The following is a 72089-nucleotide window of genomic DNA, read 5'->3' on the forward strand; positions in this document are numbered from 1 at the left end:
GCCCCCTCCCTCGGGCCAGTTCTTTTGGTCCTGCAGGCTCAACCAGGGAGCGTGGTCTCCCGGAGGTCTCCTGTGCCAGCGGAGGCTTGTGGTCCTTCATCTGGTTTCTCTGATGTTTCTCAGTCAACGACAAACAGGGAGTTAGGATCTTGGTTCCTTTTCACTCAACTACTTTGGGGAAATCAAAGTCTCCCCTGAACTTTCAGAAGTTGGAAGATAGATGGCAGCCGGTTCCTCCCATTTGTAGGCTTCGCCTTGGCTTTTTTCCTTTATTCTTTCCTCTTTGGTGGTGATGGAGGAACGTCCCTGTGCCCCAGTCCTGCTTGGTGATGGAAAGAAAGCGTTTAGGGAGATCTGGGGATTAATTATCCTGCCTCTCACCTCTCCCTGCCCTGGGCAATCCTCTGAGACTCCATGTTGTAGAAGAGATACTGATCTTCATTCTTGGTTATAGCCAAGATAAATTTCATTGCCCCGTCTAAATCATCTCAAATTATTAATAAACAGTGAGGTTTAGTTATTTCTTTGGTTGACATGATTGACGTCCATACGTTACAGAAAATATAATCAAAAAGTGAAGTTGGAGATTTTAGTCGTTTACATTTATCCATGTGGTGATTTAGGAACCTCAAACTTGAATAAATGAATGAATAATAAAGCAATAATGAGGTCTTTTCTAAGTGTCAGGAATTGTACTAAATGCTAAAAATGCAAGTGCCAAAGGGAAGCCTTTTGTTTATATTCTTGAAAGTGAAACCACACGTTTAGAGGAGCCTGGATCTGGAGAATCACAATGATTGTGAGTAGGTCCACAGGGTAGCCAATTGACAGAAGCTTCCAGAAGCAATTATTTTGATTAACTTGTTGAGTAAGGAGACATGAGGAGCGTAACAGAAATATTAACTATATTTCACAGATATAACTATACTAGTTTTTTCAGCCTAGGTATTTTCTAAGCCCCCTTGCTGATCTAACTGGTCTTCCCTGGTGATCTCAGTAACCTACTTGACTTCAGTCATCCCATTTGGAATGAACCCCTTAACCTATGGGAAATCTCGAATCCATCTTCTCCCCCCAAACCCTTTCTGTTTTGACTGTGGACTATATCCAGATGGCTCTCCAGCATCTCACCCGCAACAGGTATCCAACAGAACTCATCCTCTTTCCCCTAAATCTGACTGTCACCATCATTGTTCTATCCATATCCGCCATATTCATTGAAGTCACCTTTGGCTCCTTTATCCCACACACTCCATCAGTTTTCAAGACCTATTGAATTTTCCTTTGAATTGTCTCTTGAATCCAATCCAATGAAGTCCTCTGGACTGGCCCTCTTCTCTTCTCATGTAGACAATTATAAAGAGTCTAACAATTGTGCTTCCTGCCTCTGGACCCTCCCTTCTCAGAATCATCCAGCACACTGCTAGGGAATGAGATTAGCATTCCTCCACGGTCTTCCCATTATCTAGCAAATGGGGTTTTAGTTACTGATCTTGACACTCAAGGTTCCCATAGTATTGCTTCAACTTACATAGAAAGAATTGTCTTGCTGCTGCCTTTTGTTTACACTGTTCCATGTTCCAAGTCAAATTGGCCCACCCTGTTTCCTGCTCTTCCATATCCTGACCTATCCCACTACCTTCATTCTTCACCCCATTTTTAATCCTTGAAATAGCTTCTCTTACTCATCCCCTTGAAGTCCAGCCTTTTGTTTAAGGCCTAAATCAGTTGTCGCCTGACTCATGAGACCTTCCTGACCCTTCTAGATGAAATGAATCTGTTTCTCCTCAGATTTCTCCTGGCATTTCACCAAGTTCAAACCAAACAAAATATCTGTTAAATAGGATTGGAACAGACCATGGTGGTCCAGCTCACACTTTGTAAAGGAGCTTAACCATAACATATCTGACAAGAAATCAGCCAGCTTCTGCTTGGAGACCTTCAATCAAGGATTTTTGATTTGATACTGGAGATAATCACTTGAACTTTGAATCTTCGGTTCAGATTGAGAAAACCCTCACAGGCTTCTCAAACTGCTCTCTAAACGTGTCTCTCTTCTTTTGTGTTTGTCGTGGTGATTCTCTGAACTCCAGTGTAAGACCACATTTATCTCTCTTAATTTTCATTTCAGTAGATTTGGGCCAATGGTCTAACTGGTCATGATCTTGAAAATATTTTTTAAAAATTCTGATGTTAACAAATACTAACCAGAATGACTATGTAGCAGAAGAGAAACAACAGGATTATATATGAAATCCCAAGTCTCATATATAGCTTGCTTTTTTAAAAGTATGTAATAATTTAATTTTTAATTTTTAAATCTGTCCTGCTTCTCTGACCTTTCTCTTCTTTTTGTTGCATTAAAAAAATCTTTAATTGTTCTCTTTCCTTTCTTTTTTATCTATCTTTTAAACATCCTTCCTTCCTTCCTTCCTTCCCTATTTTCTTCCTCCCTCCCTCTCTTCCTTCTTTCCTTTCTTTCTTCCTCCCTTCCTTCTTTCCTTTTCTTCCTTCCTTCCCTTTCCTTTCTTTCTTCCTTCCTTCCTTCCTTCCTTCCTTTCCTTTCTTCTTTTCTTCCTTTTCTTCTTTGGCAACCCCTTTGACTTTACCTCTTCCCTCCAACTGAGAAAAAAGTAAAACAAAATCCTCGTAATAAATATGCACAGTCAGGCAAAAGGGATTCCCACATTGGCCATGTTCAGAAAGCCTCGCTCTCACTCTGCACTCTGTAACCGACACCTCTGTCAAACAGTAGGGAGTGGGCTTCATCGTGTCTCCTCCGGAGTCTTGACTGATTACTGCATTTGTCACAACACAAACATCTTCCCAATGTTGTTGTTGTATAAATCATGCTGAGGGCTCTGTTCTCTTTGTTGCCAGTCACAATCTTTTTTGGATCCTCTCTCTTATCACCCAGTGTTTGCCCGGCTTTGTCTCTCTTGCACATCCCATCAGCAACTAAGCCTTTATCATCCAAGTCATTGATAAAAATGGCTTACAGCCCAGGGACCAGCAGAGTACCCTTTGCCCCCATCACATTCAATCACATGTCATGTCACACTTACTTGTAAACAGGTATATCAGCTTTAGGCCTCTAGGCCAGAGTCTTACCCGCGGCAGGCAGGCAGGCAGGCATTTAGTGACTAATTATTGGACTGAACCGATTGAAATGTTATCTAAATAAAATGAATATTTCCTTTTTATAATCATGGACCCGCTTTAGCTAAAATGAAAGTCTTGCTTTTAAGTACTTAAAAATACCTTAGCAAACATCCCATGAATAGATTTCATAAAATTGCATAGCCAACAAGTTCTTGAGAAATCCCTACAATCTAACTTTATCCCATGAAAGAAATATCAACGAGACAGTACCTATGAGCTGGGATCCCAAGTTATTCACAGAAATAGGCTTTTTGACCTAAATCTTTGTTTTCTTAAAATTGCAAAACACTCAAGCTTGAGAAGATCCTCTGAGTGCTTGTTCTAGCGACTCCCTGTGTGTATGCAGATGGCAATCCCTCCTTGGTTTAGTAGCATTCATGAGTTACCATTGCAGAATAATAATAATCCCTTTATCACCAACCTGCTGATGAAAGGCTCTGAGCCAATTCAGATTAAGCCTCCCCGCTGACAGACTCACAGTTTGTTGCTGTGTCTTTTTCTCTTGGAAAGGCCTCCCAGAACTTGGGGCCTGTTGACACCCCCTTTAATGCCTCAATGAGATACTGGAATGGAGCTTTTATGGAAGAAGGACAGCAATAACTCCCGACCTTCTCTTCCCTGTAGCGTGGGTACTGGGCACACGGGGCTCGCCCGAGACGTTCATTTGATCACCCAAGAGATGATCTTCAAGATCCTCTTAGCCCTTAGCAGTCTACAGTGTGCATGGACGATAGCCCATGGGTTCTGAGAATCCCATCCACCGAGCAAAGGCATAAATGCCAGACCCGACACTGGAGCTCACCCGTGAGCTTTCTGAGCTGTCGACTTCGTTGAGGGCAGGGCTTTTTTGTTAGTGATAGTGACCTGATTAATAAATAATGCACTTAGATGGATTAAACCTGCTATTGTTTGCTTTTCAATTTTTCATTTTCCACCATAACCAATGATTCTGTGGACGTACCAAACTGAAAAGAACATACATAAGAGAGTTCAGTGTAGCTCTATAAAATAGTCTTTTATATTTGGGTTATGAATGAAAAGCTTCTCTAATTCCCAGCAGCCAAGTGGTATCTTGAGCATTAAGGACATTTTTTAAAACCGAAGAAATGGGAGGGAAGAAAAAAAGGGAGAGTTGTTTATGTTGTAGATTCCTTGAAATGTCTCATTCCTTGAAGATGATGAGACTCATTGAAGAAGTCTCTAAACTATAATTATTGCCACTGAATTTATTGACTGATACCCCTAACTAAAAAATGGTAATCTCTTTGTAGGCTTCATTTTTTGTATCGTTACAAAGCCTTAATTATCTTTCAAGCTAGTGGGAAGATGTCTATGACTATAAACAACCCCGCTAAGAAAAAAAGGCTTGTTTTTCATAACGATATCAAATGGTGAGATGAAAACAAATGTGGAGCTTTTAATTTCTTGGAGAAAGTGTATTTTAATGAATTTGTTTTATCTTTGTCGTTGTCTTACTTAGGACTAAATCAGATGAAGCTGATGAGTATCAGAGAAAATTTAGAACGCTGAAGTTTGAAAGCAAAATTTCTGAAACACGGTACACATCCTGATACTTCTTTCACTCTCGTTGTTGGATTTGCTGTGTCTGTGGCGCTCTGTGTGTGCTCCATGTGACTGGCCTTGGCCCGGCTCCCAGGGGCCTCCCCTGGCATTGTGTGTGACTGTTCCCCACTCCGGCGCCCACCTCCTCGTTCCTGCGAAGTTTTAGCAGAAACAGCGAGCGCGTCCCGGGCACGTTGGTGGCTATATTTCTATTCTTTTTTAGACATGCTAGAGAGCTAAAAGAGAAGGAAGACTCTCTGCTGGCTTGTCAACAAATGTGCAAACATTTACAGGAAGAAGTGGCTGCGAAAGAGAGGCTAGAAGAAACCTTGAAGAGGAGAGCCAGCCTCTCAGAGAATGAATTGGAAATGACAAAAATCCTTCTGAATCAGGCAAAGGAAGAAATTGTGTCGCTGAAAAAAGAAAGGTAAAGATGAGCAAACGGGACTTCTCCGACCGAGCTTTCGTGGTTGGGGCCTTTCTCGGGGGTGCCGTGACATAGGATCAGGGGGGTAACTTTGGAGGGCTCCCAGTGCCCTCTGATCCAACATGCTCCTTTTAGGCTGGCCTGGCCAGCCTGTTAGTGCATAGAAGAGCAGGGGCTGCATTTATTAATGCCTACTACATGCCAGGCATTGGGGAGAGCTTTAGACATACAAAAAGAGGCAAAACACTATGTCTACCCACAAGGAGCTTCCAGTCTAATGGGGGAGACCACATGCAAAGAAATATCCAAAGCAAAGTATGGATGGGATAAATCCTGCTCTCTCTTCCGCATCACGGGTATTAGGAGCATAGTTCTCTTGTGATCTGGAAGATCTATGTAAAATTGTTTGTCCCTCCCCACTTATCAGAGAAGAAGTCTGAATTACTATGGTATTTAAAGATAAAATATTTGCATTATTCAATTTCATGCATTTCTCTTCCTCCTCTCCCTTTGAACCACACAATGACGCTCCCATGCTATGTATTGTGGGACAATTCTCTCTGTATTGACATCTCTATTTATTCAACACTTCTCCCCCCCTTACAAACTTTTTCTGTGTCATCTGCTGGCTTTTGAGTGATGTCTATGCTTCTGCCAAACTGCCCAAAATTTCCCATTCCCATTCCCAAAACTGTGATGGGAAAAGCTACAGATGGAAGGGACTGGGATTAAGAGAGATTTCCATAGTCTTAAGTGTGAGGTGAAAGCCCCAGGATGGGGCAGTGTCAGAGGAGAAAAGGGGCTTATTGGAGAGAGTTTGGAGGAGGAGAAGGAGGTGTGTGTGGGAGATCAATAGGCTTTGGCAGTGCCCTGGGATGTGGGAGACAATGAGCGGTCAAGGATAATTCCTAGGTTGGAAGCTAGGGACTGGAGGAGATGATACCTTCAATAGTAATAGGGAAGGTGGGAGAAGTTGATGGGGAGGGGACAATAACTAATTTTGGACAAATTCGGTCCACTGGACATGCAATTCAAGGCGGCTCAGTAACGGTTGGAAGTATGAGACTAGTGATCAGCAGAGAGATTGGGGCACGATAAGGAGATTTGAGAATGATCAGTCTAGAGATGGTAATTAAATCCACAGGAGCTAAAGATCACCAAGCGAAGTGAAGAGAAGACTGAGGATCGAGAAGGAGGTCAGTGAGGAAAGCCCCCAAGAGCAGTCTAAGATATGACACATGTTTGCATTAAAGCACTCCTGTGTTTTAACTTGGGGGCCTTTTAAGCCCTCATTCAGCCCATCCTTATTCTAGATGCAAGTCTAATGTGCTTGGTAGGAAGCTCCCTAGTTGAAAGGATGTTAAATGCTGTAGGGAAGGTGCCATAGATAAGCAGTTCATAATACAAGATACCAGGATAAACTCTGGGTGCTCCTTTTTACCTTCAGTAAACAATATAGTTACAATTCTCCTTCCACCTTTTGTGAGCAGATTTTCTGAGTCATTTCTGAAGCATCAAAGAAGTGGAAACAATAGAGAAGAAAACATAGGTGTTTTTTTCTCAGAATCTGAGTGAAAGAAGAATTTTGAGGGGAGAAAGAAGTATTGAGTAAATAGAGATGTCATTCTAGAGAGAATTGTCCCACAATAGGTAGCATGAGAGTGTCATTGTGTGGTTCTTCTCCCCATCTCTTTTCCAAAGGAAACTTTAAGTCCTGCCAGTAGGGGAAGCAGGTAAAAGCTTGGACAATCTGCTCTCCTTTGAGATAGGAGATACAGAGTTAGAATTATTCTTCTATTAAATATTAGGGCATGTGTTTCACTTTTGATCAGTATCTTAGTACTGGGGGGATGAGGATCCCAAGCTCTCTATCTAAGGCTTGACCCCTCTACCACCAAGTATCAGTTCCATAATAAGCATCCATGGTAGGTAACTAAGAAATCATTATCCAGATCATAGCAAACAAACCAGACAAGGTATTTGTAGAATATATAGCAGACAACACAGAGGGAACCAGATAACTCAACCAAGAGAGAGTCCAAGTTCTTCCCCAAGGGGAATTCACTAAGTCTCTAAGGTAGCGAGCTGGGCATGGGACATGACAGGAACTGCTAGCTCCTCTCATGTCAGCTTCTTCCCAGAGTCACCTTCTCCCTTTCATGGTCTTCTTCTTGAAGTTGGAAGCCAGAAGCTCCTGAAGGGCCTCAAAGCGAGTCCAAAGAGAAGAGATCTCTCTTCTCCCTTGATCTTGCCAACCTAGCCCACCCTTCCCCCAGCTGTGGGGCACTGGTGCCCATCAGGAGGAGAGAGTCCCATTCTAATGGTCTTCAGGAGTCAGGATACACAATATTTGGAAAGAAGGAGATAAACGTCACCAATTGAGCCTGAGCCTCTGACATAAAGATCTCCTAGAGATTGGTCAGACTCGGCCAACAGGAGCTTGGGGCATCTTTAGGTACTAAGAGAAGTGGGGGAGGGAGGGAAAAAGAGGCAGTAAGCGTCTTTTGGGCACCCACTATATACCAGGTGCTGTATAAGTACTTTACAAAATAATATCTCTCTGATCTTCCCAGTCATCTGGGTAGGTGGATGCTACTATCCCCACTTTTACAGTTGAGAAAATGGAGGCAGCATTTCCAAAATATGTAGAGAATTGACTCAAATTTATAAGAAATCAAGCCATTCTCCAATTGATGAATGATCAAAGGATATGAACAGACAATTTTCAGATGATGAAATTAAAATTATTACCACTCATATGAAAGAGTGTTCCAAATCACTATTGATCCGAGAAATACAAATTAAGACAAGTCTGAGATACCACTACACACCTGTCAGATTGGCTAAGATGACAGGAAAAAATAATGATGAATGTTGGAGGGGATGCAGGAAAACTGGGACACTGATGCATTGTTGGTGGAGTTGTGAACCAATCTAACCATTCTGGAGAGCAATTTGGAATTATGCCCAAAAAGTTATCAAATTGTGCATACCCTTTGATCCAGCAGTGTTTCTATTGGGCTTATATCCCAAAGAAATACTAAAGAAGGGAAAGGGACCGGTATGTGCCAAAATGTTTGTAGCAGCCCTGTTTGTAGTGGCTAGAAACTGGAAATTGAATGGATGCCCATCAATTGGAGAATGGCTGGGTAAATTGTGGTATATGAATGTTATGGAATATTATTGTTCTGTAAGAAATGACCAGCAGGAGGAATACAGAGAGGCTTGGAGAGACTTACATGAACTGATGCTGAGTGAAATGAGCAGAACCAGGAGATCATTATACACTTCGACAACGATATTGTATGAGGATGTATTCTGATGGAAGTGGATTTCTTTGACAAAGAGAAGATCTAATTCAGTTCCAATTGATCAATGATGGACAGAAGCAGCGACACCTAAAGAAAGAACACTGGGAAATGAATATAAACTGCTTGCATTTTTGTTTTTCTTCCCGGGTTATTTTTACCTTCTGAATCCAATTCTCCCTGTGCAACAAGAGAACTGTTCAGTTCTACACATATATTGTATCTAGGATATACTGTAACCTATTTAACATGTATAGGACCGCTTGCCATCTGGGGGAGGGGGTGGAGGGAGGGAGGGGAAAAATCAGAACAGAAGTGAGTGCAAGGGATAATGTTGTAAAAAATTACCTTGGCATGGGTTCTGTCAATAAAAAGTTATTATAAAATTAAAAATAAAAAGAGAGAAAGGCAGGCAAAGGTTAAATGCTTTAGCCAGGGTCACACAGCTAAAAATTATCTGAAACTATGAACTCAGTCTTCCTAACCCCAGGCCCAGCACTCTTCCCACTACCTTGGTGGGCAGTGACTACGGCTGTATTAACTCATTTGTCCCTAGGGTAAGGCAGCTACCCCAGACCAGCTTGGTTAGGACTGACTGAGTCCCTCCTATATCTCAGAATGTAAAAGCGATGGAAAGTTGGGGATCCTTGAAGCAAGAAGCATTTTCCTAATGTCATGTCTGTCATTTGTGTTTTCTCGACCTTTTCCATTTAAAATGTTTACTTATGACGTCTAAAAGGTGATCTGAGGAGAGGACCGAGAATGGAGTCTTAGCTTGTTGTGGTGGAAAGAATCAAAGGAAGGGCAAGGAAACATTTATTAAGCCCCTACTCTATAGAGGCAGTCTGTAAGTCCTTTACAGTTATTATTTTGTTTGATCCTCACAACAAGCCTGGGAGGGAGACACTATTATGACCCTCACTTTATAGTTGGGGAAACTGAGGCAGACAAAAGCTAAATGAGTTGTCCAGAATCCCATGGCTAAGAGGTGTTTGAGGCTAGATTTGAAGGCAGGTTTTCCTGACTCCAGGCTCACTGTTCTCACCACTGTCCCACTGGCCACCTTTGGCGGGGAATATTTTAGGAAAGAGAAGGACTAGAGTTCCTAGCTCTTCCTCTGTTCTCTGAAAAAAACAAGATGGTCCCAAAAGCCACTGGAGAATCTAAGTGATTTGGGGTGGCCTTCTTCCAAAAGACATGATCAAAGGGGATGCTGTCCTTGCAGTCTCTGGGTTCCAGGGAGGCACAGATTCTTCCCCTTTGGATTTCAGAGAGGTTACAGAACAGGAAGAGATGTCATCATTTGAATCTGATGAATGAGACAGGAGAACAACATGCTTGTTGTGGGTGATGGCTGGTGGCCTAGGCTGCTACGGCACTGTCACAAGCCCCTGTCCATCGCTCGGGCTGCTGGTATCAGTCCCAAAGGATCCCAGAGCCAGCGTCTGATCTAAAAGAGAGAACCGGTTGTGGACCCCCAGGACATCTGGGCCCGAGTCTTAGATCCCAAAGGAAGTCAAGTATGTGCAGTCTGGGCCAGCAGCGGGGTGCGCTGGGACTGCGGGCAAATGATTCGGATCTGAGTCCTGGCTGTTGAGTGGCTTTATGTGTTCATCTCCTCCCTTCTCCATAAAACGAAGGGATTGGACAGGATGACCTTTAAGATCCCCTCGATGGTCCTCCTGAGATTGGGTCCGTGTTTTCCCGTGTCAAGATGGTTTGTCTGTAGTTGTTGAATAGCATCCCCCCCCCCCCATTCACTTCCTCTCCTTGAGGACAGGGACTCTATTTTTTGTCTTCCTTTGTATCCTTAGCACTTAGCACAGGGTAGATGTTTCTGAGTGCTTGTTGACCTGAGAGTCTGATGGATTAGTGGGTAGGGAGTTTCGAAAGTTCAGTCCTACCCACAAGTGATGATTTGGGTGAATCAATATTCTGATGCCTCAGAAATGGGGAATCTTTAACTATCAAATACTCCAGGACTCACTCAAAAGATCACTTTGTTCCTTGTTGAGAAACTTTTTAGTTTGGAAGGAGAGGCGGTTTTTCTTTTGTTCGTTCCTCTTTCATTTGGATTTGTCCGCAAGACCTTTTTTTCCCACCAGAATCTGTAAAGATGGAACCTAACGGAAAGTGTAAGTGGGCCGTTTTCTTCTCTGCCTCCCCCACTCCCAGAACCTCTTTCTCCACCTGACCTGACCTCAGCATGGAAAGCTTTCCTTCCAGCGATCTGCCTTTTCCATAGCTGGACTAGGAGGTTATTTTCAGATGGAACAAGAATTTAGGCTGTTGGCAGCTAGAATGGAGAGCCAGAATCACAGGAAGGGACTGGTAGACCTGGAGCCAGGAGTTTGCGGTCCTGCATCAGCTACTGCAAGTCAATTCCCCTCACTATGTGCATCAGGTTCCCAGTCTGTAAAATAAGGATAAAAGGGGCAGCTCCCTCACAGAATTAGTGATGTGAGGGCCGAATGAGTAAAATACTTTGGAACTCTTAGAGGACTGTATCAGTGAGAGCCATTTTTTTTATCTTTTGGAAGTCATTAGAACAAAAGCCCTATCTCTCTTCACCTTGAGGAGCCCATCTCTCTGTGCTACAGCCAAGAAGCAGAGTCCGATGAGCTCTGCGGCTGACTGGAAGCACAGAGTGGGGACCCCACACATAGGAGCATTCTCTGCTTCGCTCCTGCCTGGGTATGGTGTGTGCAGGATTCCTCTTTCTTGGATCCCGCTTTTCCATTGCACAATCAGCACATTGGATTTGGGAACTAAGAGATCTTTGGAGAGAATAGTTCTGTTAGATTGACCAAGTTGGAAGCCAGATTATAAGGGGTTAAGAAGAGATTAAAAGGAGAGAAAACATGATGGCGTAATCATCATTGAAAAAGAGTTGTCAACTACTTGTGTTCACGTAGATGTGGCCTTTTTGGCTACCTTGAATTCTACAGGGATTGTGGTGTTAAAAAGGTGAGCTTTGAATTATGATATACAAATTTATTAGAATGTTAGCTGCACTGGAAGAAATAATGACAATGGAAAACTCATAGGAAAGGAAGATTTACATTACAGATGCAAGGGGAGGTAAGCAGAACCAGGAGAATATGTCCAATGAATATAACCATGTATATGAAAACAATAAACAATAGAAACAAATTGCTCTCATGGTGGTGAGGGGCTCCTTCCTAATTTGGGGGAGGGAGCTGAAGCTAGGGAACTTCTTGAGCTCAGGAGTTTTGAGAAGCATGAAGGCTGAATTAGCTGACTAAGTATCCACATAAAGTTTAACACCAGTTTTGTGGACCCCAACAATGGGGAGCCACCAGGCTGTTCAAGGAGAAATGGTCCAGCCCAGATTGGAAATGTAGCAGCAGCAGCTTTGGGTCCCCAAGTGGGCCCTAGACTATTAGTCCGGGAGTGATAGAGAGACCCACTCTCAAAAACACTAAATGTTGTGAAATTATAATCACCAGATTTGTCTGCAACAATGATATGGGAAAGGGAAATATCCATTGTGTGTGTGTGTGTGTGTGTGTGTGTGTATGTGTGTGTGTGTGTATATATATTATATATATATATATATATATATATATATATATATATATATATATATATATATATACATATTCTTTGTTATACATATGACTAATTGGGGAGGTATGTTTAAAAATTGAAGGGAACATAAAAACAATAAACATTAAATGCCTATTATGTGCCAGGCATTGTGCTAAGTAAATATTGGGGATACAAATATATAAAAAAAAGGCACTCCCTGCTCTCCAGAAGCTTATAATCTGGTGGTGGAAGTCAAGACACAAAAGAAAAAAGAAAAAAGTGAGAATAGCCCTAATGAAGTCCATCTCAAAGAAATGAAGAACTGGTTGGAAGCTCTCTTTAAATGCAGGTTTGGGGAGCAATTCTTTGCTTTCTCCTCCAATCTCTTTGAGTTCCAGGCTAGTGCAGTCACGAAGTGTAATGCGTTTCCTGATGCTAAGGTTCACTGGGAGCATGATCACGATGGAGTCCAGTAAAAAGGACTCGGGCTGGCCTTGAGCCCAGAATTGCTCCATGTGCTCTTGTGTTTGCTTTGGTTCAGTACTTTCCCTGACACGACCTTTTCAGGTTCATTCTCTATCCTGATACAGTAAGACTGTATCTGGGCCCAAGATATGAGATTGCTAATGTGCTGGTAAGAACTGCCAGTTATTGTGGAAACCGAGTATCATAGAAACCTTGTCAGATCTGTTCTCTTTTCTCCATTTTTGTTGTCTTCCTTCCAGGTGCATCTATGAATGCCCTGGAAAATTTATGACTTCACCGAGTTTCAGATCAAAACTTTTTTCATACTTGCTTTGCCTCTATTATTTTTGTTTTGTTCTTTTTAATGAGACAACAGTTACATATGGTAAGCCATAAGCAAAAACGGGCATGGAAAAAAAAAAAGAGTCAATTGTTTTTAGTATTTGTAAATTTCTGTTACGTTGCTAAAATGGCACCTGGTTGCATTATAGCTGTATTGTTAGGCTGAAGAGCAGACAAATTTCAAAATAATGTCATTGTATAAGCTTGAAACTGTCATTTAGGATTGTTTCATGTTAAATTTGTACTTTGTTGGTTTGGGGTTTTCAGGGAGTTATTGCTGATTTCACATCAGAATAGACTTGAGCAGCTGCAGGAAAACTTCAGACAGAAGATGCTGAGTGATGATAACTGGAGAGAGAAGGTAGTAATAATAATAATAATAACAACAAAACAACAATAACACACTTCTCAGCAGCTCGTGATTTGTTTACTTTCCTGACTTCTGTTCATTTGCCAGAAAGTTGTATCCACTGCCAAACTGTCTTGTACCTACTAACTTTTTTTGGATACCTTCCTGAAATTCACTAGTCCAAGTTTGCTTATGATATTTATCTTTTCTACAATTTTAGGAGATGTAATGGGAAAATTATGGCAAAAAAATGGCAAAATCTCTAAATCATTATTTAGTGAATATGAAAATCAAAAATGTTTGATTTTCTGTCAAAAAAAGCCCAATAGTTTTTGTTATTATAAAAGAAAAAACATTTTATTTGAGTCTCATAAAATGGAAATTAAGACTCAGCAATGGGCCATATCCTGTGACCAAAAGTTTATATTAAAAATGAAAAAAAACATTAAGTGCTTTTGATTTTAAAATATCTCAGAATCTGAAAAGAAGAGAGAACAATCCAAAGATTACCTTTGAAAGAAGCTTATGATAAATTGAAAAATCACTTGGGTTTTTAAAAATCTCATTGGTGCATGTTAAACATTTACTCTAGTCCAATAAAAGTTGTTAAAGATTAACTTTCAGATTCTTAAAACAGAAAATTTTCTTAATCATATTTATAAAATACTTCAATAACTTTTACTTCTAATACAATACTATATACAATTGATCATTATTAATTTTACTTTGCCTTTTAAATTTTACATATTTTCTGTCTACCTCATTATCTTTTCAATTACAATATTTATTAGATCTTTTTGGTACCTTCTCTCTCTCTCTCTCTCTCTCTCTCTCTCTCTCTCTCTCTCTCTGTATATATATATATATGTAATTGAACTTTGCATAAAGAAATGAGAACACCAAAAAACTCCTATTAGGAATCTATTAGTAATTTCACTAAGTTAATCTACACAAACACTTATTCTTTCTTCTACTGCCAATAAATAAAATTGGGTTTTTCTACATTAACAATTGGTTTAACTCAGGCAGCTAGGTGGCGCAGTGGATAGAGCACCAGTCTTGAAGTCAGGAGGACCTGAGTTCAAATCTGACCTCAGACACTTAAGACTTCCTAGCTGCATGACACTGGGCAAGTCAATTAACCCCAATTGCCTCAACAACAACAAAACAAAACAATTGGTTTAACTTTTTATAGTGAAATGACGAGTTAAGGTGAATGATGCTTCACTCAAAGTAGTCCTGTTAGCACCCTTACATAGATATGAAATCGGTGGGAAAGCCCCTAACTTATCTGAACTTCAAATTGAGAAATGCTTAATCAAGGCTTATTGAATTGAACTTTGAGAACAATAATTTTGTCAGGATGATTTTGTTTATGCATAGGGTTTCCTAGTACTACTTCTATAACCCCATAACTCCTCTTATTCCCTAAACTTATCACTACTCTCAGGCTGCTTAGAATGACTCTTCTCTGCTCGTTCCCCTCCCCAAATCTGAACATTAAAAGACTGGACCGAGATGAGGGGACAACAGGAAGAAGGTGATTCCAAGAACCATCATCTTTTTGTTCTTCTAGTTCCTCTTCTCGGTTTAACTCTTAGTTAATAGTAGCATTACGATTATCAGAATGTTTAACAACGGAGCTGGCTGGCTTGGTGAAGAAGTATGGTTGTCTACATTTCCAGCTGGTCAGCAGAGTATTTCCAGATGCTTTTGGAAATGCTGGTCACCTTGCCTCCGAGCTTCCCACTTGGTCTAGTGTTATCCATCCACAGGCATTGTGTAATGCGTGTGCTAAGTGAGGGGGACTAAATCAATTGGTAACAGCAAAATATATACAGAAAATTGAATAATGCTAACATTCTCATCAACGCTCAAGACTGTCCTTCACACTGTAAAGGTGCGCTGGCAGTTAAACCTGACTTTCTAGATTAAAGATGGCAAATAACTTTACTGCGGGCCATGGCTCTTGATTGGTTGATCATCATTTAGATGATCTAAAACCTAGATCACTAACTGGAAGCTGGAATAATAATCCATGGAAATATGACTCTAAGGATTCTGCAATCTTTCCTAAGACAGAGAAGTAGTTGTTAATATACTATTGCCATCTGTTTCCCAGGTTGCTCTGCCTTGCATAGCAATAAAGCATATGATACAGGCTCTTATCTTTCAGCATTTAATGTTTTTTTTTTTTTCCTCACCATTAAGAAAATGGCCCAATAGAACATTTCTGGGGGAAACTTTTTTTTTCCATTCTAATTCTTTTTACACGTGGCTCCCACTGACTAGATTTTTTAAAGTTGTTTGTTATTTTTTTATTTTCAAGTATCTTCTGTGGAGCCTAATGATGATAGGTATGTCCCTCCAGATTTAAATAGAAATACTTAATCCTCTTTTAGTCCTTTATCATTGCTCATTCATATGCTCTTAACCCTTTTTATGTTTCTCTCCATATTTGTACTTCAAAGTTGCTCTTTTCATCAGAAATCCTTAGAAGTTCCCTAGTTCATTAAAACTCCATCATTTTTTTTCCTTTATCATTAGACTCAGTTTGCTGAGTAAGTTATTTTTGCTTTAAGTCCATATTTTTGCCTTCTAGAATATTATATTCCAAATTCTCTGCTCCTATAAATTATAGGAGTGGCTGCTAAAATTATGAGTGACGCTTACTTTATAGGAGTGCTGCACTTGAATTCTTTCTTTCTGGTTGCTTGCAGTATTTTTTCTTTGACCTAGAAGCTCTGAATTTTGGCTACAGTATCCCTGAGAATTTCCATTTGGGGATTCTTTCAGGAAGGGACTAGTGTGTTCTTTCTCTTCCCTCTTTACCCTCTTGGGCCGTTTTCTTTTTTTGAGATTTCTTGAATTTAGTTATGGCATCTGCTAGTCCAAGAATAATTTAATTTTTTCTCCTCAATTTGTTTTTTCACATCAGTTGGTTTTTTTACCCTGAGATAACCTTACGCTTTCTTCTCTTTTTCAGCCTTCTGACTTGGTTTCCATGTCGTCTTGTGGCTTCTCTATGCAGAGTTTCAGGGAATTTGTTACTTGAGAAGTTTCTTGTGTCAAGCCGCCGATTCCTTTCCAGATTTCCCCCTGAGCTCTTGTTTCTTTTCTCATTTTTCCTCACGTGTTCTCAGTCCCTTTAGAGCTCTTTTCATTCTTGCTCCCTCTCTTCCAGCAGCGCTAGTCGGGAGTTTGTTCCCCGTTCCTCCGGGAAGCGCGGCCTATGGAGACTTGGGGGCCTCTCTTCCTTAACTGAACCCCGGGCATCCCGGGCATCCCAGACTCGCGAGGGCGGCTTCTTTCGTGTTTGCTCATTCTTCCAGCCTTTGGCGTTGGGCCCGTTCCGAGGGCCTGGCTCTGCGCCCTTCCCGAGGGAGGTCCGCCCCGCCCCCCGCCCGCAGCTTCCCGCGCGGGCCCCTCGGGGTCACCGGGCCGGAAGTCCTCGGCTCTCCCTCTGCCCTTCTCGGGCAGTTTCCTTTGCTCTGGGAAGTGAAGTTTGTACGGATAACTGAGGCCCTCGCTTGGCCGAGAGAACGAGCCTTTCTCTGTGTGCACTTTCCAGCTTGAATCGGAGCTCAGCAAGGAGCGGACCCGGCACAGCGCCGAGTATCAGGAGCAAGCTCTGCGGCTGAAGGAGGAGGCCAAGCTGGAGCTCGCCATCGAAAGGGAGAAACACCAGGAAGTGATCAAGCACTACCAGAAAGAGCAGGACAGGCTTCAGAAGAAGGTTTGTAGCGTGGAGGCCGGCCATTGGCCAGGGGGAGGGCGCGGGCAGAGGGCAGAGGGCAAAGGGCAAAGGGCGGGCTGCCTCTCTCCCGCCGATGGGTTCCGGGTTTGGCGCCTGAGGGTAGAAGGGTGGGGGGCTGGCCGCCCAATGTGACCCCGGGGTTGCTCTGAATTAGGGTGGCCCCACACCTAGAACCAGCAGGAGGGGGCCTCGAGGGGCCGAGGCAGGCTGGCCTGTGACCCCAAACAGCGGGTATTGCCAGTGTTCTCCGTTTCACTCGGTCATCCGCACCGGTGACGGACGGCCCCCCCTCGCCAGAGAGCCAATCAGCGGCGACGCGGGCACAGCGGGAGCTGACTGACGTCGCCAAAACACTACCGGCCGCGGCAAATGGGCTTTTATGTGAATTCCCCTTCGAAAGGAACTTCGGCGGAACCGTTACCTGGGGCAGTAGCTCTTGGAGGCCCGCTGGGGACGCGGACTAATCCCCGGGAGCTCGCCGAGAGTGGGGGAGCCCTCTGGGCCCTGGTGCTACGGCTGCCTAACCCTTGTGCTTTCCTTATTGTTATCTCGCCAGGAGCAGCTCGAGTCCCAGTCTCCCTGCTTTTTTCCCCTTGTTTAACAGAAGATACGTTTCCCCCCCCCCCCCATATAAATAGGCTGTGGGATTACAAAATTGACAAATCAGTGTGTTTCAATAAAGGAGATTTAAACCCAAACAAGCTGGTACAAGGTCCCCCAAATAGTCACCCCGCACTTGCATCTGGGAGACATTGTAATAAAATAATGCGGGTAGCTGAGGTTCCCAGGCAGGACACAGGGCTTTGCTATCCAACTTAAGATCGATAATGCCGGTAGTTGCCGTTGGCCGTGACATTGAACTCTGGCCCTCAAGCAGGGCGGCCAAGCTCAGGGGAAAGAACAGGACCCCAGGGAGGTAGATTCCGACGGTTTTGTGCGACATTCATTGAGAGACCAAGCGTGCAAAGTGCCACGGCAGCTATCGGAAAGCAAACGGACCGAGAAACCTGGTTCAGGCCAGATTCCCTTCCCAAAGCCTGCACAAGATCAAGCACAGACATTTATAAAAAGTTTCTTCAAGACTAAATCCGTTTTTGCTTGACAGCATTTTAGGGGCAAAATTAAAATCTATAGAAAGAAACTATAGTCTGAGGGTTTGGGTTTTTTCTGACAGTCCATACAGTTCGTTTGTCTGAACAAAGATAATAATTTGCTTATCATTGTTAATAACTGTAATAAGAGCGTAAATAAGCGCTGCTTTACCTTCTAGATGACAGACTTAATAGCCAGTGCTACCAACGATCTTAGGAAGGAAGTCGCCACCCTAGAGAAGAAGCTGCAGGAAACCCAAATGCGGCTCGCGGAAAAAACGGCGTCCAAAGAAGAGGAGATTCAGAGCCTAAAGGTTCTGGTTGGAGAATTTGAATCCCGCCTGAGGAAGGAGATGGACAATTATGACTCTATTTTAGAGGATCTGAGGAAGGAGATGAAGCAGAAATCAGACGAACTAGAAAAAGTAACACAGGAGCACACCCGGCTGGTGCAGCAGCTCACGCAGGCCCAGGAAGAGGTAAGAGTGAGCCAGTGATGGGGGGCAGATGGGAGATGCACAGAGGCGGGGGAGGGAGACCCAGGTGCGAGTCCAGCCCTGACACCTTGAATGCAGTGTTTCCTCTTCCAAAGCGGGGAGATATGGGGCGGCTCCAAGGCGCAGTGGAGAGAGCATCAGCCCCGAAGTCAGAAGGACCCGAGTTCAAATGTGACCCCAGGCACTGGGCAAGTCACTTAACCCCAATTGCCTCAGCAAAAAACCAAACAAAAAAAAGAGGGAGATATGAGTCCAGAGAATTTCTAAACTATCTTCCATCTCTAAAATGTTCTGACTCTTGACTGCTACTGGATTGAATCTTATGAGCTAAAATGCTGAGATGAATAATTTTGAATTTTTTTACTCAAGTATATATGGGTAATCAAATTTCTGCCGGAGCATTTTTGGGCATGATCCTTTGCCATATGCACTTTATGTAATTTTCCTTTAGTATTGACCCTTTCTGTCAACCTAAATTATTAAGGAATTCACTTTTTCATTGGATTTTTTTGCCTTAAAAAAAATCATTTTGGCCATGTTTACATTTCAATTTGACTAACTGAATTCTTTAATTATGAAAAGGTCTAGTTCTTTTCACAGTAAAAATTGCTCATGATGCTAGATTTCTAAATGTTCGGAAATATTGGCCAGTTACGAAGCACTTTAATCATGAAAACTCTTGCATTTGGAAAATCTGATCCTATTGGAAGAACGTTGTGAGCTGCAAAGCAAGGACAGAAGAGGGAAGAAGAATAGGAACATCCGTTGGGTGTTAATTGTATATTTCCTCAAGTACATTGGACAGTTAATGGTCATGAAGGCAGATAGGGGAGAGACTATAATTGTAGCACTGGGTGGTTAAAAATAGACAAAAAGGAAAGAAAAAGCTACTGTTGTCTGTTAAGCAAAGTATATAAAAAATGGCCATAGACATGGAAGGACACCCGAAAATAATCTAAAATAATCTAGTAATCTAAACTGGTGAAAGGAGCAGAAGGCAGCTGTTGTGGCAGAGAGAATACCGGGCCGAGAGGCCGAAGGCCTGCTTTCTACTTCCAACCCTGCTCCTGATGAGTCACTTCATTTGCTCATCTGGAAAGTGGGACCATTATTCCTGCCCTAAGTCTCCCACTGTGGCACTAGCGGCGAGCTTCGCCCGTATAAAGGAAGGAGGAATGACTCAGTGGAGCCCAGGAGATGAAGGCCATAAAGAGGGACCCCCAAGGGCAGTCGTGGCAGCTGGGCTCTGGGAATCCAGATGATTCCCGCTCTGAACCTGCTCGCCTGCCCTGAGACGAGGGTGGGTAACTGCTGTGACCAGGGAGCAAAGAGGGAGAAAAGGGGCCCGAGAGCGGCCTCCAGGCAGAACTGGGTAAAGGGGGGAGTAGGCAGGTGGGGCTGTGTCTGGTTTTGTATGTCATGAGGGTTGCCAGAGAAGGCGGAGGCTGACCTGGACTGGCTGGGGAAGGGGAGCCACCCAGGGTCCCCTGCCAAGGAGGGTTCTTTGTGAGTGGGTGAATTTAAGGGACATCTTTGTACGTCCCTCCAATCAGCAGGGGATTTATATTGGCTCCTTTGGAGCCATCCGTGTAACTGGATGGGGATTCCACTTAGACATCAATAATGGGGAAGATGGGGGGGATGGAGCAATAGACTTAGGAGAGGTGGGCTGGGTTTTGTGCAGCCCCCTGGCCTGGGGTTTGGCCTGGAGGAAGGGACACAGAACTGGGCCAAGGGAGGGGGGCTGACTCTGCTCCAGCTGCTTTTCATTATAAGATAGAGAAAGTTTCTGGCTGCTTTTGGGAACAGCTAAGCTCTAGAGGTGCCTCAGGAAGTCAGCTTGGGATGATGATCTGTAAGCAGGAAATGCATTTCAAATGTGGAGGACACTGGGCTCCCTCCTGCCAGAGGAGGCTGCCTGTGACCTCAAGGAGATAAAACTCAGAACAAGTCACAGGAAAAGGGCAGGGTTCCAACCTTCCGCCCGCTGGTACCGTCCCAGAGGGGGAAACTCCAGGAAGAAATGGGGGAGGTCCGAGGGGAATACTGATGATGACGGGGGAACGGTAAAGGGGAAGAGGCAGCATGAAGGAGATGAGAGCAACGCTGAGGAGAGGAGATGGGCTCCAGTGAAATAACTTGGCAGAGGGAAGCAGGGGATAAACAGGAGAAATGAATGAATGAGCATGAGACTTCTGGAGTCAGAACGCCAGTCCTCTTCTTTCTTGGGCTGTGTTATCTCTGGATGGAGGGGAAGAGGGGCAGCTCTAAGAAAATCTTACAGGGCTAATAAATTAACAAAAAATAGAGGTTGAATAGGAATGGCTCCGGGATATGACAGAGCCAGCTGGAAACGGGAGAAGTCTCTCTGTGCCCCAAGTTCAAGGCCAGGTTGTTTCAGGGCAGGAGATCAGGCTCTGCCTTTGGAGCCTAGCAGTGCATTGTGGGAAGCTCTGAATGAGTGCACGATCCTAGCTCCAAAGAGTGAGCTCGTGGGGCCCTTTTGGAGGGGATGGGGGAGAGAGGGACCAGCAACTCAGAGCCAAAGTGGATGGGGTAGGAGCGGCCCGTGAGGGATGAGGAGGAAGAGGAGCTTCGGGGCCGTGAGGGAGGGAGGCCCTGCTGGGAGAGCCTTCCATCCTCGCGCCTCAGCCCTCACTGGCTCCGGGGCTCCTCCAGGCCCAGGCACAGCAAATGAGCGAGCCCTGAGTAACTGGACAGGGTTTTGTTAGGTTCGCCCCAAATCCAACCGGGTTGCCAGGAGTCTTCTCTGCCTTCCTCCCTTAGCTTCTCCTTTCTCTTCTGCCTTCTCTGACATGGAACCGGTTTTTGTTCTTTCCTCTGTGTCCCGAGCAGACTGACCGACTAGAGAAGTGGGTACGGGGTTGGGTGCCGTGGGAGTCAGAAGGCCTGGGTTCAAATGCTGGAGCTCCCCTTCACCCCTTGGATGACCTTGGAAAAGTAATCCCATCTCTCTGGATCTCAGTTTCCTCATCTATCAAATGAGGACAGGGACTAGATGGCCTCTAAGGGCCCATGTGACTCATAATCCCATGAGGCTCCTTTAAACTGGCATAAGTCACTGTACGTGAGCATCTGAGGGCTCGGTTGTCGGGGCCTTTTGGAAAAGCCCTTTTCCACACGCAGCTTCCATCCCCTCTGGAGGATCAGCTCTGTCCAGGCTGTTTTCTAGCACCTTCTACACTGTCCATCCTCCAACTGTCCAGTTACCCAGAAATGTCACTTTAAGTCACATGTGGCCCCCCCGGGGACCACTTCTTCCACCTGAGTGGCTACTGGCCGTCAGCGTGGAGGTGCTTCCCCCAAGGCCAATCCGAGCCAGTGGGACAGTAAATACGGATGGTTCTGTGTTCTCCAAGTCCACCGTTTCATCATTTTTTTGATCAGCAAGGTTCTGATGAATTATCACCGCAGAACCTTTTTGTTTGGCAGAGCTAGGTTTTTATGATCCCCATTTGGAGAAGAAGAAAAACAGACATGGCTATTGGAAAGATTTCAGAGATTGTCTTGGTCAGTGACGGAGACAAAACTAGAACTGGGAGCTCCCTCCTCACGGTCCTGCCATGAGTTCAGAGGGCCAAGAATGGATTAAGAGAGAACTAATCCCTTTCCTTGAAGGCTATGACACTGAAGGCTTTCTTTCCTGCGTTAGTCTTCCATTACACTCTCTACAGATGCTTTTCCACCACAAATGAGATTCTCACCTTCAGAATGATCAAGTTGCTCAGCAAGCTATTTCTCTTTTCTCACCTCATTTTTTCTTTCAGAATTGAAAATAACTCAGTTTTCTACAGGAAAAAAAGAAAAAACTCTTAAAAAAAAAAACCATCTACAGCAAGTATGGAAAGTTGGCCATTTTTTAATATAAAAAAATCTTAGACAGATGGAAAAATCCTCTATTTTCCTTTTGACATTTATCTATAATTTTTCTTCTATATAATTTTTATAACCTTTCTGGTTGGAGTGAAATTAAATTATGCTTAAAACACGTCCAACATGGACCTCGTTTTAGATATGACACAGACCTAGTTCTTTCCAAAGCAGCCTTGAGGCATTGGAAGACTTTCAAAAGTAAGGACCCTTGCCCTGGGTTTATGGGTTAAATATGATGCTGGAGTTATCAGATTACAAGGAATCCCTTGGGGAGAAAATTACTTAGTAGCCTAGGGATTGAATTCAATTTACTAGTTATTAACATTTCCCAGTGTTCTTAACTTTTGTTTTTTTTACATCTTGGAATCCTTGAGTATTCTGATGACATCTATAAACCTTTTTTCAGAATCATGTTTATAAATGTATAGGCTCCATAGGATTACAGAGGAAACCAATTATTCAGAATCATGTTTATAAATGTATAGGCTCCATAGGACTGCAGAGGAAACCAATTATTCAGAATCATGTTTATAAATATATAGGCTCCATAGGATTACAGAGGAAACCAATTATTCAGAATCGTGTTTATAAAATGTATAGGCTCCATAGGATTACAGAGGAAACCATTTATTCAGAATCATGTTTATAAATGTATAGGCTCCATAGGATTACAGAGGAAACCAGTTATTCAGAATCGTGTTTATAAATGTATAGGCTCCATAGGATTGCAGAGGAAACCAATTATTCTGAAATGCAATTATCAAATGTGTTCCTAATCTTTTTTTCATGGACCTGGGGTTCAGAGGCCCAGGACCAGATAGAGATGTATTTTGAGAAGCAGAACAGCGTGATGGATCATGGGCTGGCTTGGCAGTCAAGAAGCCCTGAATTCAGGTCAGGAAGCCCTGAGTTCAGGTCATTCTAGCAGAATGACCAAAGTCAAGTCACTTAATCTGTCACTGCTTCAGACTATATACTATTACAAGATGCAGAATTGCTGCCTGATCATCATTAATGAAGAGATTTCCCTCTAACAATAAAATCACAAAAATGTATAAATACCTTTTAATTCTTTGAAGAATAAAAAATATCTACATCATTTTAAGCATCCATGTTTTCAAATTATCCAAGTTTACTCAGAAATGAATTGAATGGTTTTGATTTCCAATTTAGATGAGGTCTGCTTATTGTCTTTTTACAAAGCTAAATTCACCAAAGGCTTTTTTAAGATCTTAAATGCATTAAAGAATTTGGATCCTATTCTTCTCACTTTTTTAAGCTGTTAATTTTTCCTCCTCAATAATATTTTTTCCAAGATAGTAAAGTAAAAAAGTGAAAAAACAAAACAAAAAAAAAAGTAAAGATCATTTTCAATATTCATTTTTGCAAAGCTTTGTTCCAAATTTTTCTCCCTCCTTTGCTCATCACCTCCCTCCCCAAGACAGCAAGCAATCTGATACAGGTTAAAAATGTGCTATCCTTTTAAACATATTTCCATGTTTGTCATGTTGTGCAAGAAAAATCAGATCAAGAGAAGAAAAAAAAAAAACAATTAGAAGGTGAAGATATTACGCTTTGATCCACATTCAGTCTCCATGGTTCCCTCCCTGGATGTGATTTGCATTTTCCATCCCAAGTCTACTGGAATTTAAGCTGTTAATTTCATAAGCCAAACTGAGCATATTCTGTCTTGTTCTGTGCTGTCCATGTCTTCCAAATGAAAACATGACCTTTAAAAAATTACTCTGGCCAATTTTGAAGACTAGATTATCTCCTTGCCCAGAAAGATACACAATTCAGTGTGAGGAAAAGCTAGTTTTCTCCTTCTTGTCATCTATGATCCTACCGAAGCATTGAGAAGCTGCAGCCATCAAGTCTCCTAGTCATATCCCATCATCCCATCCCTAAGTATGAGCCTAAAATATCCCCCTTCCCATTGCTTTTCAAGATAAGATGAGCTATAACCCTAGATCCTTCCTGTAGGGCACAACTGAGTTATAGTCTCCAGTTTGTAGAAGAATAAATGAAGACAGAGTTCCCAAAGGGCTGTTCTGCTGCTTTCACCCCAGCGGTAAGAGACAGGAATAGAATGGGCGTAACCAGCTTTCTCAGCCCTTCAATCTTCAGTTCAGAGAGACCTCCTGGTTCCAAGAAAGAATAGGAGAAGTAGAACTAATTTTTTTGCCCTGGAAACTAATAACCTTGAAGAATAAGTTGCAGAGCAGGGGGCCTTCATCTGAGGACAGTTAGCCCCTACCATTCAAGTGAATTCTGAGAAATATTGGCAGCAAAGACCCAGTTTGTTCTCTAGAGCTCTGCCGAGCGATTTTTAAAAACTTTTCGGTTTAACCTAGACTGGAATATCATTGCCTGGGATGACCCCAGGGTTTGGTTTTTTCCTTTTAATTTTCCCCACTTAATAGTATTTCATTTTTTCCAATTATATGTAAAGATAATCTTTAACATTCATTTTTGTGAGATTTTGAATTCCAATTTTTTCCCTTCTCATCTTCCTTCTTCCCTCCTCGAGACAGCAAATAGTCTGATACAGATTAAATGTGTACAATCATCTTAAACATATTTCCACGTTAAACATATTGTGAAAGAAAAATTAGAACCAAAGGGAAAACCACAAGAAAGAAAAAGTGAAAAAAGTATGCTTCAATCTGCATTCAGTCTCCATAGTTCTTTCTCTGCTTGCAGATGGCATTTTCCATTCCAAGCCATCGGAATTGTCTTAGATCAATGTATTGCTGAGAAGAGCTCAGTCTATCATAGTTGATCATCGCACAATATTATTGTTACTATGTACAATGTTCTTCTGGTTTTGCATCAGGTCATGTAAGTCTTTCCAAGCTTTCTGACATCAGCCTGCTGATCGTTTCTTATAGAACAATAGTATTCCATGACTTCATCTGCCATGACTTATTCAGCCATTCCCCAACTGATGGGCGTCCACCCAGTTTCTTGCCACCACAAAAAGGGCTGCCATAAACGGTTTTACACATGTGGGCCCTTTTCGCTTTTTTATGACTTTTTGGAGAGACAAGAGCTAGTAAGTGGCCCTGATGAATCAAAGGGCACACAAAATTTTGTAACACTTTGGGCAGAGTTCCAAATTGCTCTTTAGAACGAACGGTCGGGGATCAGTGCACAATTCCACCAACAATGCATTAATATCTCCTTTTTCCCACATCCCCTCCAATATTCATCATTATCTTTTCCTGTCAATCTAATAGGGATGGGGTGGTTCCTCAGACTTTTTAAATTTGCATTTCTTTAATCAATAGTAGCTTAAAGCATTTTTTTTTTTTTGCAAGACTATAGATAGCTTTAATTTCTTAGTCTGGAAGTTGCTCCAGTGCTTTGTTCTGCACAAGTTTCTGTATAGTTCTATTATTTCCTTTTGAGACAAATTTTTGTCAGTTGAGAGATTTGACTTTTCCTTTAATGAGAGCTCATTCCCCTTCACTTCATTTGACAAGATCATTCCACTTATCCCCACTGTTAGCAGCTATCAGTTTTCTTTGCAGTCTCAACTAAGGGACTTTTTATCTCAGTTCTACTTAGTCTGATCATGTTGAATTTTGAGCCAACACTTCATAAATATTATGACCAATGAATTTAAATGGTAGATAAAGAACAAAATGAGAGACTTCTTTCATAGGCAGCTTGGTATTATTATATTTGAGAAAACTTGGGCAGAACCCTTTGAACATTTTAGAATGTTTCTAATTGCTATAGTGTGATAGAAAGCCAAGCAAATGTTATCTCGCATGCTGTTAATAAAATATTAAATTCAGTCATTTTCCACAAGGTTTTCAGGGACTGAGTAGGAAGGGAGAGAGCCAGCTGACAAAGTTCAGATTTCTCGGGGACCACATAGTCCAAGTCCCAAACAAATCCTTCTGTCCACCCTGCTGAAAGGTGGTCTCCAGTCTTTCCTCCAAGACCTCCAAAAATGGTCACCCACTGGAAGCAACCTGAACTAATCACATGATAGTCCTTCAGTCCTCTTACCTGAAGATACCAGTCACATCATCCACATCTGATCTCTCCAAGGTCTTCCAACTTATTGTCGTCATATGACACAGTCTTGAGTCCCGCTCATGATCATGCTTTTCTCATGGTTCTGAAGCTTCCCATGTTGGGAACATCCAGGAGGTTCCCACATAAGAGAAGCCCAGTGGATTGGATTGATGGTGGAATACTATGTCTAGCATTAGAAGGGCCCTTCTGCACCATTTAGCCTGATATTCTTCTTTTACAGAGGAGGAAAGTAAGACCCAGATAACCCCAACTTTTAGGATCCTTTAAATTGGCATCGGGATGACTTCTCGTCGCTGCTGGCATTTTTACAGTGCTAGCAGCCTTCCTCTGGATTTTATTAACATCCTTCTTAAAAGATGATACCTAGGAAGGAATATAGTGTTCTCAGTGTGGTTTGACCAGAGCAGAGTAATACAGATTTCTCCCTGCCCTCTCTGTCTGGACTCTGCTTCTGTCACTGAAGCCTAGGAACGTAGAACCCATTCTTAGCTGCCTTACTACTCAGTTAATTCACAGTGAATTTAACTTGCTAAAAGCCCAAGGTCTTTTTCATGTAAACTGTTTAGCCATACTCTGCCCCATGTGATAATGTATAATTGAATTTTTGGTAGCAAGTGTAAGAGTTCACAATTCTCCCTTTTAAAAGCCGTTATTAGTCTCCTCCTGCTTGCTAAGTTCTTTTAGAGCTTGACTTTTGCCATCCAAAGCATTGGCTCTCCCTCCTGGCACTGACTGCATCATCTATAAATTTGTCAAGCCAAGTCAACAAACATTTATTTAAGAGTTGCTGTGTGTCAGAGGTGGTACTAAGTGCTAGGAATAAAGAGGAAGACAAAAGACTCTCTCTGCTATCACAAAGAGCTCATAGTCTCCGCGTATGCATGGTGAACAGGAGAAAATAGAAATAATCAGAGGAAAGGCAGTGCTAAGTTAAGGGGATTTGGAAAGGTTCCTTGTATAAGATGGAATTTTAGCTGGAACTTGAAGGAAACTGGGAAGCCAAGAGATGGTGAGGAGAAGAGAGAACATTGTGGCCCTGGAGGACAGCCAGTAAGAATTCTCCAAGTGGAGAGATGGAGCGTCCAATCGAAAGAGCAGCTAGGAGGCCGGTGTCACTGAATTACAGAGTACGTGTTTGAGACGACTAGAGAGGTAGGAAGGGACCAAGTTATAAAGGACTTTAAAAGCCACAGGATCTTATATTTGAACTTGGAGATAATAGGAAATCACTGGAGTTTATTAATAGGGGAATGATAGTGGATGACCTGTTTTCAGAAGAATTTGCCAGAGGAGTAGAAGATGGACTGGAGTGGAGAGAGACTTGAGGCAGTTGATGAAGCATGAGGATTACATCAATGCCTTCATTTAAGTCATGAATAAAAATGTCAAACGGCGCAAGGCCAGCAATAGATCCCCAAGACACTCCTCCAGAGACTTCCTTCCAAGATGACAGTGACCCATTAATAGCTGCTTTCTGAGTTCAGTCATCCACCATTTCCAAATCCATCTAATTTTACTTTTCTAGTGTATGTCTCCATCTCGTCAACTAGAATTTCATGAAAGACTTTATGAATTGCTCTAATGATATGTAGATAAACTTGATCCACAATATTCCTCTTAGAGATCAATCTAGTAATTCTGTTAATGGGGGAAGGGAAGGAAATAAGCTTAGTTTATCATGTCTTCTTGATAAAACCATCGTGGATATCTGTGATCATTGCTTCCTTTTCTAGACATTTAACCATCCCTTTAAGAATTTCTTCTAGAGTTTTTGCCAGGAATTAAAGTCAATCTCACTGGTATTTAGTTTGAAGAATCTCTTCTTTTCACTTTTTGACAATCAAGCACCATTAGTGCTTTTCCAGGCTTGTAATTCTTCTTCTATAACTCAAAACCTTTAAAAAATTAATAACACTGGTTCAGCAATCACATCTCCCAGTCCTTTTAGCCTCATTGGATGTCATCCATCTGACTGAACTCCAGGGCGGCTAATTGTTCCCTTACTATCACCCTATCTTTGGGATCAACTCCCGATGGGCCATTTTTATTCTGTTCTCTTCAGTCCACAGATCTTTCTCCTTGGAAGAGAAAACAAGAGCAAAATTAGAACAAGTGTTTCCCATTGTCCCAGTCACCCCAAGAGATGCAGCTTTCTACTGGTATAGTTAGAGAAAAAAGCCTTTTCATTATCCTTGGTTTTCCTTGGAAACCTCCACAAATTCTGAACTTGAGGCCTCTGGATTCTTCTTACAGAGCTGTGACAGTCTCTCCATTCACTTTTATTATTAGACTATTATTTATTTAACTATATTTATATTTATCATATATTTATTAAATATCAACCAAATGATAGACATCTTGCTTTGTTCTGGGTGCAGGGGTGTGGGTTAAAGGACAAAAATGACCCTTTGTGACTTGCCCTTACCCTCCATCTTCCTTATCTGCCTTTTCCTCCCAAACAAAATTGGCCATCGAGTCTCCTTTGCATCTACATAGCTTCTTTCTTAAAAACAAAAACAATACTGTCCCTTTTCCTAATTGTTTTTCTTTCTGTCTTCAGAATTTTATTTATTGATGTTTCCCAACCCCCTTAGGCTGACTTTCCCTGTATAATTTTAGGCCATTGACTCTTAAATGACTCTTCTTTGAACCCTTTGAAATCTGCTCTCCCCAAATTTGAGGTTCGTGTCTCCCTATGGTTTTTCTCTCATCAATCATAATTTCCTCCCAAGGCTTCTATCATTTCCATTCCCAAACAAGTTCCTCTTTCTTGGTTAGAATCTGCAGGAGGCATTGTTATGATGGTAAGAACTTTAGATTTGGGGTCAGAGGCCCTAGGTTCAAATTCTAGCTCTTCCACTCACTATGTCTGTGGCTTTGGATGAGATATTTCTATTTTTCAAAGCTCAGTTTCCCTATCTATTGAATTAGGGGCTTGGACCAGGTCACCTCCAAGGTGTCTTATAATTCTTACATTCTAAATATGATTGATTATCCAGAATTGAAGTTCCTAATGTTGTCTCCTGTACCTTTAGAAGCTAAAATTATTCTTAAGGAAAACACAAAATTGTTAGCTACTTTGTGTTTGAGGGTGGGGATAGAGAGGGAGGGAGGAAGGAGGGAAGGAGGGAGAGAGGGAGAGACAGACAGACAGACATAGACAGACACAGACAGAGGAAAGAGAGTGAACGTTCTATCTAAAAATACACAAATTTTTAACCTGAGGTCTATGTTTATTTTTTAATATTCCAAACTATTTTGGTGTAAGTGGTTTCCTTGGTAACCATACATATTTTGTTTAATACCATTTAAAGGCATTCTTCTGAGAACCCTTCTGAGATTCCTGAGCAGGGGTCTACAGACTTCTCCATGCTACCCAAGAAGTCCATGATCTAAAAAGAGTTAAGAATCTCTATTCTGGAAGATGTCCATGTAATGGAAATGTCCCACTATCCATCCTCCATGACAGACTTGTGACTCCTCGTCCATTCCCTCCTTCTCTCCTCCTTGTCTTTGGTACATTCTGATCATAATATCACTTTTCTTTCTCCCCTTAATTTTAACTCGAGTGTTTTTGCCATGTTGTCTGCCCACTCCCTGTCTCTGATCCCTGAGTTACCTCACAGAAGTCTGTTCCCTTAATAGTCAACATTACTTTACCCTCACTCAATTTTATTAATTTCATTTCTTTGAAATGGAGAAAATGGAAGTCGCCTTCCACTGCCATAGGTAGATATACATATATACATATACATATACATATATGTGTGTGTATATATATATATATATATATATAGAGAGAGAGAGAGAGAGAGAGAGATGTGTGTATTTAGATGTGTGTATGTATGTACAAACACATACACATATACATATTTTTTCAATTTTTTTTTATTTTATTCACTATCATTGTGACCTCAATAAGGTCAAATTTGCCTCTTTACTTTCAGATGTCTTACCTTGAATGAATGAATGGCTTTGTTCATTTGGAACAGACACAAACATGTAGGTTTTTTTACACAAGATGTTCCAAAGTTTACAATTTTAAATTTTAATAGCTATATATGAACTATTACATATGATATCATGGGTCTCTATTACGGACAGCTTATTTCTAAAGAACATATAACATTTTTCCCAATAATTACTGTATTGATCCTAATTCACAAATTCCACTGTTGTTTTTTAATGGTGTGGTATAAATTGTTCTTCCAGTTCTGTTTACCTGGAGCATTTCTGCTCTGAGTCATTTCATCAAAGTTCCCCCAGATTTCTCTGAATCTGCTCCTTTCATAGTTTCTTAGGGAGAATAATAGTTCATTGTTTTTGTGCGCCACCATTTGTTCATCCATTTTTCCAGTCTATTTTTTTTTGTTCAAAAGTGCTATGATAAATATTGTTGTTCATACAAGTGCTTTCTCTCTTTGATCTATTTGGGGTGTACGGTATGCATAGATAACTCATCTGGCATGTGGAGAACTATTCCAAATTACTTTCAAGAGTGCTTCAAGCAATTTACAGTGCAAGAGCAGGGAAATATGGGGTCACGGGGTCCCTGATGGGAAGCTGTAAGGAACCACAGATGGCCTCGTTTTACAGATGAAAAAATCGTGGTACAGAGAGGTTAAGTGATACTTGGGGTCAAGCAGCTGTCTGAGGCATAATATGAACTCTGGTCTTTCGGACTCCGTGTCTATCCCCGAGCTTCCCGGTGTGCCTGTTTCCCATAGCCCCTCCAACAACTGTCATTATCCCCTTTTTGGCCATCTTTACCAGGCTGGTGGGTGTATAGCTTAAAACAAAATCTTTTCAGTTTTATATAATGAAAACCATCCATTTCATCTTTTGTGATATTCTTTATTCTTTGGTCAAGAACTCTGCCTTTATTCATGGCTGTGATAAATATATCTCCCTCTCTCCCTCCACCCCTCTCTCTTTTCTTCCCTTTAGCTCTCTCTTTGTCTCTCTCTCTCACTTTTTACATATAAGATGTTGATCTGAACCTTTTTTCCTAAAAACAAAAAAGAAAAGAAAAATCACTTCTGGTCTCTGTCTTTCTGCACTACCTAATTCCCTCTTTGGGGAATCGGTTGGATTGATTATGAAGGGATATAGTTCTTTTCTCCCCATTAAAATGTATGTACTGCCTCATCATTTTGCTTTTTCCTATTGCTCAAAAATTTTTCTTTTCTGTTTCTCTTGACTCTTGTGTTATCATTCAAAGTTTTTGCTCAGTTCCATTTATTTCAGTCAGTAAGTATCTATGTGTCAGTCATGGTGCCAAATGTGGAATACAAAGAGAGAAAGAATAGTTCCTGTCTTCAAGGACCTTTCAGTCTAATGGGGAGGGACAAGCCATAAACTAGTACAAACCAATTTTATCAAGAACAAATCAGAGATAATCACAGAATGACGACATAAACATTAAGAAGGATTAGGGCTTTGATTTTGTCTGAGATTTGAAGGAAGTCGAGGAACTTGAAGGTAGAGATGAGGATGGAAAATATAAGTAAGGCAAAGGGACTATCTGTTGAAAATTCCTGATGGAGCATCTTATTTGACATGTACCTAGCCCACAAACTTACTCTCAGAACCATAATGATGTGGATCCTAAATTTTCCATGACACTTTCCTACATGTTCAGTTTAGTGACAGTATCTAATTGCCCTTAGATTTAAACAGCTAAAAACTGAAGGGAGGACATCTTTTTTTTTTAGTCTGAGATCTAAAGTTTTCTAAAGCTTTGTCTATAATCACAAACATAAGCTAATTGAATATAATTCAATTAAAAACAACAACAGCTGAACTATGTAAAATGGCCATTTTAATTTTGCCCATATGACTCATAAATGTAGAGCTAGAAGTAACCCCAGAAGCCATGTAGTTTAACCCTTTCATCTTACAAGTGAGGAAACTCATTCCTAGGGACGTAGAATGAACTCATCTCCCAGATCTGGCATCGACAAGTGGCCAAGTCACTGAAGCTCATATTTACTTCCAGTTCTGTCCTTCATCTGCAAAAAGGTCTGGAAACGCTTTATCTATAGTTGTAAGAGCTCAATGTTTGGTAATCTATAGGAAAGCATTTTTTAAAATTGTAAAATATTATTTTGATCATCACCATTTCTTATAATGGCCTTGAACTAATTCCAGGAGACAGTATTGCTCAGAATAGTTCAAAAATGTATATATGTATGTATGTGTGTGGTGTGTGATGTATAAGGGTACATACATATACACACATAATATAGACACAAATTGTGTCTCTCTTGTCTTTTAAGATGAGATGTTGAGATGTTGACCTGAACCTTTTTTTTTCCTAGACTGCAAATCTAGATAGACAAGTGGATAGATAAAATGGGTGAGATAGCATGAGATAGGTGGAGAGATAAACTATAAGAGATAGCATGAGATAGGTAGATAGAAAAATGGGTGAGATAGATAGCATGAGATGGGTGGAGAGATAAACTATAAGAGCTAGCATGAGATGGGTGGATAGGAAAAATAGGTGAGATAGATAGCATGAGATGGGTGGAGAGATAAACTATAAGAGATAGCATGAGATGGGTGGATAGGAAAAATGGGTGAGATAGATAGCATGAGATGGGTGGAGAGATAAACTATAAGAGATAGCATGAGATGGGTGAATAGGAAAAATGGGTGAGATAGATAGCATGAGATGGGTGGAGAGATAAACTAGATGAGATAGATAGTATAAGATAGATGGAGAGATAGAAAGACCAACTTTTCCTCTGTGGCTTTCAAGTTACTGGACTCCATGACACAATAAGCTTTCCTAAAAGTAGATTGCTTGATCATTTCCCTCAAAGTAAAATACAGTGTTTGGGGCTTGAGGAATAGGAAGTTCAAAGAGAAAAAGGCTGATCAAGAACATACGGGTTCTAGTCCTGCTTTTCTCCGGGAATAGCTGGATGACATCAATGAAGCGTCTTCCAGAACTTAGGGCAATGTAGGGCCTGGGGTACTTGGGGACTAACCCTCCTGCATTCCTTCCCCCTTTAGTATAGGGCTAGACTGGAGGGTCTCTGAAGCCCCCTCTCCCGCCCCTTCTCCCAGGAGCCTCTCTGGCAAAGGAGCAAGAAGTCCGAAGCCGGAGCTCTGGCCCCGAGTTTGCCTGTCCAGATGTGTTGCCCTCCAGCCAGCCTCAGGCGCCCCCCACTTAAGCCCGGCTCTCTCTTTCTCATTTTCAGACCACTTTTCTGCAGGAAACAGTGAGGAGAGAGTGTGAAGAACGCTTCCAACTGACTGAAGCTCTGAGCCAAGCCCGCGAGCAGCTGCTGGAGCTCCAGAAGCTCAATGGGAACTTCCCTTTATCCCGCTCTTCTCTCAGTCAGGACAACCTAACCTCCCCCACTTCGATGGTCAGCAACAAAAGCCTCTCCTGCCCAGCTCCTGGGAGAGGAATCAAAATCCCCATCCTGCACTGCGTCTCCAAGGCCCCTAAATCCCAGAGCCAGAACAAGTCCCCGGGAGGGAGCAACGGGGCGAGCTTCCCCATCCCCAGGCCTCCCAAGGGAAAGCCGTCCTCAGTCAACGAAACGAGGCAACGAATAGCTGTGATCCTGCAGAGGAGGCTGAGTAACCAGCCCCAATGAGCGGTCAGGGCAAGTTTCCACGTGCAGCACCCTGGGGCTCCCCAGCTGAGGGTGTAAAGGAGCTAGAGGTCTTTAGGTTTAACTTGAATTCTCCAACAATCGTGAGAGAAGATCGGCCCCAGAGAGTCAGAGGGACATGGAGAGAAATGGAGAGAGGGCAGTTGGGATCTTTCTTTTATAAAGGACCAGATTTTCAGAGATTAAGATTTGGGAGCTCGATTTAAAAAAAAAAAAAAAAAAGCTAATCAGTGATTCAATTTTGTGGTCTCATTTTCCAAGAAGCCAAGAACTGAACTCAAAAGTTGCTCAGGAAATCAAGTCGTGGGTAGCCCAGAGGGCTACTTGCCATATGTAGGTCTGACCCAAACGTGTAGTTTTAGAGATCACAGCAGAAATTGTCCAGCTGGAGACTCTGTTCTTTTTCTTGTAATACACAGAGATGGATCTCTTCTTCTAAAGAAGGCAGTGCTTTGGACTTTTTTTTAAGTGAAATGAATCATCTTCATCGAATGATCATTCATGGAGAGAAGGAAAACACTTTATCCTAGGATAAATAACTCCCAGGAATCTTAACTTGAATTGTTTTCAGAGCTCGTGGTCCTCACTGTCACAAGGATGTCTCGTATCTGTGCCTTAACCCCTTTGGAACATTGAAAATCACCGTGACCTTTATTATTGTTGACCTTTTTGTGTTAAAGTTAAGCAATAAAGGTAAGTAACAGCTAGGGCGCCAGGCACCTGTGTAAGATAGGTTGACAGTCTGGAAAAAAAGGGGCTAAACTTCTAACATTAGAAAATAATGACTTTGATTTTCTTAGCCGAAACATTTTTACGGTATTTTTCAGTAAATGCGATTTTTGTACTTAGGATTGTTTAGATTTAAACTTAACTTCTCAAACGATGGTGAGAGAAGATCAGCCCAAGATAGTCAGAGGGACTTAGAAGAAGGCAGTTGGGGCCTTTATCTTTGGACGCTTCATATTTTCTATTCCCAGACCGGATTAGTATAAACAGAAGACAAAGCCAAGCATTTGAGGTCTGTTAAAATTCTATATATGCTTCAAGATTCTACCCCCTCCCCATTATCCTTTTCTCATCTCTTCTTTTCTCCTTAGATTAAACAAAATATCTTAAATAAAATTTCTCCTTAAATCTTTCATTGGTTACTACATCAGGAAGTTCTAGCCTTCAAGGCCCTAGACTGGGATGATATTAACAGATGTGTAATAAATCGCTTGTGTGCTGTTATAATATTTGCCTTTGATATGTCATATTCTTATTGATGAAAGTGCCTTAAATCCTATCCATGTGCAAAAATGAAGAAATTGCTCAAATGAACCCCATTTCCAGTGTCTCAGAATTTTAGGGGCTGTCACGGAGTCCTAGAGTCCTAGAACTTTCAATAATTTCCACATGAGTATATGGAGCCCCCCTGAGAACAGGTTTATTCTTTTGTCCTCGAGTATGACAAATAGTGATACCACATGCTTCCATACCCTGCCTCACATCTCGTGTTGACATTCCAAGAAGAAATGGTAAGAATAAAAATCATATAACGGGGCTTGATTGCAACGGATTCCAAGGAACTGTCCAAATTGGTCATAGCAGAATTTGATTTGAGGAAGGGGAACATGATTTGAAATGCTGGCCATTGGCCCGGGCTTAGAAATCTTGCTTTGTTTTACAGAGAGTGATTTTCATTATAACTCATAGAGTTATGGGATTTTAGAGCTGACAAACTTTACTGATTTTCTAATCTACTCTGCTTTGGGCAGAAAGACTTAGAAGCAGATAATTTAGAAGGGACTTAGAGATCCCTCATTTAACAGATAAAGATCCTGGGGCACAAACAGGCTGGGCAAATTGCCCAAAGTCACAAGTAACAGAATTGAGATTTGAACCCAGGTCCTCTGATTCCCTAAATGTACTTCTTCTTCTAATGTACTAATATGTTTTCATACAGATGAGAAAACTGAAGTCTTCAAGGTTTGGGAACAGGGACGTGGCTCATATAGCTAGGGGGCAGAACTAGGCTGAGGAGCCAGTTCCCCAGTTCTCCATCTTCTGGTCAGCATGTTTCCCTTTTATACTATTCTTTCCATTCAGGAGATATAGGTCTTCTATCTGCAAATTAAAATTGTTTATTAAAAGGGGGGAAGGGATGACGGTGAGCTTGTTGATAGTGGAGGCATCTAGTCCCATTTCATAAGAAAATATATGATTATCTCATTATCATGTGAAAATAAATGAGGGCAACTTTCTCCCATGTTCAGTTAAGCTTTGTTTTGTTTTTATCTTGTCCTTCCCCCCTAAATTATGACTCTGCTCCTAGGATCTCAAAGGAGAGAACGGAATCTCTTAAAGGTTCACAGATTGTTATGATTATTATTAATATTAAAGGAAATTATCGATAAATCTTGGCTTCTATATATCAATTCAATAACAACCCAACTTAGCGAGTATTAAGGGCTCTCTATATATACAAGGCACTGTGCCAGGCAAAGGAGTCACAAAGATAAAAATGAATCAGTCCCCACCCTCGGGAGCTTGCATTCTCCTGGAATTACTGCTAACCACTTGCTTTACAATGAGTAACTTTTAGCGAGTCAGGTTTACTTATATCCAAATCAGCCTAAAAACAAGCTCCTGAGTTCCTGCTAGATTATCACATTCATCAAATGTCCACAGAAGCAATTCTGGAGAATGCACAGTTGGCAAGAGATTTCTTTTTCATTCTAAACCTTTGAACGCCATCATCTGAGCTGTATAAAAATACATTTGAAGAAAATGTTTTAAGGGAGAACAAAAAGACAACTAGAAGTCGAGTAAGTAAATAGGGGTAACAGAGAGTAAGGAAAAACAATTTAATAGCATCTCTTGCTTTCTCCCTCAGTCAGTGAACCTGCTGGTATCAAACACTGACACAAAATACGCATATTCCTGACAGGAAATCTCCTAGTCAGACTCAGCTCTCCAGTGTATATAGAAGGTCATCCTCTAACCCCATACTCCCTAAATACCTAGACTTTCCAGTGACCTCAATGGAAGATTTATGGACATGTGGAGAATAGAGCATCACTGGAAATTTAACCTTGTTCATTCACTGTTGAAATTCTAAAAGAAACACCATTTTATTTTTCCTCCACATTAGGGTTATTTTTTTCTTTTTTAAATGAAAATTAATGGATTCTTTTAAGTAATTTTTAATTTCCTGAATAAGAACACTAAATATTTTGCTCAGAACTACTTAAACTCTGTATTTTCTGGTGATAGAATTGACTGGAAATCACATTAATATTTTAAATTATGGAAGATTAAGAAGCTGATGTTCCATTAGGCTTTAAAAGTCTTTGTAGCCTTTAAAAGTCATTATTAACCAATTATAGTGATAGCAAAGTTCTCTGACTATGGTGTAAATGTTATCAAACTTTATCACATAAGTGCATCAGCAACCTCTCAGATTCATGTGATTTTAAAGCACAGAATTGATATGTCCCCCTAATCTCCCGAAACAGTTAATGCCCAGCAGCTGAAAGCAGCAAATTGAAGATCACTCAGTCTTTATGTATTGCAAGAACTTGGTTGATTTTGTGTGGAAGCTTCCCGAGCCCTGCCATTTGGAGAGGGGTGTGTGGGATCTTTTTCCCTTCCAGGCCATTTCTGAAGGAGGGAAGCATCCATTAAAGGCTCCCTGAGCCTGCCTGGGAATATGCTCGGTACTTGATCCCAGGAGGATGGTATCCCTCGAGTTTGAGCCAGTTACCCTCTACAAACTGACCCTGTTCAAACTTTAGATCCCAACTCAGGTTCTAAAAAGGGTGAATTGATTGTTCCAGTGCTGCCTAGTGCATTTTGAGGATTCAAAGGATCTTGGGGAGCACTTGTCTTTCAGGAGTTCCTGGTAACTCTTTTCCATCTCTGTGCATTGTTAAATCGTAATGTCATAGATTTAGTTGAACATTAGTCCATTTTTCTCATCTTACCAATGAGAAAATAGGATACTGTATAGTATAAAATGATTTGCCTAAGGTCATGAAGCTAATGAAGGACAGAACTGGGATTTAAACCCAGGTTCTCTTCTTCCAAATCTAGAGCCCCTTGCTCTTCTAGGTGACAAGGCAATACATACAAATTAATTAAAAATAGGCTACCTTAGAACATGGGAATCCATTGAACCGATATCTTGGACCAACGCTCCCTGATGTACACATGGACTCATTAATGATGGATGATGAATAGCACCATAGATGCAAAGCATCCCCAAAGTTATTTCTATAGTGCCTAAAGAAGTTCGACCTGTGTAAAAAGAAATCTTTTAAGATGTTGCTAATGTATTGCATTCTTTAGAAACTCCAATATGTGTATTTATGTATTTGGAAATTCTGATTTTCATTTAATGGTTTCCTTGACAATATCATGGCGGTCATCCTCAGAAAAACAGATATTATAGCATTTATGGTATTGTCATAATTGCATCCATAGCATAATTCCTTTTTATATTATTAAAGCTTTTTATTTTTCAAAACATATGCATGGATAATTCTTCAACATGAATCTTTGCAAAACCTTGTGTTTCAATTTTCCCTCTTTCCCCACCCTCTGCCCTAGATAGCAAGTAGTCCAATATATGTCAAACATGGTAGAAATATGTTAAATCCAACATATGCATATATGTTTATACAATTATCTTGCATAGAGTAATTCCTAAATTCCATGTACTTAATATTTATAAATGATAGAACTTTGTACCCACTAAGACATTACAATATTTCATTAGATACTCTTTATTACAAAAATCCTATCGAAATGAAAGCTGAGGGTTCCAAGATGAACTAACTTGCCTGAGGTTTGGAGTAAATGTGACTTGTGTGGATAATTCCTCAAATAAAAGATGGAGAAGGAGGAAATTAAAATTTTGAGTGGTGGGGTTGTAAAAGTGAGGTGGCTATTGAGGTAGCAGTGGAGAAGTTTTTCGATGGGTTGAAAAAAGGAAAAATTTTGATGGGCTGAAAAAAAGAAAAATTGAGACGTGATCCAATTTTACAAGATATCCAGTGGGGAAGTATTAAAGGCCAGAGAACAGGGAAATGACATGGTTTTAAATGTACATTAAGCAATAGTGTATAAGACAGGTTGGAGTGAGAGACTGGAAGCAGAGAAAGAGAAATGGATTAGACTGGACTATTGTCAGATTTGGCTGGCTCTTATTCCACTACTACTGCCTAGTATTGAATGAGGATGGAATCTCAGAATGCTTTCAAAGACTCTTCTCTCACCGTACTCATTCCATTCACTCTAGATGACTCTCCAAGAACCAATCAACAAAAGACCAATAGGATCCCATTCTCCATGAAGCAGAGACAAGACTTATTATAAACCAATGAGCCCCAAATCTGATCTTGGGCAGGACACATAAAACACACCCACTAAGGAGAGGAGAGAGAGGTTACAGAAACACAAGAATCCCAGAGACCTGAGTGATCATCTGATCCAATCCTTATGCAGAGGGAATCCTCACTATAATACTTGATAATCGATGGCCCACCAAGTAGGTAGAACTCACCACCTCTTATAAGGCAGTCCCAATATTTTCTGTCACCCAGAGTTAAAGGAAGAGCATCCCATAAAGCCTTTGATCCTTCTAGACAATTGTATGTCAAGTTGCCAAATTATCACATTAATACAAATTAGAGACGATAACCAGCCCCTGGGAAGCCGCCTCTGCTGCTTACGGAAGGTGAGTGGGCAAGTTTCTCTTCCTTTCTCCTCCTACCAGCAGCCAGCTCTAACTCTGACACTTTCTGCCAAGAATTAAGCTCCATAGGTGGCTTCAGGCGTAGGTAGCCCAGGGGATGACCACAGAATGAAGACAAGCATAAACCCTTTGAACTAGCTGAGGAGAAGATCAGAGCTAGAGGGGCTGACACTGGTAATGAGGGCCCCAGTGGGGGTGAGAATGGATGACCCATTGATATTGAAGAGGAAGATCAAAAGGACTTGGCCAGTGATTGATGTCTCCTGGGAAAGGCAGGCAGGTTCTCTAGGAAGGGTATCAAATTAAGCCTTGATGACCCAAGGGGATAAAGCTTAGGGGATATGCAGGAACCTCCGGTTTCACTAATACAGGGAATTCCTGGATGAAGAACTCGCATTTTCCCTGAAATTTAGTCTCAGTTGTCTAGAGCACGGAGAGAAGCCACTTAATCAGGATCACCAGCTTCTCTATGTCAAAGGCAGGGTCTGAATCCAGGCCTTCCTGACTCTTCTGTGCCCTTGGGAAATCTGATCCATTCAAGGAGCTGCCCATGGCCACACATGTGTGCTGTGTGCTACAGCTGTCACCCTGCCTTAATGGCTGGATGACTGCCCTTAGTCTTGATCCTCATGGTCCAACAGCAGCAGCAAGTCACAGAAAAGGCCCCTACCTGGAGGACACTAGAAAGCAAAAGTCCGCCCAAGGGAGAGTTCTATTACTGGGAGAAAGAAGGTGGAAAACAGAAACAGACTGAAACCCCATGAAGCAACATGTAACTACAATTATCTTTTTTTCCTTTTTAAAAAATTTATTTTTAACACACATTGCTTTATGAATCATGTTGGAAGAGAAAAATCAGCAAAAGGGAAAAACTATGGGAGAGAGAAAAAATAAAAGAAGTAAACGTAGTATTTGTTGATTTATATTCGGTCTCCATAGTTCTTTTTCTGGATCCAAATGGCATTTTCTGTCCAATGTCTAGTTGGATGGGATTGGGATTGCTTTGGATCACCGAGCCACTGAGAAGAACCAAGCCTTTCATAGTAGGTCATCGCACATTCTTGATATTATATACCATGTGCTCCTGGTTCTGCTTGTTTCTCTCATCATCCATTCATGTAAATCTTTCTAGGCCTTTCTAAGCTTGTTCATTTTTATAGAACAACAATATTCCATTACCTTCATGTATCACAGCTTGTTCAGCCATTCCCCAATTGATGAGCATCCATTCCTTTTCCAGCTCTTTGCCACCACAAAAGGAGCTGCTACAACATTTGTACAACAGCAGCGATGGCCCTGCTGGGTCAAAGAGCATACGCCATTTTATAGCCCTTTTGGTATAGTTCTAGATTGCTCTCCAGAATGGCTGGATCATTTCACAACTCGACCAACAGTGCCATCAATGTCCCTCCAACATTTATCATTATCTTTTCCTGTCATTTTAGCCAATCTGAAAGGTGTGAGGTGGTATCTCAGAGTTGTCTTAATTTGCATTTCTCTGATCAATAAAATATCATCTTGAACACAATTCAATTGACCAAACATGCATGAAATCCCTAGAGAGTAGAAAATACTGTATTGAGGGTATTTCACATTTATTGGTGTGCATTTATTAAGCACCTACTAGGTGCCAGGCACAAAAACAGAAATGAAATCATTCCTACCTTCAACGAGCTCCCTGCCCTCATAGAGTCTGCAGTCTTAAAGCAGAATAAAACACAGTTATAGGATACGATACATGGTCCATGCACTAGAAAAAAAAAAAAAGCAAAGTGCTCGTACCAATGAGTGGGATGATAAGCAAATCTAAAGAGGAAACACTGGTGATAACTCTATGACTCGTGTTACTTTTTATCAAGAAAATCCTAAAAACTATAACCACCTTCTATCCAGTCGCTCACCACTTACATAACAACCCCATGAGGAAAGGGGTGCAACTATTATTGTCCCCATTTTATAGAATAGGCCCAGATCAGGAGAGGTGAATGGCTGGTAATGGGAAAAGCAGACGTGAATCACCTGAGACTAAATCCAGAGTTCTTTCTGTATTATTACATTGCAACGAAAATGGAGGTTGGCTTATGAGCGCAGCCAGCCAGCCCTAGAGGGCATCTTGGATGTTCCTCAAGCCCAACCAGACATTATGGGGAGAGTTGGAGGATCTGAGGGGGAATCTCTGTTTGTGACTTGTGTGAGATCTTGTTGGGTCTCGGGTTTCTCCCCGTAAAATGACAGAGTTGGTTAGGTGACCTTGAAGGTGCCTCTGAGCCCGAATCCTAGGATCTCCTCTGGCCCTTTCATTGTACCCGGGAGGAAACCGAGTCCCGGAGAGAGAGGGAGTGCCCGTTACATCATTACCCACATTCCCCCGCAGGGGCAGAGCCAAGGGAGCACTGATGATTCTGGCCCCACTTCCACCGATGGGGCCGAATGGCAGATCAGAAATGTTACCATTGGTTCTACAGAGGGTGGATGGGACCTGGTCCTCCCCACAGCCCCGAGGAGTGAATAGGTATCAGCTTCACCTGCTGAAGGGCCAGTGAGCAGTTAGGCTCTACCATGGGCCTGATGCCATTCAAAGCAAAGAGAGGGACACCAAGAAAGGCACCAGAAGTGCCGGCCCTCGAGGAACTCCCAGCCTCACGGGGAAGACCCAACACGCCGTAGCAGGGTCGGACTTGGGAGCTCTCGGAAGGAAGGAGCACTAAGCGGGGTGGAAAAGGCTTCTTGCAGAAGGCAGGACTTTAGCCAGGAGCTGAAGGAAGCCAGGAAGCAGAGAGGAGGATGGCGAGAAATCTGGGGAGAGAGAGGGCATAGCCATACACCGAGTCAGCAGGGCAGTGTCTGGTTCAAGCCAGAGCCCCTGGAGTTCAGATCCTTCTGGTCCCAAAGTTAGGAAAGGTCCAGGTTACAAAGGGCTTTGAAAGTCAAACGAAAGGTTTTCCATTTGATTGTGGAAGAAATAAGGAACCACTTTTGAGTGGAGAGGGAGTAATCCAGTCAGACCTGGACCTCAGGAATATAAATTTAGCAGCAGAATAGAAGCTAGTGATGGCCGTGAATGACTGGGACCCTCAACGTGACCCAAACTCAAAATTCTGCTTCCTGTCCTCCTGTAGAGCATATTTATGTCCATCCACTGTCATGCTATAAATCTCCAGCAAACTCGGTGAATTGAAAACAAATCCTCTGGCCAGTATCATGTGTTAAGTTCTTCTGGACCCGTGACAGATCCCTGGTTTCAATCTTCTGCAAATCTCGAAATGTTTTGCTTTGGCTTCTTTGACCTGGGATTTCATGAGTGTTAGGAACTTCCAACGAGAAAGAAGGCAAGGACAGGGGAAAGGAAAAGCCAGAGAATTAGTCGCCCAATGGGATTGGCAGTTCTCACGTCTGTATTTGGCATAATAAGTGATTTTGCTTATTGTGTACCAATTAGCCCAGGAAGACAAATATTTAAGTAGGCCCCTGTCCAAATCCCACGCTGGGAGCAGAAGTTGCGGCCCGAATGTTTTAGAGGGGAGCACCTCCGAGTGGACCAGACATCCCTCCGCAGGACCTCGGTCATCCAGCATCTGCCGGGAATCTCTTCTAGGAGGAGAACTCCCACCTCTACCCAAAAATAAATCGCCATTTCATTTTGGGACAGCTCTAATTGTTAGGAAGTTTTCCTTCGCATCCATCCGCCCTCTGCTCTGCTTCCATTGTACGGAAAGAGTCCGATATCCTGTTCCAGAATAGGAGGGTAGAAGCCTCCTGTGCATCTTCCCACCCTGAGTTCTCTGCTCCCAGGCTCCCCATTTCCTTCGGATAATCCTTGAGGGATGTGATTTCCAATCCCCTTAACCATCCCGCCCCGATCCAGTTCATCAATGTCCTCCTTAAAATACACCCAGAATTGTAAACAGTGCTCCAGATGGGGTTTGACCCGAGCAGGATCCTCACCCTTTCTCCCCCTCGACTCATTTCTACAAATGTGGTCCCAAATCCCATTAACTCTTTGGTTGCCGTGCCCTCCTTGGTTCCTTGGACCATAAGCCACCAGAACTCTTCTGATAAATTGTGGGCAGGACTGTTTTGAACCCACAGGGAGGACTTTGCATTTATCACAATTTCATTTCATCTTGGATTTTCTCTAGTGTCAAGATAGAGTTTTGGGTCACCTGTAAATTTGTAAATAGCATCAATATCATCCACAAAAAGGTTGATTTTGTATGCATCTCCCTTTGTAAAGTAGGAGGTTTGTCAGAACTTTTCTTAAAAAAAAATCAACATTTGAGTTTAGTCTATTATAGTTACTTATTTCTCTCATTTTTAGCCATTGAAAAATAATAATTTATTTTATGTTCCATTATGCATAATGCAAATCCAGGAATCGAACAGAGACATTATTTGAAATTTAAAAAAAAAACTTTTGAACAGGAACTTGGCATGAGACATTCATGTGAAAGATTTTCAGTCCTTTCTGGAAAGTATCAACATCTGGCATTACATTGGGTCCCATTAGGAGGCGTACCTATATAAACACATCCATCACCCACATGGGCTGGGTCAGCCCCAGCACATTCATCTTGTCTGCCTCCAAAGAGACTTCCTCTGTCCTCTCACAATGAATGAGTTCTACAGTTGTAATTTTCCAGCCTGAACCTTAAATTACTACAGAATTAAGGTCATTGCCAGTATTCAAGTGACTATTACTTTCCACTGATTTAAAGGAGGATTTTTATTTTCATTTTTAAAGCCCAGGGCAGCTGCTTCCATGATATATAACTACACACTCCAATGGTGCCATTAGGGCTAAAATTAGAATCTTGTCACATCTCAAAATGGGTGCCTTTATTCTGGGTGGGGATGGGGAGAGCAGGGTGAAGAAAATGAGAAGCGGATCTGAGCCCATGCTTAAGGAAAGGGACACCTCTGACTTTAGGTTCTTTAAACCTCAGCTAGAATATTCCTGGGAAAATAAGTCTTCTTCTCTTTTGGACCAAAATAGGCCTTTGTCATGTGTTTTGCCATTGATCAGATCCTAAAGCTCTTGTTGGAATTATCTCCGAGTTCCACTTCGAAGCCAGTTGCCAGGTTTTTTTTTTCATTTGTAATTACTCAGAAATTAGTCAACATACACTGCAAGAGCATCTGTATGCCCATTGATAGGGGAATGGCTAAACAAATTGTGGTACATGAATGTAATGGAGGATTACTGTGTCATAAGAAATGACAAATGTGATGAAGACAGAAACGCCTGGAAAAACAGACGCGAACTAATTCAGAGTGGAGTAAGCAGGGCAACAAAAATGATATACTTCAGGAATTACGGCAGCGTAAATGGAAAGAACGACTCCAAAGGACAGCAAAAGGTCATAGTGCAAAAGTATAAAAAACAGCTTGCATGAGACAGACAGAGAGAGAGAGAGAGAGAGAGACAGACAGAAAAGAGACACAGAGACAGAGAAAGATAGAGACAAAGAGAGAGAGACAGACAGACAGACAGAAAAGAGAGACAGAGACGAGAAAGATAGAGACAAAGAAAGAGACAGAGACAGAGAGATTGAGAGAGAGAGAAAGGCACCCCTAGCTCACCTCTTTGCAGAGGGGGAAAGCAGGTGGTGGACATGGCACATATTTTCAGACTTTTTCCAAAGGATTGATTGATTATATACATTTTCTTCTCTTCTTCCTCCTCCTCCTCCTTCTCCTCCTTTTGCCTAAAAAATGCTATTTAATATATGGAATGACTTTCTGGGAGGGGTCAGGGGAAGAATGCTGGAGTAAATTATGGTGATGTAAGGAAATCCTAAGGGACTATAGTCATAAAGAGTTGGACACAACAAATGAGCGAACATCAGCCAAAAAACCCACAACAAATCAACAATAACCGAAACAAAGCATAGCATCTATAAGGATTGCTTAGAAGTGTTCTTTATTTCATTTCACCACTGCATTTTCCCACCCTAATTAAACTGCTCAAGTCAACTCCTGCTTATCTATGAGAGGCTCAGATTCTTTTCTAGATTTCCATATAATTTTCATCAAGTGTCTTCCTCCTAATCTTTATTTCCTCAGGTTTTGGGCATTGGCACAGGATGGGGTGGGGACAGAAGAAAGGTGGCTTTGTGTGCTTGACAATTCAGTATAATTCTGTTCCCGTGCCAGATAGAAAGGCCTACAGTAGACACTTCAAAGTGTTTGTTGATGATGCAAAGGTATAGTTTTGTATGACTGTCGCTGTTTCTTCTCTCTTTAATTTGTGACTTTTTAAATTCACAATTTGTACATATTATACTTTATTATATTTATTAATGATATTGTATGTTAATATATCAAGCTATAATAATATGTCGAGTTTTATGTATGTAAAAATTTATTTACATTTAATCAAATATATTTATAGCTTTTCCACAGTATTTATATCATGGACACAATAATGGGTAAATATTCAGTTTATACCTTTTCTTCAATATAGTGAATACTCCATCAGTCACTCAACTAGCATGCAGTACGTTCAGACAGTATGACAGGGATTGTCTTAGGCACTGAGGAAGCAGTAACAGAAGTTCAACGATCCCTATCTTCAAGGATGGCGTCCAAAGTGGGGAGACCACATGTGCACTAATGAGTGAGGACAGTTTCTACACAAAATGAAGATGAGATCATTTGAACCTAGAGGTCCTTGGAGGCTTCAGCAGAGGCTTGAAGGAGACAGAAGTTTCTGCAAGGGGGACAGGAAGGAGGAGAAACCATGGAGGACAGAGGTTGGAAATGAGAACCAGCCAGTTTGGCTGGATCAAAAGGTGCAGAGGGGGATGAATATACAATAAGACTGGAAAAAGTAGCTCAGGGCCAGGTGGTGAAGGGCTTTAAATGCCAAATGAGAAAGGTTCCATTTTCTCACTGAGGCACTAGGGAGCCACTAGGAGTTTAACAAGTGACATTGAGATACTGTGTGGAGGGGATGGGTTGCAGTGCAGGGAAACTTGAGAAAGGTCATTTAGGAGGCTCCTGGAGCAATGTAAACTAGAAGGGATGAGGGTGTGAACTAAGGTGAAGGCAGCCATGTGACTAGAGGAAGATGTCATGGAAGCAGAAACAAAATAAGTGATAAACTTTTTTAAAGATTTGTATGATTTAGAGCCATCTAGTTGGTGCAGTGGACAGAGCACCAGCCCTGAAGTCAGGAGGAACTGAGTTCAAATCTGCTCTCAGACACTTAACACTTCCTGGCTGTGTGACCCTGGGCAAGTCACTTAACTCCAATTGCCTCAGATGGGAAAAAGATTTTTATGAAACTCAAATTCTACCCAAGTGAAACTCAGAAAACTTAATGGAAAGAGATTAGGGGAAGAAGATATGAGAAATCTTTGAAACAGTAATTCATGGACCTATAAGAATAAGGAGGGAAAGAATAATGGAAACTGAGCTAATGCAAATTCTGTGCCTTGATCCTCTAAAAAGAAATCACCCATTCAATAAAGCACCTTTTTATTAAATGCTAAAGTAAATAATAACACAACAGCAAAACCAAACCCTGTCGTATTGTGTTCAGTCTTTTCAGGGGAAAGTAAGCTTGAAATTAAAGACTGTTCATTTCTGTCTTGTGCTTGTGCATTGTTGACAACAGGGTGGAGTAAATACAGATCTAGCATCGGAGCAGGAATATTCAAGAGTTCAAATCCTTGAGAGCCCGATGGATTTAGCAAAGCACTGAACTTTTTTAAAGCTGTTTCCCCATCTGTAAAATGAAGGACTTGGGATCTGTAACCTCTTTGGGTCACTTTCAGCTCTAAATCACTGATCTCATTTTGTCCTCTTCTTGATAGAAAAAAAGCAGTTTTATTTTGCCTCGTACCTTGTGCGTTTTGCAATGTCCTTAACAATACTTGACTTTCTTTGAGAAAGCCTCCTGAGATTTGTGTTTTGAAATCAAGCTGACCCTTGGATAATGAAGACAACAGGCCTATATTTTCCTTCCTTCCTTCCTACATCCAACAGGCTACAGATATTTTAATTCTAAAGAACCAATTTTTTTCTAAAATATTCAATCTTAAAACTGGGCATAGTGTATTGTATATCCCCCCCCCCCTCTCTCTCTCTCTCTCTCTCTCTCTCTCTCTCTTTCTCTTTCTCTCCCCACTCTCTTTTTTCTCTCTTGCATTTGAAATCTGAGGGCCTGAATTTATCTCTCAACTCTATAACTTACTGTATTCATGTCATTGAATATGTACTCTGGGCCTCAGTTTCCCCATCTATGAAATGATCAGAATGAATGAATTCTGAGATCTCCTTATAGATCTAATCATTCTATGGGCTCAAATTCTAATAACCACGGATTCCTGAAAGTCTTGGGCATTTTTCAAATTTTACACAAAGATGTTGAGTAGAGAGAACTCCTTGATGAAAGAAATGGAACATTAGACGCCATTGAATAGGGAATCATTTGGATTCAGAAAGGGTTAATGGCCTTATTCCCATAATCCATTAAATAACCAATACCCATTTAAAAAGAATTTGGGAAAAAGGAAGTTTGAATTATTTTTAATCCAAAAAGCAGCTATTGGGACATCTATTGGGACAGCTGCTGTCCAGCTTTTGTTATCTACCCTTCCATGCTTCTGCCTGTATTTCACAGGTCTAATGTAAGGCCCACTTACCCATCTGTTTGCCCCTCATCACCAGCATTCCCAGTCGGAAGGAGTCCGAAATCACTGGAGCTACATTCAGCATGGATATCTTATAAAGCCCAGATTCATTACTGCACTCTGCCTGAAAGCATAGTAGGCGCCTACTTGCTTATTTAATAGAATAGCATTGGATTGCCCGGTCATTTATCCTTAGGGTGACTCTTATCAGTAAAGTACACATTTCTCCTCTGTTTAATCATTGGATGTATTCCTTAAACACCTGTGAAACAAACGCTGGATGCTGAGAAGTAGGACAATGGTTGGTCTGCTGGAGAGCCCTTTTAATAATTAATAATAATAATAATTATAAATAACCGGCCTGCTATGTGTCAGGGACTGTGCTAAGTGCTTTACAATTATTATCTCATTTTCCCCTTGGGAGGGAAGTGCAATGGTGATTCCTGTTTTAGAGATGAGGAAACAGAGGTCAGTAATGTCCAAGGTCACCCAGCTAGTAAGGGTCCGAAGCTGGATTCGAATTCAGGGCTCCATCCGCTGAAGTGCTGCTCTCTCTGCCATGTGTCTCCAACTCCCCCATCCACTCCTACCACGCCAGCCCAGCACCTGGATCAGGCCTCAGGTGAGCAAGGGCCCCACCGTGGGGCCGTCCTCACACCCTTGTCCTCCGCAGAACAGCGCAAGGACCCACGTGTGTCTCTCCGTAGCCCTTAGCCAAGACGTTAACTGGGTCCCCCAAAGACCTTCCCTCCCATATGCCACAGCTGGATGACTTTTTGTGTTACTTAATCAAGTCCTATTTATTTCAAATGATTCTTTAATCTTTGCATCAATGCCGCATTCAGGGACTATTGAATCCTCTCCAGCGGCGAATGCTGCACCTAATGCCTGAAGCCCAATGGGAGAAGGCGCTTAAAGGAACCCGAGGCTGCGGCTCCGGCATCTGCTGCAGAGACTGCAGATCTCGGTTCAGACATTGCCTGTGGGATCCTCAATTTCCTTATCGGCAACGCGGCTGAGATAATGCCTCCTGTCTCACCAGGCTATGGTGGGAGGGGATGAGATAATATTTGTGAAGTGCTTTTGCAAAATGTAAAGGCTATATGGGGGCCGGTGATATTTTGATAATATGTTGATAGTTCCTTTCTGTGCCCCCCCCCCAAGCTCTCTGACTTTTGGCCTTGGATGCCCAGCACCAGAACTTAGTGGGTCCTGAACAAATATCCGTTGATTAAGTGTTGTTGATTTACAAATGAAGGCCTTTGGATGACTTTGATATGGAGCTTTGTGAGATAAGAGATGCGATCTACACCAGCCAGCAGGGTGACCATTCCATGCAGTCGGCATGGAGTAAAAATGAAGATGAATCGGTTAAAGTTGCCTGAATCATCACAAGAAATCCCAGGGCTCACTTTCAAGGGTGAACGTGGTAAACAAGCAACCGAACAAACAAAACAGGAGAACCTTCATTCTAGTCCTGTCATTCTCTTCCATGGACTCTACACTTACTCTTCCCCCATGGATGGCAGACTCCCCAAACTCTGGCTCCAGAACCACCTCTCTGATGGCCCATAAACCCTTCACACTTGGTACTCCTCAACACAGTTTATTATGTTGCTATTAGCCTTCTCTCTCTCCAGATTACTCCGTCTCCACTTTCTACTGAGTTTGGCTCAGTCCATCCACTCTGCCTTTCATTTGGTCCCTTCTTGCAGCCTTATAGCTTGGGAGAAATGATTAAAATTTGCACAATGCAGACAAAATCTCCAAAGCCCCCCCCTTTTATCCAAGGAAACATCAAAATTTTTTAAGATGCAACATGATGTAGGAAAGGGAGAGCTGCTGGCTTGGGAATCCAAATGACCGGACTCCAAATGCAGCATCCCACCTGAGCTAGTTACCCAGCAACGCGCAACCACTTAACTTCTCAGACAACTCTCCAGGATGGTAAACGGCGAGGCAGCTGTTCGTTTGCATCGATGGAGGGGTTTTCTATGCCAGGAGTTCCCTGTATGTTGAAGGCACAGTCCAAATCAAAGCAAACCACCATATTTATTTGTTTTTTTGTTTGTTTGTTTTGTTTTGTTTTGTTGGTATGGCACTACACTTAAACAACAAAAAGTAACTAAAAAGTAACAGCTACGAATGAGGAAAGCTTTAGTGTCCACATCCTTGGAACATTTTAGCCCATTACTGGGCAGGACACACACACACACACACACACACACACACACCCATATATTCATATATACACAGTTGCCATGGGGTATGTGGAAATGGGTCAGAGAACAAGGCAGACGAAAGACTATGAAATATGCCTCTGCTAATGAAGAACAACTGAATTTTGAGAAGTAATAATATTTCACAGGCTGTCAGGAGGAGATACATTCTGAGATAGAAGGATCCCGGCTCTACGTGCCCACAGTGCTGCTGCTGAGCATCCATCACTTAGCCACACTTCTGGACACATCTCCTGACATGGTGTCTTTGTAGCCACCAAAGAGAAACATTTGTCCCCTCTCTTCCTCTGGCCTGTGATTTTCTTGCAAATGTAAATAACCCCTTCGGTGGATGGATGCCAACCCTCTTAACCTATCAGCATCTGTGGAAGTTTGATGACAAGCCCTCCCTTCTTTTTGGACTTCACTCTTTTGTCTGGACCTCGAGCCAGAATGGATTAAAATTTACCCTGGAATTAGGCAAGCTGAAGAAGTCCAGAAGGGGAAAAAATGCAAAGTAAATACAACTCACTCTCTCTCTCTCTCTCTCTCTCTCTCTCTCTCTCTCTCTCTCTCTCTTTCTGTTTCTCTGTCTCTGTTTCTCTGTCTGTCTGTCTCTTTGTTTCTGTCTCTTTGTCTCTGTCTCCATCTCTCTGTCTGTCTCTGTTTCTGTCTCTTTCTGTCTCTCTGTCTCTGTCTCTCTGTCTCTTTGTCTTTGTCTCTGTCTGTCTCTGTCTCTCTCTCTCTCTCTCTCTCTCTCTCTCTCACACACACACACACACACACACACACACACACACACACACACACACACGTCACCCTGTCCCCAAAGCAGTCTTTTTAACTTTCTGAAGTAAAGGGCGCCATGTTTCCAGGATGGAAAAAGATTTCTCCGCATCTCAGATTGAGGACCTATTTTCTAAAAAATTCAAAGATAAGAGCAAAATGTCATGAGGTCCCACAAATCACTCACTCTTGGTTAGAAATCTCAAAGGACCCTGATGCTTTTCCCTCTTAACTTACCTGAAATTCCTACCATTTGTTGAGCATCAAAATAATAACGCTTCATATTTCAATAATGCTAAAAACTTTATAAAATGCTTTCCTCACCATTCTGCAAAGTGGATAGAGACAGTGTAATTATTCCCATATTAGAGATCTTTTTAAAGAATTTTCTTAGATTACCTGAGATCATACAGCCAGGAGGATTCAAACTCAGGTCTCACCTTCAAATCCCGCACTCTCTGGGCATCTTGATTTTAAAACCGATGGAGTTAGCTCCAGATGAAACGTCCCCTCCAGCATGCATTAATTTACCAAATGAATTGGCCCTGAAGGAATGATGACATAGGACAGATACATTTGTTTATTTCTTTTCTAGATGTAAATGGTAGAGTTTATTTCAGAATCTCAAAGCTTATATCTGGTGAAAAGTATATCCAAATAAATTAGAAATGTCTTCTCACAGGGCTAAAAGCTTGTCTCCAAGTTTGGGTATAATTCTAGGTTCAGAAGGACGGGTCACTTTCTACCTGCCCCCCCCCACACACACACACAATGTATCTTATTTATTTAATATTTTCACATAATAAAATCTATTTTGTGCTTCCCAGCGTTCTCTCCAAAAAACCCTTGCAACAATCACACAAAGCAAATCCCCAGAATGACCCTGTCCAAAAAATGTACATTTCATTCTATATCCTGTCAGGGGGTGAATGGTGCCCACCGATCCCTTGGGGGAAAGGGGGAGTTAAGAACACCTGATGGAGAGGAAGCCCCCTTCCCACTGGGGTGAAGCTTTGGGGAATCATTTATGGGAGGACACAGACAAGGGCCTTCTCGGGATGAGATGATCTCGAGAAGTTGGAAGCAATCCGTAGCCCAAGGAGACCCTGCATCTATTGGAGAAGCAAAGAGTCTGGCCCCCAGAGAGGAAGAGCAAAGGGCCGCAGGAGGACCAGCCAATGGGCGCTTCATAAATGCTTATTGATTGATTGACGAACAGCACAAAAGCTGCTTAGGCCCCAGTCTGGGCGCAGGGATGAGAGAGGCTGCCTCCCAATCAGCCGGACTTCGTTCAGCCGCCAGACTTGGAAGCCTCCGCTCTGCGTCTGATGCCCTGCCTGGTTCGGCTGCAGGGAACAAGGTGCACCTGTCCAGGTAAGCTCGTGGCTTCTGAACTTGCCGCTGGGCCTCTAACTCACGCCCTGATTGGCTCCAGCTCCTCTTCCTTCTGTCTGGAGAGCGAGGACCAAATTCTTCCCAAGGCCTTTAGAGGCAGGAGCTCGCCTGGCAGGTCATCCCACTTTGGGTCCTCCACTGTCCGGCCACTCTCGGCGGCCCTTCCACGCCCCGTGTGCCGTCTCTCTGTTCGGACTAAGCTGCTTGAGAGCAGGGACTGTCTCTTCTTCTTAACTGTATCCCCAGGGCTTGCGTGCTACCCGACACACAGTAGGCGCTTAATAAATGTTTATTATATGTTTCTTGTTTGTTAGATTATGTTGGAAGGACTAGGCATCCGGCGGGGTGAATACTGGGCATGAATGGGTGCTCTTCAAAGGGCGGGTGCCCAAGACACCCTGTAACCGCTCTGGATTCTCACCTGCCAGGGCATAAAGGGTGAAGTTAAAATTCCCATTTCACCAGAGACACACAGTGCACAAGTAGCAATGGCTGAGGACACGCACCCCTTTCTTTCCATCTTCTTTCTTTAAAAGAAGGCTGGAGGGGCAGCCGGGGGCGCATGGATGGAGCCCCAGCCCTGAAGTCGGGAGGACCTGCGTTCCACTCTGGCCTCAGCTATTTAACAAGTCCTGGCTGGGTGACCCTGGGCAAGTCACTTAACCCCAACTGCCTCAGAGGAAAAGAAAGAAAGAGATCCTCGCCAAGGTAGAGATGGGTACCGAGAAGTAGGCAGGCGGTGGCACAAAATAGATATGGGGAGAAACCCCAGCAACTGGGAGAATTCAGGAAGGGAGGGCGAGGGTGTCCCAGGCAGGAGAGCACAGAGGCACCGGACCCGTGGGGGACGCTGCCCGAAGGCCCCATCTGGGGGAGGGGGAGGAGGGAGGGAGGGAAAAGTCGGAACAGAAGTGAGGGCAAGGGATAATGTAAAAAAGTACCCAGGCGTGGGCTCTGTCAATAAAAAGTTATATAACAATAACATAATAAATTAATTATATATTATTATCTATTATCTATAAAATATAATAGAATATATAATAATAAAAGGCCAGTTTTAAACTAATAAAGCTGAAAATGTTTTGGGAAGGCCCTGCATAATAAAACCAAAAACGTTTCTTGGAGTCGGTTTGGGAAGGACTTCAAATATCAGACAAAGCCGTCTGGATGTGACTCTGGAGAGCCACCGATGTCAAGTCAGCAGGACAGTGACAGGGTCAGGCGGCCTTTAGAAAGAGGGTTTTGGGAGATGTTCAGAGAGTGACTCAGAGGGAGAAGAGACTTGAGGCAATGAGACCGATTTAATGGGGAAAGACTAATGGACTTGGAAGCAAATCCTATTTTCATTTGCGAAATGAATTAGAAAAACCTGCTCGTGGCAGGGACTCTGGAAGGTCCCTGTTTCATTCATGGCATTGCTGCTGGGGAGCAAATGTTGGAAAATGCAATCGCAAAATGAGTAAATTGGCCAGAATTTCCGAATCCTATAGTTGGAGGGGGCCTCAAAAGGACAGGAAACAAGCATTTATTAAGCACCTGCTGTGTGCCGGGTTCTATGCTCAGCGATTTACAAGCATCATCTCATTTGATCCTCACGATAACCCTTGGAGGGAGGTGCTATTATTATCCCTGTTTTACAGAAGGAGAAACTGAGGCAAACAGGGGTGAGAAAGAGACCTGCCCTGTCAGGTAGCTCCTAAGAGTCTGAGGTTTTCTTTGAACTCAGGTCCTCCAGACTCCAGGGCTTGTGCTCTGCGGCACTCCCAGGCTGATCTGCTCCAGAAGCCTGTTCTTAGGCAGGAAGGATAATAACATCTTCTTTTCAATGAAAGAGCAGAAGAAAATGATAATAATAACGAGAACAAGAAGTCAGGTTTACACGGCGCCTTAAGGCTTATAAACCTTCTAAGTACCATTTATGTGTAAGCTTATATAGGATAACAATCCTCTGAAAGGCAGGGGCCGCTGTTAAACCCATTTTACAGATGAGGAAGCTGATACCGAGGGGTTAATGGAATTGCCTGAGGTCTCTCACCTTTGTTGTTCTGCAAGGGGAAAGGCAAGCTTTTTTAACTAGTGCTTCCAGCATTTGCCAACCGGTGGAGCTGCTGCCCCACCCCCAGCTCCATCCATCCCACAGGGGTCCGAGGTCCTAGAGGTTCCTCCTTGTTGGGAGGCTGGGAAAGAGAACCTGGGGAAGGAGGGCTGGGGAGCACCCCTGGAGAAGCACGTCCTCTATTGGACAGCGGGGGAGGCGAAAACGACAGACTGGACGGTCCCAGGAGCTGAGTTTGGAGCCCGTCTCCATGAGACCCCGGACTCGTCTCTCCCTGAATCTCAGTCACCCCAAGAATGAACAAAGGTTTGGCTCGGAGGAGCTGCGTGGTCACTTCCAGCTTAACCCAAGACACCTTGGGCAGAGGCGATCTCCTCTCGGAAACTCGAGGCATTTATTAGGCTCCTATCACGTTCGAGACAAATGGCTTCGTGCTGTGGATAAAGGCAAAAAATGAAAGTCCCCGAATTTAGAGACTTAAGATTGTATTACAGATGTACAGATTAGTTAGTCAGCCAATCAGCACTTATTAAGCACTTACTGTGTGCCAAGCACTGAGCTTATAAAGAAGCACCAGGACATTGTGGTTTTCATTACTTTAGGTAGAGTGAATTTGATTAATTTACTCTAGCAATTCTCCCCTGACAGAGATAGAGAGAAACACAGAAAGAGAGACAGAGAGAAAAGGACAGACAAATGACTGAGGAAGAGGAGGGGAGAGGGAGAGTGGGAGACAGAGAGATAGAGACAGAGAAACAAAGAGGAAAAGGAAGAGAGGGAGAGGAAGGGAAAAAGAGAAGGAAAAGGAGGAGTAGAAAGAGAGGAGGAAGGGAGAGAGAGAATGGGAAACAAAGACAGAGATGGAGGCTAGATAGAGACAGAAAGAGAGGAAGAAGAGAAGAGAGGGAGGGACAGTAGGAGACAGAGACAGAGAAACAGAAATAGAAAGAGAGACAGAAAAGACAGAGATAGAGGATAGAGAGAGGAAGGGAAGGATGGAGGGAGAGGGGGAGAAAGAGAGACAGAAAGAGAGGGGGAAGAGCAGGGAGGGAGGAAGAGGAGGAAGAGGAGGAGAGAGAAAGAGAAAAGAGCAGGCGGAGGAAGAGAAAGAGGAAGGGAGAGACAGAGGGAGTGAGAGAGAGAAAGGGAGAGAGAGAAAGAGGAGAAAGGGAAAGATGGAGGGGGAGATAGAGAAAAACACACACATAAAGAGACAGAGGAAGAGGAGGAGGAGGAGAGGGGGAAACAGGGAGAGACTGGCCAGAGCCACACAGTGTGCCACAGGGAGATCCTGGGGTCCTTTTACTGCAGAACCTGAGCTCTTTTTCCTGGAGGGGCGTCCCTCCCCGCTTCCGGGCCCCCGAGTGGAAGCCAAGGAGAGGCAGATCCGGCCAGTGCTGGGAGGGGAGACCTCTGGGAGGGCAGATGCTGCCAGGATCCTGGCCAAAGGGCCGTTTCCCGGCCAAGCCTGGCGAGGAGGCGGCCCCGGCTACTTCCCGGCGTGGAGCTGACCAGCAGCTTTGCCAAGAGCCGGGTCCCTCTTCCTGCGGGACGGCCCAGACTTGGGCCAGCACATGAGTGGGGAGTCATTGCCCTGGAAGTTCCTGGGCCCATGACTCAGAATCCCTGCCCTGTGTCCGGGAGACAGTATCAGGGAGAGTGTGGGAAAGTCCTTTCTGCGCAGCGGCTCTGGCCCTGGTTACTCCCAGGAGCTTTGCTCCCCCCGGGGCCCTGGGATCAGAACCAAATGTGTCACCGCACCCATCTTTCATGGCGTGTGTGTGTGTGTGTGTGTGTGTGTGTGTGTGACCTAAATGCTTCATTCTGCCTTTCCCCCGTTCCCTGTAAGCACCAGAATAATTCACTCATCCCTTCCTGGCCGCCCAAAGCCGCACCGCCTCTGCCCGGAGCGCGGGCCACACCTTGGGATGCCAGTGGGATTCTGGGCCCCAGAGCTTCCCGGTGGGGTTCCCTGGGACCTCGGCGATGGGGAGGGCCTGGCGCCGGCTCGGGGACGCGCAGATGGACCGCGGGTCCCTACCACGGGCCAGACCCCGCCGGGCAGGGCAGACTTTCCCAGGAGGGCTCCCAGCACAAACACTGCAAGTAAATACTGGTTTCTAAGCATCTGGAGTCAGGAAGAGGGTGTCGGACGAGGGGACTGGAAGAGGTTCCCTCCGGCTCTAGGTCATCGGTTCTGTGAGTCAGTTCCAGAGTTCCTTCACAGATTGCTCGGGATTCAGGAAGATGTTAAGTTTCTGCTTGACTTGGCGAGTCTGCTGTCTGAGGGAAGCGAAAATATCCAGGAAGGCAAGACACTGGAACATTCCAATTTGAACTGGGCAATGTCTACGCAATACCAGGTGGATGAGGTTAAAAACTGGCCCACTGGTCTAATGTTAAAGTTGGGGATGATTGTGGAAAGCAGGCTCGGGATGTGTGCTTCTGACAGTCCCCTCCCCAAGGAGGCCGGGAACAGGCCCGAAGGTGGCCCCCCATCTCCTCCAGGCCCCAGAAGGCCAGCAGGGGAAACGCCACCGGTTTGGTAGCAGATAATAACCACATTGCACTTACCCGGGGGAGAGGCAGCCGATCTAGCCCATATTTTGATGTCTCTAACTGGGTTAGATTTAATGGATTTCATGGATTTCATGGATTTCAAACTGGATTCGACCTTAGGGATCATCAAATCCAACACCCTACCCATTGTACATGAGAACAACTGAGTCTTCCAACCACATTTAGTGACTTATTCAAGGTCCCACAGCTTGGGTCTGAGGTCACATCTGAACAGGTCTTCTCCGTGGCCAGAGCTCCTGAGAGTGTTCACCAGCTGCCTCTTGGGAATACATGCCCACGGCTAGGGGACGGGACCAGTCAGGAGCCCGCACCTGGAACAGATTTTGGAAGTAAACAAGAGAGAGCCCTGGGGCCCAGAGGGGCGGCGAGGTCCCCTTCCCAAGGTCATATGGAGGCTGGGGATGTGGGAGAGCCAGAATTTGAACATGGACCTTAGGATTCCATGTACAGCTTCTTTTCCCGTTCCACACTGCTGGATGAACTAGAGGAAAAAACTATCAGGTGTGGTCCAAGTGAAAACTCCCTGAGAAAATGGAAATGGGAGAATGGGGGCCAAGAAGCCGGCAAAAACAAAAACAGAAACAGAAACCGTGACTCATGGAACGTGGAGAAGAGAGAGAGAGATGTAGAAAAAGAAGGAAGAGGGAGCGGGCTTCCCCAAAGGACATTTGTTGGTTTTTTCCTGCGGCCTCGTGCCAGGCTGGCCAAGGCGTTGGAATCCAGGATCGTCCCATCTAGGCCGAGTGATGATTGTGGAAGAGCTGAATTCAGAGAATCAAGGGGTCACCAATGGAGAGGAGCGGCGAGCTCCCACACAGGCTGTCCAGCTCAAGCCCTTCCTTTTACAGATCAGAGACCAAGGAGTTTGCTCAAGGAATCTGAGCAGGAAGTTAGAGAGCCTGCTTAAATCCCCAGTTTCTGACTCCAAGGCTGGCACCGACCTTCGAACTCAGCCCCTCAACCGAGGGGGTTTCTGGACCCTGCCCTTGCATCCATTCTTGCGCTCGTCCCTGCCTGGGGAGCTTTGGCCAACTGCTCAGGGTCCCCTTTGGGCGCAGCAACTTAGTGCGGCTTCTCAGAGAGGGGTATATGAAGGCTCTGCCACGGATGAAAGCCCCAACTTCTCCCAGAATCGGAATCAGGGGCTCGCGGGCAACGGGCTTCCAAGATAAAAGGAGAGGAAGTGGCCACAAGGACCGCAATTTTAGGGACGTACTAGGGACCTTAGCTTTTTCAAAGTCCCACAATGGAGATAGGACAGAGATGATTTAAGTTTCCATTTTAAGGACCCCAATATGGTTATTAAGTATCAAAGACAGGATTTGAGCCCAGATTAATTTATAATAATATCTCATCGTTGAGATGAAACCCTGTGGGTGACTGTGATCCCAATAAGAACATATCAGGACTAGGAGGTGACCCTGGGAAGGAGAAAATGAAGAATCCCTATTCTAACTCCCCGGCCTTTGTTGAAAAAAGCTGGTGTCCTTTCAGTCCGGTTCAGCTGCTTTCCTTCCCATAATGGTTGTTGAAGAGCAGGGCTATGGAAGCCAAGATGTCCCAGAGTTTGGGGACAAAGATTCTGATTGTGGGTCTCTTTGGCGCCGAGTCCATTGCACTCCCCGCTGTTCGGATTCATGTTTTTCCATTACTGCCAGAGTAATTTGAGTAACAGAGCTCACCAGCGGCCCTGGGCCTGTCCATACAGTTCTTTTATTGGAGAAGAAATCACATTTCCTGGGACAAAAGTCGCATTGACAAAGGCCCTAGCAATAGTCAAGAGCCATTCACTGTCCATGTGAGCTCGTCAGCCAGGCTCACTTGTGTGCCCGACTTGGTTGACAACATTGAAGTGAATGGGGTCAGCCAGACACAGGAAAAATGCAGGGTTTCTTCCTCTTTTCTCTCTCCCCTCCAGTTAGAAAAGAACAATTTTCCTTTTCTGCTCCCCTTCTCCAATACCCGCAAACCCTTCCCCACTGCCTCCGTTGGGTCCACTTGTCCAGCATGGGGCTCCTTTTTTTTTTTTTAATTTTTTGTGAACCTTTGGTTTCATTTGTAATCCGATATATTTTATTTATGTGTTTTTTTTTTAACTTTTTATTGACAGAACCCATGCCAGGGTCATTTTTTACAGCATTATCCCTTGCATTCACTTCTGTTCCGATTTTTCCCCTTCCTCCCGCCACCCCCTCCCCCAGATGGCAAGCAGTCCTTTACATGTTAAATAGGTTATAGTATATCCTGGATACAATATATGTGTGCAGAACCGAACAGTTCTCTTGTTGCACAGGGAGAATTGGATTCAGAAGGTATAAATAACCTGGGAAGAAAAACAGAAATGCAAGCAGTTTATATTCATCTCCCAGTGTTCTTTCTTTGGGTGTAGCTGCTTCTGCCCATCATTTATCCATTGAAACTGAGTTAGGTCTCTTTGTCAAAGAAATCTACTTCCATCAGAATACATCCTCAAACAGTATCATTGTTGAGGTATATAATGATCTCCTGGTTCTGCTCGTTTCACTCAGCATCAGTTCATGTAAGTCGCGCCAGTCCTCTCTGTATTCATCCCACTGGTCATTCCTTATAAAACAATAATATTCCATAACATTCATATACCACAATTTACCCAGCCATTCTCCAATTGATGGGCATCCATTCATTTTCCAGCTTCTAGCCACTACAAACAGGGCTGCCACAAACATTTTGGCACATACAGGTCCCTTTCCTTTCTTTAGTATCTCTTTGGGATATAAGCCCAGTAGAAACACTTCTGGATCAAAGGGGATGCACAGTTCGATAACTTTTTGAGCATAGTTCCAAATTGCTCTCCAGAATGGCTGGATGTGTTCACAATTCCACCAACAATGTATCAGTGTCCCTGTTTTCCCACATCCCCTCCAACATTTCCCATTATCTTTCCCTGTCACTCTAGCCAATCTGACAGGTGTGTAGTGGTATCTCAGAGTTGTCTTAATTTGCATTTCTCTGATTAATAATGATTTGAAGTATATTTTCATATGGCTATAAATAGTCTTCGTCTGAGAATTGTCTGTTCATATCCTTTGACCATTTATCAATTGGAGAATGGCTTGATTTCTTATAAATTAGAGTCAGTTCTCTATATATTTTTGAAATGAGGCCTTTATCAGAACCTTTGACTGTAAAAATGTTTTCCCAGTTTATTGTTTCCCTTCTAATCTTGTCTGCATTGTTTTGTTTGTACAAAAACTTTTCAATTTGATATAATCAAAATTTTCTATTTTGTGGTCAATAGTGATCTCTAGTTCTTCTTTGGTCATAAATTCCTCCCTCTTCCACAGGTCTGAGAGGTAAACTATCCTATGCTCTTCCAATTTATTTATAATCTCATTCTTTATGCCTAGGTCATGAACCCATTTTGACCTTATCTTGGTGTACGGTATTAAGCATGGGTCAATGCCAATTTTCTGTCATACTAATTTCCAATTTTCCCAGCAATTTTTGTCAAATACTGCATTCTTATCCCAAAAACTGGGGTCTTTGGGTTTGTCAAACACTAGATTATTAAAGTTATTGGCTGTTTTGTCCTTTGAACCAAACCTATTCCATTGATCAACTAGTCTATTTCTTAGCCAATACCAGATGGTTTTAGTAACAGCTGCTTTATAATATAATTTTAGATCTGGTACAGCTAAGCCACCTTCATTTGATTTTTTTCCATTAATTCCATGGGGCTCCTTCTTAAGAGAACTGGTATAAAGAGAAAAAAATCCTCAATAGTTCTTTTTCCCCCTTTTCCCTCCCCATTTTTCCTCCTCCTGTCTCATAAGCACAGCCAGGGTTTCGCCAACTCATTTACAGGCTCTCTCTACCTAATGATGTTAGCACCTTCTGGTCCTAGGAGTATATCTGAAACCAGGGCCCTGACACAGGCAGAGGCTGCTACCCAAAGGGTCGTCCTAAGCTTGGGGCCCCAAGATCATCCTATAATTTGAAAGCAGCCTAAAGGGAGACCCTGTAACATCTGGATCAAGCTGCTTATTTAATAGATGAGGATGCTGACAATGAGATTTGCCCAGAGTCCCTTGTGTCTGCACCGGCAGAACCAGAGTCATTGATTGGATTGGATGTATTGGGGGAAGTTGGGGGCAACGGGGGAAGTCGATATCACTTCCAGATTCACAGGCTTTAAGGTGAGGAATGTGGAGGGAGAGTTGTATGCTCCAGAAAGGGAAGTTTAAAGCTTCAGGAGATTTTGGAGCATAAGCCATCCTTGTTCTGGCGGAAAGGTGGAAGATTTGGGACACTGGAGGTTGTACATCCTAGGGGGTTCCTAACCTGGGATCACCTCTAACGGGTCCATGGATCAATTTCAGGGAGTCTGTGAACTTAGATGGAGCATATTTATATTTTTATTCCAATGTAATTGTTTTCTTTGTAATCCTGTGTATTTTGTTCCATACTTTTTATACGGTCAATTCTTGAGCAGCCTTAGACTTCAGGCTTTGAGTGTGAATACCCAGAGATTACTGATGAAAAGGGATAGTAACTGAAGGATTAAGAGGTAAAAGGCAAAGGGGAAGGAAAATAGAGAAAGACAAGAGAGACAGACAGACAGACAAAGACAGAGACAGAGACAGAGACAGAAACAAAGACAAAGAGACAGAAACAGAGAGAGACAGAAAGGGAGAGAGAGAGAGAAAGGGAGGAGAGAAGGAAGGAAGGGAGAGAGGATACACTGAAGCTGTCATTTAGACATTTTCCAAAGGGCACAGAAATGACCAGGCAGTTTTCATATTGAAGAAAGCATTTGCTTCAGTATAAAAAAGAGAAGTTAGCTCATCCAAAAGCTAAATCACAGATAAGAAATTGGGCATTTTTTTTAATAAAGAAAAGCAATGATTACTTAAGAGCTGATTGAAAGAAAGCTCCTGCCCCTTCAAGTGGGTCGTTTCAATTCCAAACTTGCAGGCTCTCTAAAAATGAGTTTATTTGAATTAAATCAATACCTCCCTCTTTTTTATATTTGAAAAATGAAGGTCAGAAGACATTGAAATGTGAAAGAGAATTCTGGTATATGAGGCTACTTCTCAAGTGCAAGGCTCGCTACTGGTTTTCTTTGTGAGTCTGAATAGCCAATCAGATGGTCTCTTTTTCTCCACATTCTGTGAGATTGATAAGAGTACCTTCAGACAACGGCATCTGGAAACTCTAACCACATCTGTGGCCAAATATATTCAAGCCTGTTTATGTTTACAGCTAACAATCATCTGATTGTAGATGAATAGCTCGGTGCCATCTTTGGAAATGCTTACTTTTATATCCTTCTCAACAGGGCAATTGTCAGCGTCAGGGTGACTGGAGATCGTGTCGGGAGAGGGGACTGGCATTTCTCTGGCACAATGGCCACTGAATGAAATCACCAGAAACATTCAAAAAAAGTCTGCTGAATGAGTAAGGCTCGCAGAGGAACTCTGGCTTCTTTGAATAAACTCTTATCTTGCTAAATGATGAATTTCTGAAAGCTTTGAGCATTCAGTATTGACCACTGTTGGATTGGGTTCGTTCCCATTCTAATCACTTCGATTTGAGCTACCGAGGATTCATTTAAGTCCATTAAAAATAGCAGTTCTGGTCAATATTGTCAGCTGCCGAGATCATTTTTCTTTTCCCTGGGCTTTCTGGGTGGAGAAGTGGACCGAAAGAACCTCTTGCGTCTCATGAACTGAGCTCCCTTATCCCTGGCCAGACTTCTAATATCCTAGGTGGGAAAAGTTGCAGATCTGGAATCAGAGTCCTTTGGGTGAAATCCCAAGACATGCCAAATACTACTTCTGTGAACTTTGGGCAATAATAATAATAATAATAGGTCACATTTATATCATCATTTAAGGTTTGTGAAGATCTTACACATATTATCTGATTTGATCTTCACGATCACCTGTGTGGGAGGTAAGTACTATTATTATTTCCATTTACAGATGAATAATCTGAATTTGAGAGAGATTAAGCAAATTGCCCTGTATCATACGCCTGAAGATTTGAAACCAGGTCCTCCTTAGCAGGGTGACTGGGAGGCATTTAACAAATATTTATTGATGACTGACTCTTCGGTCCAGGTGTCTCCACTAGACCAAGCTGGGCATAAATCTAAAAGCCTAGATTGAGAACTGGACATCTGGTCCCATTCCCTCAATTTACAAAAAGGGAAACCGAGAGCTAGAAAAGCACAGAACTTTTCTACTGAGTTTGACCTAAGGAACTGGGGAGAGAGGGGTGGAGGGAGGAGGACTCGCTATGTAACCCTGGGCAAGTCACTTAACTGTATTTGCCTCAGTTTCCTCACCTGTAAAATGAGCTGAGAAGGAAATAACAAACCACTCCAGTTTCTCTGCCAAGAAAACTTCCAGTGGGGCCATGGAAAGTTGGATGTGACTGAAATAACTGAACAACACAATGTTCTAAGCATGCTAAACATTCGACCTACAAGGAAAGACAAAAATAGGGTCCCTACCCTCAAGAGGCTTTCATTCTAGTGAGACAACATTTAAAAACTGTATATACAAGAGATAGACTTTACAACTGGATGGTGATCTCAGAAAGAAGGGATTAGCAGGAAGGAGGTCCCGGGCTTGGAGTTCAAGGAACATTGAGTCAAATCTTGAAGGAAACCAGGAAATAGGGAACCATAATCGCTGTGTGATTGGAGAGCAGGGGTAGCATCCAAAGGATAGTCATCTGCACACAGGTGATAGACGATACATACGCTGTCCAAGGTCTGTTGCTGGGGAGATTAACTGGTGGATGGGGGTTCTTTACTTATGAAGAACAGCTCCTCTGGCCCAAAGCAGAAACAAGTGCTTTCGCCACTGGTCGAAGGAGTCCCTTCCCACTCACAAGGTCCCAGGGAAAGAGTTCTAAGAGGGGATTTAGCATTAGAAATCCAAGCCTTCACTTCTACTTCTTGGGCCTCAGTTTCCTTATCTGTAAAACATGAGGGCAGAACTAGGCACCCACCAGGCTCCTTCCAGCTACAAAGCCATGACACTGATTGGTACATTCGCTTCCTCCCCCCTATTAAAACAGCACAAAAACCAAACAAACATGTAGTTAACTGAGCTATTCAGGGTCATTGAGGCTGGACTTGGCGAGGGTGAGTAAAACCACAAACAGCCAATATTTGAGGGAAATCAGACATTTCATTGCAGCTGTAAACGTGCCTTTTGCCCTTGCCTCCGGCTGCATACCTAGGGCATGTGCGTCAGGCTCTCACAGAGCCGGGCCCACAGCATCTCTCTGGTGACAAAGACAGCCCGGGGGCTGGGCCTGGTTATCAGAGGGGCATGAATCACTTCTGTACTTGGGCATGGCAGGGAGAGGCTCCCCGATGGGCAGGAATGCCCATGCTCTCTCCCTTCCTCTGCCTGCCCTCTAGTGGAAACTGGCCTGAAAATGGCACTGCCTTTGAAAGGGATGGGAGGGATGAAGGGGGGGGGATAGGGAGGAAGGGGGGACTGGGCTGGGTGTTCTACCTGAGGATGAAGGAGCTGCTCAAGTTTAAGGCTGCTCAGACCATTTCTGCTGATGTTTTCCTTCCTTCCTTCCTTCCCTTTCTCCTTATTTTCTTTTTCATTCATTATTTTTTCTGTTCTTCCCTTCTTTTTCTCCTTTCTTCCTTTTTTCCCTCCCTCCCTTCTTTTGTTTCTTTTCTTTTCTTTCTTACTTGCTTTCCTTTCTCCCCTTTCTCCTCTTTCTTCCTCTCTTATTCTCTTTTTTCTTCCTTCTTTCCTTTCTTTTTTTCTTTATTTTTCCATCTTTTCCTTCTCTCTTCCTTCCATCTGCCCTTTCTTCCTATCTTCCTTTCTTCTTCCCCCATTCCTCCCTCCCTTTGTTCCTTCCTTTCCTTTCATTTCTTTCTTTGTCTTTCTTTTTCTCTCTTTCACTTTTATCTCCTTTTATTTTTTCCTTTAAAGGTGTGATTTGTTATATGGAATGATTCTGGGAAAGGAAATACTAGGGGAAACTATGATGATACAAAAAATTATTAAAAACTCACTTTAAAAAAGAAGTCTATTCAGAATAACTCTCTCAGTCTCAAAAGTTCTGCTAATTGGCAGAGTATACTGGAAAGAGCTGGATGCTGGAGTCAGAAGACCCTATTCAAATTATGCCTCTGAGATTTTTTTTTACTGTGTTAAGATGGTCACTCAACTTTTCTGTGCCTCGGTTTCCTCTTTTGTAAAATGAGGGATTTGAACTTGAGAGCCTGTGAATCTAAGATCTGCCCAGGTCATTTCCTGGTCCTAGCACTGATGACCAGTTCTGACGGCCAAACAAGTCTTTGAGCCTCAGTGTTCCCATCTGTAAAATGCAATTCACCTGATTCAGAACTGGAAGGATTCCTAGACATCATATAGACCAAGAACCTCATCTTATGGATGAAGAAACTGGAGTCCCGAGTGTTCTTTTCAGCTGCCACATCCAAACCATGTTTGCCCACTGGCAAATCTAGCACTCTTCCCATTACAAGAATACTGAGTTCGGAGTCAGAGACTCTGGCTCCAGATCCTTCAGTTTTCATTATATGTGGGACCTTGTGGGCAAGTTTTTCAGCCTCTTAAAGGAGGCTCGGTTTTCTTATCTGTAAATTAATGATAATGATGATGTTGGTGACGGTGGTAATAATGATGATGACAATTGCTAGAAGCTTATAGCAAGCTTTTGTTTTTCAGTCTTTTACTTATGCTCTCTGATTTGATCTTTATAGCTATCTTGTGAGATTAAATGCTATTATTACTCCCACTTTAAAGATAAATACAGGGGCAGCTGGGTGGCGCAGTGAATAAAGCACCAGCCCTGAAGTCTGGAGGACCTGAGTTCAAATCTGACCTCAGACTCTTAACACTTCCTAGTTGTGTGATCCTGGGCAAGTCATTTAACCCCAATTACCTCAGCAAGAATTAGATAGATAGATAAATAGATAGATAAAGACAAATACAGATTAAATGACTGGGTTCATATAGCTAGCATGTGAGACTAGATTTGAACTCATATCTTCTGAGAGAGTTGCATTTAATGACATTTGAGATTCTCTGGCCAATAACTTCCCCAGATGCCTTCTTTATCATTCACTCACTCAACAAGCACCAGCGCCAACTTTGCGCCAGGCACTGGGCAAGGGGCTGGGGACACTGAGACAAAAAGGAAGCGCTCCCTGCCTTCGTGAGGTTGACATTCGATTGCAGGAGACAATACGTGCACTTAAAAGTATACACTAAGGTACAGACAAAACATCCTGTCTTTTGAGGGAGGGCATCCACCATCTGGGAGCATCAGGAAATGCCTCAGGTCTCATTGGACTGAATTTTAACATTAACAACTCCAGGATTCCATGAGATGGAGGGGAGGAGAAAGGGGGCTTTGCTGGTTTTCTTTAAGCCATCCCGAGTGGCCCATCCTATGTCTGATGTTATTGTGGGAATATCTGTCTCCCCCCAATCTCTCCCCACAAGCCCCCCAAAAAAGCACATTTGTTGTAGGTACCAAACAAGGCCCGAGTTGGCCGCTGGCACAGACATGGCCTGAGTCACCCGGGACCTCGTGCTTTTACTCTCCTGGGGATTGGAGGTGGCCAGTTTGGCCCAGGAAGGGCAGCTGCTAGAGGTGACTCATGGGAGATGAGACAGTCGTGAACCTGAACTCATCTACTGGAAGCCTGCACTGGGACTATGATCACAGAAGATCGTTATCTGGAGTATTTTAATCCTAGCCCAGTCATAGAGCTCCAAACATGACGGTTGCTAAGAGGCCGTTGTACTGCCACGTTAACCCACCCAAAATGATCAGAGAATCACTAGAATTCAAGCTGAAAGAGAGCATTTAGATCGATTTTACAAAGTAGGAAAGTGAGATCCAGAGAGCTCGAGAAGCCCAGTCGCATAGCTAGTAAACATGAGGGCCGAGACTAGGATTCCTGATTCAGAGACTGAGGCTCTTTCCACTGATTTTTCTTCTGTTCATACAGGAAGGAGACACAGTAGAAAATACACTGGATATAGAGTCAGAAGACCTGCATTCAAATCCCAATTCTGCCTCAAGTCAGCAACCCTTGATTTACTACCTACAATGGTGTCTCCAATTCACTGTCCAAGGTACTGGAGTTCCAAAAACAAAAATGAAATTTTCTCTGCCCTCAAGAAACTTCTGTTCAACTGAGTCACTTGATGTTTGGCCAGGGATCTATGGGAAAGTCTCAGTCTCTCTGAAGCTCAGTTTTCTCATCTTCAAATTAGGCCGATTAAAACCAACCCTCTCTAAATCACAGGGCTTCTGGAAGACAAGGGAAAATCAAAATCTATTTCCTTGGGGGTGGCTAGTTGGTGTAGAGAACAGAGTCCCAGCCCTGAAGTCAGGAGGACCTGACCTCAGATACTTAACACTTCCTAGCTGGTGATCCTGAGCAAGTCACTTAACCCCAATTGCCTCAGAGAAAGAAAGAAAGAAAGAAAGAAAGAAAGAAAAAAGAAAAAGAAAGAAAGAAAGAAAGAAAGAAAGAAAGAAAGAAAGGAAGGAAGGAAGGAGGAAGGAAGGAAGGAGGAAGGAAGGAAGGAAGAAAGGAAGAAAGAAAGAAAGAAAGAAAGAAAGAAAGAAAGAAAGAAAGGAAGGAAGGAAGGAAGAAGGAAGGAAGGAAGGAAGGAAGGAAGGAAGGAAGGAAGGAAGGAAGGAAGGAAGGAAGGAAGGAAGAAAGAAAGAAAGAATCTATTTCCTTGAGACTAAATTTGGATGACAGGGATTGGTTTTGTGCTTATCAATGTGTCTCCAGTCACACAGGAGTTTTTCCCCAAATGTTTATTGTGTGTTGTAGAGGAGCCAAAATCCCATCTATCATACCCCTTCTCATTTATTTCCCTGAGCTTCATCTTCCTTATCCATAAAACGAGGGGTGCGGGTTGAATGGCCTCTAAGGTCCGATCTATGATCCTCTGAGCCAGGGGCCGTAGAAATCCATGCTCTCGTTATCTGTTAGTTAGCCATTCTCTGTGTTTCTGGGCTTTTGTGAGTAGCTCTTCACCTCTCTCTGTGCTTTCTCTCACTCCCGTTTTCCCCAAAGCTTGCAGGACCTGAAAACCTCATGCTATCTCTGGGAGGTCTGCCTTCCTTATCTCTAGTTTACAGATGAAACGGGGAACAGAGAAGGTAATTATCTGTGACCTGACTCAGGATCTCTGGCCGGTGACTCAGAGATCTTCGCACAAAGTTTCATCTGGAGCCGGAGGGCAGTGACACAGGCATTTGTCAGAGGAAAAGCTTGAGGAGAAAATCCAGCTCTGCTTTTCCAGACTCCTGACCAGTGACGAGGGCAGAGGGAGGGGAGATGGGAGCTGGAAATCCTGGACTCACAACTTCTGAGGCAAACGCCTGCCTCTGGATCTCGGGTCAGGCAGGAGCAAGGTCACCTAGACCCACCACTGGCCCCTGTGGCCTTTTTCCCTGTGTACCCTGGCAGGGAGCTGCAAGCATCCTGAGTGACGGATCCCTCCAAGTCAGGGGAGGCCACCCAGAAAAAACAGCCATTGTGCCAAAGGCCTGGGAGCCTGGGTGGAGTCTAGTCAGAGCTCTGCTACTGCTTGATGGGGTGACTGTGCACAAGCACTTTCCCCTTTTGAACTTCAGTTTCTTTATTTGTAAAATGAGAAATTCAGAGAAGATTTATGAAATTGCTTTCAGGAGTGATGTTCTATGATCTTTTGACCCTCCGGCTAAAAAGCCGACAGTCCTAAGAACTAAGGTCACTGCTGCCCCATTGCCTGCCCTGCATGACCTTCCCCCTGTGACCTGGAGCCCCCCCCCCATGCATCCCACCCACCAGCTCCCTGCTCCCAGATCTGTGGAGATCAGGGTGATCTCAGTGAAACTGGGAAGTGCATCTAGTCCACCCCCACCCGCCTCATTCCGAAGCACATCCAAGGCCATTGCTATTTCAACCAGACCTTTGCCAAACAATCGGAGAAGTCTCTTCATACTTAGCCCCACTCCACAGAGGAATGGGCTAATTTTGGAGGAAATGAGTTCCTTATCTCCGGATGTCGCCAAGCCAAGGCAGAAGAAATTTCTTTCCAGAGATGCTGTAGGGGAGATTTGTGGGAGAAATGGATTAAACCAGATGCCCTCTAAAGTGTGAGTTAGCTATGAGTTCTCTTTGAAAGGGATTAGAGTCCAGTGGAAAATGCTCCATGGAATAGGAAGTTATAAATGTGGGTCATAGGCCCGGCCATCTGATTAACTTCCTGGGTGACTGTGGGTAAAGTCACAATCTTTCTTTCCTCATCTGTCATATGACAGAATTGGACTGGATGGGCTCTAAGATTTCCTGGTTCTTCTGGGACCTTCCTGAGACTCTGAAGCCAGTAAATTAGTCGATAAACATGGGGTTAATGTCTACTGTGTGTCATGCACCGTGCTGAACGTTGGAGGAGTATTCACCAGAATGTTTCTGACCTTGTTAATGGGCACCCAAGGTCAGATTCCTTCCTGCTCACAATGCTTTTCTTAGGGAAAAAAACACCACAACTAATCATTAGGGGCCAGCCATTTGGGTTTTATTTTATATCTTTGCTCAGGGCATGAATAAACTTGATATTTGTCTCCATTCTCTCTCTCTCTGACTTTATCTCTCTCTCTGTGACTGTGCTCACTCTCTGTGTGTGTGTGTGTGTCTTTGTCTCTGTTTGTCTCTCTCTTTTAATTGACATCTTTTATGGGAAAACAGCCTCGCATTTCTCAACAGAGACCTCTCTTCCCAAACACCTTCCTCAAAAATTTCATTAAAATTTTGACTATATTAAATTAAAAAGGTTTTGCACAAACAAAAGCAATGCAGTCAAGATTAAAAAGCAAGCAGAAAACTGGGAAAATATTTTTACATCTAAATATTTTGATAAAGGCCTTGTTTCTAAAATATATAGAGAATTGACTCAAATTTATAACACTATAAACCATTCTCCAATTGATAAATGGTCAAAAGATATGAACAGGCAGTTTTCAGATGAAGAAATTAAAAGCATTTCTGGTCATATGGAAAAAATGCTCTAAATCACTATTGATCAGAGAAATGCAAATTAAGACAACTCTGAGATACCACTACACACCTCTCAGATTTAAAGATAATGATAAATGTTGGAGGGGATGTGGGGAAACTGGGACACATTCATTCTTGGTGGTTGTGAACTGATCCAATAATTCTGGAGAGCAATTTGCAACTATGCCCAAAGGGCATCTAGCAATGTCTCTACTAGGCCAGTATCCCAAAAAGATCATAAAAAAGGAAAAGGGAGCCACATGTGCAAAAATGTTTGCAGTATCCCTTTTTGTATGAGTGAGGAACTGGAAACTGAGTGGATGCCCATCAGTGGGGGAATGGCTGAATAAGTTTAGTATATGAATGTGATGGAATATTATTGTTCTATAAGAAACGACCAGCAGGATGATTTCAGAGAGGCCTGGAGAGACTTACAGGAACTGGTGCTAAGGGAAGTGAGTAGAACCAGGAGAACATGATACACAGAAATAATAAAATTATGTGATGACCAACTTTAATGAATGTGGCTCTTTTCAACAATGAGATGATTCGGGGCAGTTCCAATGATTTTGTGATGGAGAGAGCCATCTACACTCAGAGAGAAATTGTGGGGACTGAGTGTGGATCACAATATTGTTTTTCCACCTTTTTTGTTGTTGTTTGTTCGCTTTTTTTCTTTGTCACATTTTTTTTCTTTTTGATTTAATTTTTCTTGTGCAGTATAATAAGTGTGCAAATATATACAGAAGAATTGCATATGTTCCACATATATATTGGATTACTTGCTGTCTGGGGAGGGGATGGGGGAAGGGAGGGTAAAAAAATTGAAACAGTTTTAAAAGAGTAAATTTTGAAAACTATCTTTGCATATATTTTCAAAATAAAAAGCTATTATTTAAATAAAAGTTCACAGAAACCTCCCAGTTCTGCCATTATAATGGAGGGGGGGGGGGTTGAGAAGGGAGAGAGCACCTTCAAAAGATTTTGTGCTCATTTACATGACAATACCTAAAGCAAGCATGAGGAGGAGGAGGGGAGGCAGGAAAAGAGGGAAAAGATTCCCAGTGGAAGAGGGGGCTCGTTCTTTCCTGTGTACTCCTGACTCCCTATGGCACTTTTCATGCACCCATCTCTTTGCCCTGGTCCCTTGGCATACATCCTTCATTTCATGTATCTAGAAGCTTTCCAGTCTATTCAGTACAGATAGATGGAGAAAGAGGAGGAAGAGGAGAAAGAAGAAGAAGAAAAGGAAGAGGGGGAGGAGGGAGAGAAGGAGGAGATGATGGGCTGGATTCTTCTGGGAAATCCTTCCCCCTCTAATCTTCATCCCCCAAAATCAAATCAGTGCCTTCATTACTTCTAGAAAGGGTGTGACTTCCCTCTGGCTCCACTCACCATCCCCAGCACCTCCCAGAGCAGTTTTCCTCTAAGAGAATGTAAGTTTCTTGAGAGTCAGACCTGTCTTTCCTTTTACATCTATATCCACACAGAGTGCACAGTACACAGTAAGTGTTTAATACACGCTTCTTCAG

The 72089-nt window shown here is 42.9% G+C and overlaps 1 protein-coding gene across 1 annotated transcript; it reads left to right on the forward strand.

Moving 5' to 3' along the window:
• Positions 1 to 12098: 12098 nt before the first annotated feature.
• LEKR1 (leucine, glutamate and lysine rich 1) lies at positions 12099 to 38562 on the forward strand. Its single transcript, XM_051983074.1, has 4 exons — positions 12099 to 13180; positions 16740 to 16904; positions 18196 to 18495; positions 33666 to 38562. The coding sequence occupies exons 1-4, from the start codon at positions 13151 to 13153 to the stop codon at positions 34068 to 34070; spliced, it is 900 nt and encodes a 299-aa protein (XP_051839034.1). The 5' UTR covers positions 12099 to 13150; the 3' UTR covers positions 34071 to 38562.
• The last annotated feature ends 33527 nt before the right edge of the window (positions 38563 to 72089 follow it).

Source organism: Antechinus flavipes, chromosome 3, assembly GCF_016432865.1.
Source record: "Antechinus flavipes isolate AdamAnt ecotype Samford, QLD, Australia chromosome 3, AdamAnt_v2, whole genome shotgun sequence".
Classification (NCBI taxonomy): Eukaryota; Metazoa; Chordata; class Mammalia; order Dasyuromorphia; family Dasyuridae; genus Antechinus; species Antechinus flavipes.

Bases quoted from the DNA above. Each gene is read 5' to 3' on its own strand.
- LEKR1 (XM_051983074.1), top strand. From the start codon at position 13,151: ATGCTGAGTGATGATAACTGGAGAGAGAAG. The intron at 13,181-16,739 runs GTAGTAATAATA...TGCACTTTCCAG, and splicing joins ATGATAACTGGAGAGAGAAG to CTTGAATCGGAGCTCAGCAA. The intron at 16,905-18,195 runs GTTTGTAGCGTG...TTTACCTTCTAG, and splicing joins AGGACAGGCTTCAGAAGAAG to ATGACAGACTTAATAGCCAG.